Source organism: Hemiscyllium ocellatum, unplaced genomic scaffold, assembly GCF_020745735.1.
Source record: "Hemiscyllium ocellatum isolate sHemOce1 unplaced genomic scaffold, sHemOce1.pat.X.cur. scaffold_810_pat_ctg1, whole genome shotgun sequence".
NCBI lineage: Eukaryota > Metazoa > Chordata > Chondrichthyes > Orectolobiformes > Hemiscylliidae > Hemiscyllium > Hemiscyllium ocellatum.
In genome coordinates, this window is record NW_026869247.1 from 81,028 (window position 1) to 143,400 (window position 62,373).

At 45.3% G+C, this 62,373-nt stretch overlaps 1 long non-coding RNA gene across 3 annotated transcripts; it reads right to left on the minus strand.

Annotated features, from left to right (window-relative positions):
• Nucleotides 1-24,436: 24,436 nt before the first annotated feature.
• Nucleotides 24,437-60,373, minus strand: LOC132814361 (uncharacterized). Of its 3 annotated transcripts, none has more exons than XR_009644417.1 (3): nucleotides 60,269-60,373; nucleotides 55,139-55,245; nucleotides 24,437-24,556 (listed from the first exon to the last, which is right to left on the minus strand). It is a non-coding gene; the product is annotated as an uncharacterized LOC132814361 (long non-coding RNA). The 3 variants fall into 3 exon arrangements; XR_009644419.1 differs by lacking the exon at nucleotides 24,437-24,556 and adding an exon at nucleotides 37,553-37,567; XR_009644418.1 differs by lacking the exon at nucleotides 24,437-24,556 and adding an exon at nucleotides 52,634-52,710.
• Between the last annotated feature and the right edge of the window lie 2,000 nt (nucleotides 60,374-62,373).

A 62,373-nucleotide genomic window follows, 5' to 3' on the forward strand; every position in this document is an offset into this window, starting at 1 on the left:
AGGGTGTAGCATGATACATTGGTTAGTAAGGGTAGATCACAAGGGGTCAGGGAGAGCTAGCCAGCAATGGGATATACAATGGGATGACAGTGGGAGACAGAGGGTGGTGGGAGAGGGTTGTTGTTTAGACTGGAGGCCTCTGACCAGCAATGTGCTGTGAGGATTGGTGCTGGGACCACTGTTGTTCATCATTTACATCAACATTTTGAGCTAAAATATAAGAGTCCCTGTTATAATGTTTGTGGATACAAAGATAAGTGCAAGAGTGGGCAGGGAATATAGTTCTCGAAGGGGATGGTAATCAACTGGGCAAATGGGTTAAGGAATGAAAGATGGCGTTTAATTCGGGTGTTGAATTTAGTTCAGTCAAACCAGGAGGACTAATGCAGTTAATGGTAGGGACTTGGGCAGTGTTGTCGAACAGAGAGAGACCAAGGGGTGAAATTACATTGTTCCTTGGAAGTGGCATCACAGGTGGACAGGGTGGGAAAAGCAGCATTTGGCACACTTGTCTTCATTGGTCAGAGCATTGAACACGAGTTGGAGATATTGGTAACATTGTCGTCATTATTTCTCCTGAGCAGAGGCGGCCACGGGGTGACCTTATAAAGGTTTATGAAACAATGTAGGGCCTAAGTAAAGTGAATTTCCAAGGGTAGGTGAGTCCAAAGCTAGAGGCATAAACGTGAGGTGAGAGAGCAAGGATTTAAAGAGGGAGCTGAGGGGCAACATTTTCCATGAAGGATAGTGCATAGACGGAACGGATTTCCAGAGGAAATGGTAGAAACAAATACAATTACAACATGGAAAAGGCACTTGGGCAGGTACATGGAGAGGGGAAGGTTTGAAGGGATTTGGAGAGAAAGTGAGGTCTGCAGATGCTGGAGATCAGAGCTGAAGATGTGTTGCTGGAAAAGCGCAGCAGGTCAGGCAGCATCCAAGGAACAGGAAATTCGACGTTTTGAGCATAAGCCCTTCATTCCTGATGAAGGACTTATGCCCGAAACGTTGAATTTCCTGTTCCTTGGATGCTGCCTGACTTGAAGGGATTTGAGCCAAACACAGGCAAACGCGACTCATTCCATTTCGGAAACCTTGGCCGAAAGGTCATGCCGCACAGAAACAGACCCGATGTTTCTAGTTATTGGAGGAGGAGACTACCGAGACAAGGCATGTTGTAGAGACTGAAGCAAGTTACAGCGATATGGATGGTCATCTGGACTGGAGGTTTCAAATATGTGAAGTAATTGGTGAGAGGGAAGGAGGTGACAGAGATAGGAACTCTTATTGGTGTTAGAATGATTGAAGACACTGGTCCACAAGACAAGCCATCGATACAGTGTTGGAGAGGGAATAGGGAACAGAAAGACCCAGGAAGCATTACTACCCTCTCATGGGAGGCCTGCTTTCCCCTCTGTTGTCCTGATGTTCACCAAGACAGCACAGGCCTGGATTGAAAAACTGGGAACTCCCGATGCTGTCCCAATACAACAAAACTTAAAGTAAAGGTGGTACCTGAGCCTGGGGTGTGTCAGTACTGTGCTCCTTTCCAGCATTATATCTATCTCATGTCCTGTTAGCTGATGTATAGAGCCCTCTCATTGCTCTCTGCTCTGTGCGCTGAGTGATCTTATCTGGCGGCAGAATTTATTCAAGGCTCCTGACCTCTCTGACCTTTGTCTCTCTGGCTGACCAACCATCTTCCCAACCAGCAGTTGTCAAGTCTATTGAGTCAGGAACTCCCTGGGTACCTGTAGAAGACACAGAAATAGGCAGAATGGGAAATTAGACTGATGCTGTGAGGGTTACACATGTAGAATGGCACTGAGCCCCACAGAGATCTGGAAAACCCAGTCTCCAATCCTGGCCTGTGCTGCCTCATCTCTCTAGAGTGGAGAATTCTGTTGGCTCAGGATTTGGAGTAGCTACAAGAGTGAGAGATGGTGACAGGGGCAGCAATTAGACCCACACAATGAGGGATACCACATAGAGTCATAGAGATGTACAGCATGGAAACTGACCCTTCGGTCCAACCCGTCCATACCGACCAGATATTCCTACTCAATCTAGTCCCACCTGCCAGCACCCGCCCCATATCCCTCCAATACCTTCCTATTCATATATCCATCCAAATGCCTCTTAAATGTTGCAATTGTACCAGCCTCCACCACATCATCTGGCAGCTTATTCCATACACATACCACTCTCTGTGTGAAAATGTTGCCCCTTGGGTCTCTTTTATACCTTTCCCCTCTCACCCTAAACCTATGCCCTCTAGTTCTGGACTCCCCAGCGCCAGGGAAAAGACTTTGCCTATTTATCCTATCCATGCCCATGGAGCGACACTGAGTGATATCACCAGAGTACAGGATCAAACACTTGTGCTGGGATGCCCAACCTGTGAGAAGGCGAAGTGATGGCCTAGTGGCATTATTGTGAGACAATTTATCCAGAAACTCAGCAAATGTTCTCTGGACACAGGTTCAAATCTCACCATTGTAAATGATTGAATGTGAATTAAATGTTTCATGTCTTTAGTGAAGTAATCTAAGATGGGACTGGGATATCACAGGGATTACAGAACAACAGCTGAGGGAGGGACAGGACAGGCAGCTCAATGCCCCAGGGGACAGATGCTGCAGGAAGGACAGAAGGGGAGCTGAGAGAGGAGGAGAGCTGCTGGTTGTGATTGGGGTGAAACATCACAGCAGGGACTGAGAGAGGAGATTCCTGCGGGACCGCCCAGTGACGCTGTGTTCATGGAATTCATCAGGAACAATGGGGCTTCCCTTTCCTCTGATTGTTCTACAGACCCCGAGAGCCCCGCCCTCCTGCACCTTGACCTTCTCAAAATGGCGGCGCTTGGGCCCGCGCTCCCTCTTCCCTCAAACAAATGGCGGCCGTGACCCTGAGCCGCTTCCCCGATCAGAGACCGCCACCTCCTTCCCGGGCCTGGAGGGGCTTTTTTGTTTTTTTTAACCTGTATCCCGCACTTGTGAATTCTCTCCGCTCCTTTCTCCCAGCGAGGCTCCCACACCCCGGCTCTGAGCGCCGCTCTCTGAAGCCGATCGCAGCCGCTGCCGGAGAAAGCAGCTCCATGTCTCTCTCTGTCCTGATCAATGTGACTGCGCATGCGCTACATAGGAACCAAACTGCGCATGTGCCTGAGGTTTATAGACAATGACCACCCTGGGACTTTTGCTCTTACCCAGAATAATTTTGCTAATCCTCTCTTCCACTTCCCTAGAACTCTGTGGAGGCCTATAAAAAAACTCCAAGCAGTGTCACCTCTCCCCTTCTGTTTCTAACCTCAGCCCACACTACCTCAGGAGACAAGTCCTCATGAAAAGCTATCTCAGCCACCGTTATACTATCCTCGACTAACATGACTTGCATGAACCCATTGCAGAGCTTCAAACTCCATGAGGCAGCCATACTCTCTATCACAGACAGACTCAGTCTGGAACCTCCTCTGTCCTTAAGACCTTATACACTGCCTGCACTCCTCCATTTCCCCTTTGCATGTTCCCTTTCCAACCTGCCCCATCTGCATCACTCCACAATTGGAAGTGTCAAGGGCAGAAGTCTGTCAAATCGTCTCCCTAACCTATTCTATCCTCCTTTAAGATTTTTTTGGAAATCATTCTGCTTAATCAATGTTTTGATCATCCATGAAGTACCTTAGGAGATTTGCCATTGTGAAAGTTCCATACAATATGAGTAGTTGTTGTTTTTGCCATACATTAGGAGAAACAGGAATGATGCATTCAAAATTCTACCAAGAAAGTCACTGATAGGTGCAGTGTATAGCCCACCAAATAATATCATCATATTGGGATAGGCAATAAACAAAGAAATAACTAATGCCTGTAAAAATGGTACGGTTATTATCATGGGTGATTTTAATGTACATGTATTTTGGTCAAACCAGCTTAGTCAGGGTAGCTATGAGGAGTTCATTAAGTGTATCTGTGATATTTTACTTGAACAGTATGAAATGGATCTACAAGGGAGCAAGCTATCCAAGATCTGACCCTCTGCAATGAGACAGGAATAATTAGTGACCTCAGAGTTAGGGATCCTCTCGGAAGAAGTGATCACTGTATGGTTGAATTTAATAAATATGGAGAGTGTGAAGATAAAACCTAATACCTGGGTCCTGTGCTTGGACATGAGGAACTACAATAGAATGAGGGAGAACCTTGATAACGTAGACTGGAAACAAAGATTTTATGGTGGGACAGTTGATGAGCAGTGGAAGATTTTCAAAGACATTTTCCAAAGTCCTCAGCAAAGGTATATTCCAGTGAAATGGAAGGACTGTAAGAAAAGGTGTTCTCTACGATGGGTATCTAAGGAAAGTGATCAAATTGAAAGGCATACAAAGTGGCCAAAACCAGCATGAAACTAGAACTGGGAAAACTTTAAAGGTCAACAGAAAGCCACAGAAGAGTTACAAAGAAATGTAAGCTCGAACATGAGAAAAATAAACTAGCACAGACTATAAAGACAGATAGCAAATGTTTCTATAAACATAAATAATGAGAAAAGAGTGGCAAAAGTAAACGTTGGTCTTTTGGAAAAAGAGGAGCATTTAGTTACGGGACATCACAGTGGAGGATACTAATATCTTGCCAGTAATTAACAAAGACACAAAGGTAGGTGAGGATATGGAAGCTATCATTATTACAGAACACCTAGTTTTGGACTGTTGGAGGTAATTGAGCTAATAATAGAAAATTCTCTTTTCCCTGACAGAATGTATCCCAGGAGAAATAGCAAATGCACTGACAGTAATTTTCCAAAATTCACTGGACTTCATGGCAGTCTCAGCAGTTTGGAAAGCAGCAAAAGTGACGCCACTGTTTTAAAAAGGAGGTGGACAAAAGATGGGTAATTATACCCCAGACAGCTTCTTCTCTATAGTGGGAATGATGCTTTGATCTATTATCAAGGAAGAAATAGCAGGGACTTGATAGAAATTGTCCCATTGGACAGATACAGCATGGGTTCATGAAGGGCAGGTCATGCTTGAAAAATCTTTTGGAATTCTATAAAGACATTTCAAGCAAGTTGGACAATGTGGACCCAGTGGATGCAGTGTACCTGGATTTCCAAAAGGCCTTCAAAAAGGTGCTGTGCAAGAGGCTGTTGCATAATATAAAGGTATATGGCATTAGGGGTATAGTATTAGCATGGATAGAAGATTGGTTGACTAACAGGAAGCAAAGTGTGGGGATAAATGCATATTATCCTGGCTGGCAATCAGTGACTAGTTGGGTGCCTCAGGGATCAGTGTTGGGACTGCGATTATTTAGAATTGATACAGATGATTTGGAGTTGGGGACCACATTTAGGGTGTTAAAGTTTGCTTATGACACGATGATGAGTAGCAGGACAAAGTGTGCGCAGGACTGTGGAACTTTGCAGAGGAACATAGATACATTGAGTGAGTGGGCAATGGTCGGTCATATGGAATATAATGTTCATAAATGTAATGTCATACTGTTTGGTTGGAGTAACATTAAAAAGAGATTATTAATTGAATTTTAAAAAGTTGCATTTTTGCTAAGCAGAGGCACCTGAGTATCCTACTGCATGAGGTTGGTCACCAGGTATAACAATCAATTCTGAAGGCAAATGCAATTTTGTCCTTCTATGCTGAAGGGATTGTGCTTAAAAGCAGATGTTATGTTCCAGCTGTATTGGGTGCTGGTGAGGCCACACCTGGAGTACTCCATGTAGCTGTTATCTCCTTAGTTGAGAAAGGATGTACTGGCACGAGAGGGGGTGCAGAGGAGATTAACTAGGTTGATTCCAGAGTTGAGGGGGTTGGTTTAACAGAGACGGAGTAGATTGGGATTATATTCATTGGAATTCAGAAGAATGGAAACATATAAAATAATGAATGAAATGGATAAAATAGAAGTAGAGAGGATGTTTCCACTGGCAGGTGAATCTAGGACAAGATGGCATCACCTCAAGATTAGAGGCAGCAAATTTAGGACTGAATTGAGAAGGAACTTCTTAACCTCAATGGAATTCATTGCCCAGGGAAGTAGTTGATGCTAGTTCAGTAAACGTTTTTAAAGCTAAGGTAGCTTTTTTTCAAAAACAGAAATAATTAATTAAGGAATACGGTGAGAACTTGGGTAAATGGTTCTGTGTCCACGAAGTGATCAGCCATGATCTTATTGAATGGCAGAGCAAGCTCAAAGGGCAGGATGGCCTTCTCCTGTTCCTAGTTCTTATGTTATACATTCCTCCCTCACTCGTGACTTGGAGGTGCTGGTGTTGGATTAGGATGGACAAAATTAAAATTCACAGAACACCAGGTTATAGTCCAACAGGTTTATTTGGAAGCACTAGCGCTGCTGCTGCTCATCAGGTGGTTGTGTGTTTTTAACTTTGTCCCTCACTCTTGTAACTTATGCAGAGCAACAAAAGCCAGGAAGCAGTGCGCATGCTCCAGCCAACAATGGTCACAGGATGATTGATGTCAGCGGTGGACCAATGGAAGTACAGGGGCGGGGCTGGAGGACCTGGCGAGTCGGTTGGCCCTCCGACCAATCAGAGTGAATGAGAGGCGGGACTTGATTATACCACGTGACCATCGCGGACAGCGCGGCTGTGCGGGCGGAGAGCTGTCGGTAAGGAAAGAAATAAACAGCAGCAAGCGGGAGGGAAATGGTGTTGGTCTGGGCTGAGAGGTTTTGCGAACATTTGGTGCACATCGGAAAATACAAATTTGAAACTTAGTCTCGGTTTTGCAGTAAACCGGAAAATGCCTCATTTCGCGATTGACTCGAGTCAGTGCCGCCATCTTTATTCGGGGCAACGATTCACTGGACACGTGCAGCCGCCATCTTTGTAGGGGGCAAAGTTCAGAGGGGAGTATGTGCAGCTCTCCCTGATAGAGAGTCATGGGGCAGGATTTACACAGAGCTCATTCACACCCAGGGAAATGGATTTTTTTTCTCCGGATTTGTTTCGTCATTCATTTAAATGATTTGGATGTGAATAGAGGCGGTACCGTTAGGAAGTTTGCAGGTGACACCAAAATTGTTGGTATTGTGGTCAGTGATAAAGGTTGTCTCAGAATACAATGGGATATTGATCAGATGGGCCAATGGGCTGGGGAGTGGCAGATAGGGTTTAATTTAGATAAATGTGAGGTGCTGCATTTTAGAAAAGCAAATCCGAGCAGGACTCACACACTGAATTGTAAGGTCTTGGAGAGTCTTGCTGAACAAAGAGACCTTGGAATGCGGGTTCACAGTTCCTTGAAAGTAGAGTCACAGGTCGATAGGATAGTGAAGAAGAAATTTGGTATGCTTCCCTTTGTTGGTCAGAGCGTTGAGTACAGGAGCTGGACAGGACATTGGTTAGGCCACTTTTGGAATATTGTGTGCAATTCTGGTCTCCCTCTTATCAGAAGGAGGCACTGAAACTTGAGAGGTTTGAGAATTGATTTTCAAGGATGTTGCCAGGGTTGGAGGATTTGAGTTGCAGGGAGAGGCATTATAGGCTGGGGCCATTTTTCCTTGGAGTGTCATAGGCTGAGGTGTAATTTGGAAGAGATTTATATAATCGTGAGGGGCATGGATAGCGTAAATAGAGAAGGTGTTTACCCTGGGGTGGTGAAGCCCAGAACTAGAGGATATAGGTTTACGGTATGAGGGGAAAATTCAACAGGAGCCTAAAGGGCAACAAAAATTGTAACATTTCAAAGGCAGTTGAATAGGAAGGGTTCAGAGGGATGTCGGCCAAGTGCTGGCAAATGGGAATAGATTAGGTTCGAATATCTGGTTGGCATAGACTGGTTGGACTGAAGAGTCTGTTTTGGTGCTCGACATCTCTGACTGTGGGATCATAAAAGTGAACACTGCTCTGATTCGCCTCTGAGCTCCTTGATGTCCACTTGTTCATTATATAGCTTCCTCAGTCTCTGAGTGTATTTTTGCTCTGTTTAGTATTTTACTATTACATTCACAGACCTTTCTGTAAATGAATTGTCCACTGCTGCCCGGCTCCTGGCCATATTACAGAGGAGGTAGTACTGGATGTCTTAAATCGTAGCAAGGTGGATAAATCTCTGGGACCTGTTAAGGTGTATCCCAGACATTTGTGGAAAGCTAGGAAAGTGATGGCAGTGCCCCTCCCTGAGATATTTATATTGTCATTGGTGACAGGTGAGGTGCTGGAAGGCATGTGCCATTATTTAAAAAGGTGGTAAGGAAAGGCCAGGGAACAAGAGAACAGTGAGCCTGAGGTCAGTGGCAGGCAAGTTGTTGGAATGGATTCTGAGGGACAGGATTTACATGTATTTGAAAAGACGAGGAATGATTAGGGATAGTTAACGTGGCTTTGTGTGTGGGAATTTTTTTCTGTCTAACTTGATTGAGTTTTTTTTTGAAGACGTGACAAAGATGATTGATGAAGGCAGACTGTGGACTTTGTCTATATGGACACTGAATGATGTTCCCCAAAGCAGACTAGTTAGCAAGGTTAGATAACATGGAATGTTGGGAGAACTAGCCATTTGGATAAAAAAAACTGGCTTGAAGGTAGGAGGCAGAGGGTGGTGAAAGAGGGTTGCTTTGTGGACTGGAGGCCTGTGAGCAGCAGTGTGCTGCAGAAATGGATATTGGGTTTACAGAAGACACCAAAATTGGAGGTGTAGTGGATAATGAAGAAAATTAGTTCAGAATGCAACAGGATCTTGACCAGATGGGCCATTGGTGCGAGGAATGGCAGACTGGGTTCAATTTAGACAAATGTAAGCTGTTAGATTTTGGAAAGGCAAATCAGAGCAGGACTTATACACTTAATGGTAAAGTCCTTGGGAATGTTGCTGAACAGAGAGACCATGGAGTGCAGGTTCATTGTTCCTTGAAAGTAGAGTCGCAGGTAGGCAGGGTAGTGAAGGTAGTGTTTCGTATATTTATATTTATTGGTCAATGCATTGAGTACAGAAGCTGGGACGTCAAATAGTGGCTGGACAGTGCATTGATTAAGCCATTTCAGGAATTATGTTTTAACTTCGAAATTCCCTGTTCTGGAAAGGATGTTGTGAATCTTGAAAGAGTTCAGACAAGATTTACAATGACTTTGCTAGGGTTGGAGGATTTGGGCTACAGGGAGAGGCTGAATAGGCCAGGGTTAATTTCCCTGGAGAATCAAAGACTGAAAGGTGACTTCATGGAGATTTATAAAATCATGAGGGACATGTATAGGTGAACAGCCAGGGTCTTTTCCCCCCAGGTTAGGTGGGTTCAAAACAAAATCACATGGGCTTAAGTTGAGAGGGCAAAGATTTAAAATGGATCAAAGGGGCAAAGTTTTCAAGCTGTGTGTGGTGTGTGTATGGACTGAGCTGCCAGATGATGTAGTGGAGGCTGATACAATTACAACATTTGAAAGGCATCTGATTGGGTACATGAATAGGAAGGGTTTCCAGTGCTACGGACCAATAGCTGGCAAATGGGGCTCCATTTGCTGAGGATTCCTAGTTGGCATGGACAAATTGGACCAAAGATCTGTTTCTGTGCTGTACATCTCTATGACACTTTGTTCCTCTTTTGTGGAGAGCTAGCAGAAGCACAGATAATTGTCCTTGGATCTGAGAAGGTTAAGCAGTGATCTTGACCAAGTGCAGATTTGTTTCTGGGATATTTTAATTTGCAGAGAGGGGGGAATTGTTAACAATGTCACAATTTTAGTGACTATTTTCAGGTAATTGGTAAATAATATGTGAACATTATTTTATTCAGTAAGTTCTGAGCATCTGGAACAGTCTGAATGGCAGCTGGACACAGACTCAGCAGTTATTCATAAACAGATTTGGAATTTTACTACTTAATGGAAGATTTGGGGGGTTTGGGGCAAATGGGAAGGGAATTAGGACAGATTTGCAGCATCTCCAGAGGGAGAGAGTACAGCCCAATGGGCTGAATAGCCCCTAGCCCCTGTGCTCTGTGATACTGCCCCATTGACTGTGAATGTTGAAACTCATTCGAGGGCAGAGAGGGAGGATCCCACCACTCCCCTCACAATGGGCCCTGAATGCTTGATGTCAGCGCAGGCCAATAGGGGCAGAGGGCAGTACTGGAGGACCAGGTCGTACCAGTTTGTCCTCCAACCAATCGGAGTGAATGAGGGCATCCTCAAGGCTGGAACTAAAGAAAGGCACATATCGCAGAGATTTGAGAAACTGGAGGACATGAGATAGGGAGCGTTCTGTGGCTGGTGAGGAATTATATAAATAAGGAAGAGTTGTGAGGCTGGATGAGGTGAGTGATCGGGAGATTTGTGAATGGCGGAATTTAGAGTTAGTGAGGATTAGTCATAATGTTATACAGCAAGGAAACAGGCCCTGTGATCCAACCAGTCCATGCCAAACATAATTCCAAACTGAACTAATTGTATCTGCCTCCGCTTAGTCCACATCCATCCAAATATTTCCTATTTATGTACTTATCTGAATGTCTTTTAAATATTGTAATTGTATTCACAGCTACCACTTTCTCTGGAAGTTCATTCCACACAGGCTCGTGTGTTATAGTGACAGGCAGCTGGAAGCTCGGGCTGTGTTTTTGCAGCAGAACGTAGATCATCAGTCGCCATTTCCGCCACCTCCACTGAGATGCTGCCAGACACAGGTTCCTGTCCCCTCCATTAACAGCTATGCACCCTCCCAGCCAGGTCATATTCCACTCCTTTGTCTTTCCAAATGTTCCGGTCTCTCTCTGGGTCTGTCCCTGCCTATTATTTACTCTTTAACCCCTATCCCCTGCACTACAAAGATCTGCAGGTTAGTTGAATTGGCCAAGCTAAATTTCCCATAATGCTCAGGGATGTGTAGGTGAGGTGCATTAGTCAGGAGGAATATACAGTAATAGGGGAGGGGAATGGGTCTGGGTGGGATACCATTCGGAGGGACGCTGTGGACTTTTTGGGCCGAATAGCCTGTTTCCACACTCGGGATTCTAATTTTCCCAGCTCCCATCGGTTCTGAGGAAGGGCCACTGGACAGATTCCTGTTCCCAGATGCTGCCAGACCTGCTGAGCTTTCCCAGCACCTCCTGCTTGTTGTTCCTGATTGACACCATCCATCCACCTTCCGGGTTTGATTCAGGCAGGGGGAGGATCCCACCACTGACCTCACAATGGGGTCCAGCTGATTGATGGCAGCTTCGGACCAATAGGAAAAGGTGGTGGGACTGGTGGACGAAGTGGAACCAGCTGGTCATCCAAACAATGGGAGTGAATGAGGGGCGTGGCCAGTGGGATGACACGTCACCAGTAACTCCGCCTGTGCAGTGTCACGTGACTCGGCCGTTGGTGAGTGTGGGACAGGCAAACAGGGAAGGGGAGAGTGGCCTCGGAGACAGGGAAATAATGAGTCACTTTAGACTGCGAAGTTTTAATTACACTCTGTGCGGTAAGTCTGAATTAGAAACTCTTTCCCGCGTTTGCAGCAGATGGGAAAATGGCTGCGGCCCTCAGGCGGTGATCGGTCCTGGGACATGGGCTCCATCTTTATTGGGGGCAAGGTACAGTGAGGGGCATGGACATGTCCTCTTCCAAGGATGGGGGGGGTGTGTGATTTGAAGAGAGGCATTTACACATCAAGCACATACCAAGAGAAAAGTATGTCTTTATATTCTCCCTGCACTGACTGTGAGTTTTGTTTTGTGAATTCGTTTCATAGGATATTAAATCAGAATAATTGAGGCTAGGAACTCAAAAGCAAGTTTTTACAGTCAATGGAGTCATCGGGATCTGAATATCATTTGCATTTAAATGTGGAAGGAGAAAGGTTTGTTCTGTTTGTGGAAAATATCTCCAATATTTTTGTTAAGCAGAAAGATGTACAAATTTGTGGTTGGATCACCCTTTGGGTGTGTGCTCTGTTCTGGGCCCTGCAGCTAAGGAAGGAGATATTGCCCTGAGAGGGAGCACAGATTTATCCAAATTACACCTAATTGCTTTGTCAGAACTCTCAGATTTAGACCCAATCACCCACTTCATGATGTTAACCTGTAAACTTCATATTTTCAATTACCTGCAAATTACCCATTAAAAATCCTTTTGGACTCAAATTCCAGTTCCTTTTCACGTGGAATGTTCCAGATTCTGACAACTTTGTGTTCATTCAGAAACTGCTGAAGTCCATGTTGACTCTGGGGTTACAAAGGGCTGAATTGAAAGATGAGATGCTGTTCCTGAGCTCCCATTGAGATGCATTGGAACAGTACAGGAGGCTGAGGGCAGTGTAGGGGTGAGCAGACAATGAAAATGACAGGGCTGCACTGTGAGGGCTGCTTGGCTCAATGAGAGTGTTCTGGAGTTGGGTGTAAACAGGGCGAGGAGAGACAGGGAGAAGGTGAAGCTGAAACTCAGTTTTAGTTCAGGGAACAGACAGTTTTTCAATGATTCCTGCGGAGTATTTAAGTGTTTAAGTCTTATGCCATAGACATGTGATTTCTGAAGCCGGAGGGGGATTACAGAGACAGGGAGGGTGATGAAGCCGGAGGGGGATTACAGAGACAGGGAGGGTGATGAAGCCGGAGGGGGATTACAGAGACCGGGAGGGTTATGGGGCCAGAGGGGGATTGTTGTCCAAACATCACTGTGGTTTACATGGACTGCAGCATTTCAGGGAGGCGGTTAACCACCACTTTTCCAAGACAAGTAAAGGTGGCCAATAAATACTGGTCTGGGCAGCAAAGGCAACCCCCAGTGAATAAAACCAAGCAGTGACCTCTCTGAGCTGACTTGCTGTGAAGTTAAAAACCTCTCTGGAAATGGAGTGGGCAGAGAAGAGAAACAGTGACATTTCACAGCTGCCCTCAGAGAGACCTCCCCCTTGGAAGTACTCAGAGCCAGGGATCAGCTCAGTGAGTTTCAGTCTCTTCAAACATCAATCTTAGTCAGTTTTATTTTATTAAATCTACAGTAGTGAGTAAGGTGAGGATTTCTTTTTAATGTCATAGGGTCTCTTGATTAAATGTTTAAGATATGAAATGTAAGCATTGCTATTCTCGGGCAGTATTTTTCGAGCAGTTAGACTGTGCCTTTGTCATGGTCTGTAGGTTGTTAAGGCAGAGAGATGGCCTGTTGTAGAGTGGCGTGCTGTTCCTGTCGGATGTGGGAGATTAGGGAGAGTTTCAATGATCCTGATGATTATGTCTGCAGGAAGTGTGATTGGAAATCCTATTGGAACGCATGGATTGGTGGAGGAGTGATTAAAGGCAGTGAGGAATTGTCAGGAGCCGGGGTGTGTGATACGTGGCAGTCTCAGGATTGCAGGATACTGCAGATACAGTCAGGTAGATGGGTTACCCCCAGGAAAGCTAGGAGGGGTAGTCAGGTACTGCAGGAGTCTCCTGTGGCTATCCTCATCTCCGACAAGTATACTGTTTTGAAAAATGTAGGTGGTAATAGACTTTCAGGGGAATGTAGCACTGACAGCCAAGTTACTGGTACTGAGACTGGCTTCTAACATAATGTGAGGTATATCCAGTTCCACACGATCGATGGTGATAGGGGACTCTCTAGTCAGGGGCACAGTCTGCCGTTTCTGCAGGTGACAGTGAGAGATCAGAATGGGGTGGTGCTACCCTGGTGCCAGTGTCAAGGATATCTCTCAGAGGGAGCAGAATATTCTCAAAGGGGAAAATAACCAGTGGGAGGACATTGTACATTGGTACCAATGGCATAGGAAGGGGAAAGCATGGGGTCCTGACGAGCAGGGAGATTTGCTAGTGCCACTCGGGAGGCCTTAAACCAGTGAGGGAGTCGGGGTAATCCTAAAGAGATAGTGAGAAAAGAGGTGAGTCTGAGGCTGGTACTGTTCACCGGTCAGACTGTCAAGGCAGGCAAGAGCAAGTCCCAGAATGGGGTGGGACGGACCAGTTGCACTGCATTTATTTCAGTGCAAGAGACCTGACAGGTCAGGCAGGTGGGCTCAGGGGATGGTTTTGAACATGGTACTGGGATATTACAGCAATTACAGAGGCATCACTCGGATGGGTAGGACTAGCAGCTTAATGTTCCAGGGTATAGATGCTATAGCAAGGATAGAAAGGGACCAACAGAGCAGGGGGAGAGGTGTTTTTGATTAGGGATAACATTATGGCTGGGCTTCGGGAGGATATTCCTGGGAGTACATCCAGGCAGGTTATTTGGGTGGTACTGAGAAATAAGAAAGGGATGACCATCGTACTGGGATTGTATTATAGACTCTCTCCCAATAGTCAGCGGGGAATTGAGACACAATTTTACCAGGAGACCTCAGTTATCTGTAAGAATAATATGGATGCAATGATAAGGGGTTTTAACTTTACCAACATGGCCTCGGAGTGCTGTAGTGTTAAGGGCTTGGATGGAAATGTATTTGTTCAGTGTGTACGAGAATGTTTCTGATTGAGTTTGTAGGATGTACCTACGAGAGAAGGAACAAAACCTGACCTGTTTCCTTTATTCATTCACAGAATGAGGCTGTCACTGGCTCGGCCAGCATTTATTGCTGCGTTTACCCAGAGGGCGGTTAAGAGTCAACCATGTTGCTATAGGTCTGGAGTCCCATGCAGACCAGACCAGGTAAGGATGGCATTTTCCTTCCCTAAAGGTCATGAGTGAACCACATGGGTTTTTCCAACAATTGACAATGAATTCCTTGTCGTCACTGGATTTTTATTTTCAGATATTGATTGAATTTTCACCACCTGCCATGATGGGATTCAAACCCTTGTCCCCAGAACATTATCTGGGTCTTTGGATTAACTGTCTAGTGATAATTTCACTCCATCATCACTGCCTCTTAGGAAATGAGGCAGGGTGAGTGCCTGAGGTATCAGTGGGGCAGCACATCAGTACCAAAGATCCCACAGTATTGTGGCTCAGTGGTTAGTGCTGCTTCCTCAGCAACAAAGACCTGGGTTTGATTCCAGCCTCGGGCGACTGTCTGTCTGTGTTGGAGTTGGCACATTCTCCCCAGTGTCTGTGAGGGTTTCCTTCGGGTGTTCCAGTTTGCTCCCACAGTCCAAAGATGTGTAGGTTAGTTAGATTAACCATGTTAAGTTTCCCATAGTGTCTAGAAGCAGTATATGAGGTTTTGGAATGTGCAGGCCTGATGTGAAAAGATCCTTTTGGGGTCTTGAACAGAGGTCGGAGGGAAGTGTGGCCGCACGTTTTACATCTCCTGTGGCGGCAAGGGAGGGTCAAGGGTGTGGAGCGTGAGTTGGTGGGAGGGTGTGGGCCTAACAAGGGCCAAGGGAATGGTCTCTGTGGAACACAGGGGTGGGGAGGGAAATATGTCTGTTGTGGTGGGGTCTGACTTTAGGTAGCAGATATAACCAGAGGTTAATGCACTGTATCTGGCGAGTAGTGGGGTGGACGGTGAAGACCGTGGGGTTATATTCTTATTGTGGCTGGAGGGGTGGGGTAAATGCGGAGGTGCGGGAAGTGGAGGGTATGTGTTGGAGGGCATTATTGATCAAGTCAGAGGAAAGTTACGATCCTTGAAGTAGGCCTTGCTGGGACGTCCTGGAGTGGAATTGCTCCTCCTGGGAGCAGATCCGGCTGAGGCAGAGGAATTGGGAGTTCATGATCACATTTTTAAATGGGTATTCTCGAGGGAAATCAGGAGGACAAGAGCAGACATGAAGTAGCTTCAGAAAATGGTTTAAGTAGAATCCAAAGAGATTAAACAAATATATCACAGACAAAAGATTAACTGGACCAGGCAATAGGACCCCTTAAAGATCAATGAGGCTGTCTATGGAACCACAGGGGATGGGAAAGATATGTGAATATTTGACGTAATTTGTTTTTACTGGAGAAGGATATGGAAGCTCGAGAGTTTGGAGAAATAAACAGAGATAACTTTAAAAATGTCCATGTTACAGAGGATGGGTTCCGGATGGCTCAAATCGCATCCAGGTGGATAAAGTCCTGGGACCTGATCAGGTGTATCCCGGAACTTTCTGGAAATTTAGGGAAGTGATTGTTGGGCATCTCCTGTGATGTTTGTATCGTTGATAGCAACAGGTGAGGTGCCATTATTTTAAGAAGGTGATAAGGAGAGGCCATGGAACAAGAGAACAGTGAGCCTGAAGTCAGTGGCGGGCAAGTTGGTGGAAGGAATTCTGAGGGACAGGATATCCATCTATTTGGAAAGGTAAGGAATGATCAGGGAGAGTCACTGTGGCTTTGTACATGCACAATTGTGTCTCACTAACTTGAGTGAGTGTTTTGAAGTGACAAAGAAAATTGATTAAGCCAGGCGGTGAATGTTGTTTATATGGACATTCAACAAGGTTCCACAAAGCAGACTGGTTAGCAGGGTTAGATAACATGGAATGCAGAGAGAGCAAGCCATTTGGGTACAAAACTGCCTTGGAAGTAGAAGACAGAGTGTGGTGATGGAGGGTTGCTTTGCGGACTGGAGGCCTGTGAGCAGCAGTGTGCTGCAAGGATGGATATTGGGCCCTTAAATAAATGACTTGGATGTGAATATTGAGGTATGGTCAGTAGATTTACAGAAGACACCAAAATTGGAGGTGTAGTGGACAGTGAAGAAGGTTAGTTCAGAATACAACAGGATCTTGATCAGATGGGCCATTGGAGCAAGGAATGGCAGACGGAGTTCAATTTAGATAAATGTGAGCTGTTGTATTTTGGAAAGGCAAATCAGGGCAGGACTTATACACTTAATGGTAAAGTCCTGGGGAGCGTTGCCGAACAAAGAGACCTTGGAGTGCAGGTTCATAGTTCCTAGTGCAGGTCAACTTCTAAACATTTTAACACTATTAATATCAATGTATACATATTTATTTACTTTCCTAATTTCCTGCAAAAAATATATTTTGAAGAGAATAATCAGATATATGTTAAATAGTCAATTCATAATCACAATTCATTTCCAATTATTCTTAGTATAAAACAACTTGCAAACTAAAATTTGGTACTGTTTAATAATGACACTGGAAACTTTGTTATGTAGTTTACCCATATGTCCAAATATTGTTTTGGTTCATTATTGTAGTGATGATAAAATTAAAGTCTATTTATTTTCTCTGATATCCTTCCGTTACTTTATTCCCTAATAACAATGCCCATGGTGTAATGGGTGACAAACATTAAAATAAAATCGAATTTTCAATGCAAGAACTGGTACAAATGATCACATATTATTCAGTTCATTCATTGTCGTTGATTGTCAGTTATTTTCACTGTACATTCGTTACATTCACTTAACTGATCACAGTAGAATTTTCACCTCTATAGATATGTCAAGTGAATGTCAAATTACTCATATTTCAAGTCAAACCAAATTCACATTTTGTTCTGTTTCATTCCAGGAATGACAGGAGGTGTTACATTATTATGGGAAACAGGAACAAGTGAAGGTGGTGACTCTCAGACGTGAGGCCTAAAAGCCAAAGAGCCTGGTGGTAGTTACAGTGGGGGAGGTACCGAGTCTCCCACTCTCCTCAGAAGGCAGTGAGGGTGGTGACACTGACTGGAACAGGTTAGACTACAAAGCGCCCATGTATGGACAGAGGGACAGCAATGGGTGGGATGACCCACTGCCCTGTAAATCCCAGAAGGCCATGTCTGTGGCACCGCTGGGCATCAAAGCTCAAACCTGGACAGACAGGAGGGGGGCAAGAAAGGGAACTGACAGAAACCAAACATGAACCGTTTATCCATCTGAACGACAGATGTTGGTGAATGACCACCCAGCCTGATAGAGAAACGGTAATAATGGGCCTTATTGGGTGAATACAGATAAAATCGTTGAGGTACAGTCTCACCGATGATGGTGTCAGGCCAAGATCTTTCAGGCAAAGATGCCCCGATGTGTACAGCAGAACCTGTCTCTGCAATGAGAGGGTGGAGGTGTGAGCCGGTTTCCCCCCCCCCCCCCCCCCCCCCCCCCCCCAGTGCACGGCCGATCAGTACCTCCAGGCATTTACAGATATAACAGGGACACACTGGTGAGGGGACAGGCTGAATGGGCTAAAATAACCTTGGTGACTCAGGGAGCTGAGGGTAATATCGAGGATCATACAGAGAGGAAGCCTGAGGTGTGTAAGGACCACGGGGGATTACCAAACCCCAACCTGTGATGATGAAATAGGTTTGATGAATTTTAAAAGATGACATGGGGCCCTATTTAACTGTAATTATAAACATGGGACTCCCGGTGGGAGATAATTCTAACCACCTTCTGAATTGGGCCATGAGAGCTGAGACAAACTCAGAAACAAAGGGGAATAGCTGCAGTACAGGGAGGGGAACCAGACCCACAATGTTACATGTGAAGCAGGAAAGGGCACATAGCCAAGGAACGGAGGCAGAGAGAGGGAGATAGATGTTCACATTGTGTGTGCACCTGTGTTCATGTAGGCACATGAATATTCATTGATGCTGTGTTTGGGAACCAGCAGAACATAATATTAATACAGGAGCAGCTATATCAGTTACCGATACAGATTTGCCCCTCATCCCTCAATTACTAAAATGAGAGCAGTTGGAGAGGGAATTGAGGAAGCTGAATGAAATAAACCTGTCCCAATGCAGATCATGGATATGGCAAAATATATTCAGATATGGGAGTGTGAAACTGAGGAAAGGACCATTCTGGGAGTTGCCAGTTTAGAACCGTTCCGAACAACTATTGATGTAGAGACACAAACTGTAACATGGGAACAACCTGGCCAGGCCCGGGACAGGAAGCAAAGGAGAGGCGACATCTCCAGAGTAGTTACCTTGCAGGGAGACTGGAGCAGTCAGAGAATCTGAGGAGTTATAGCAGGGCGGGTAACTCAAACAGGAATTTGGGTTATTATCTATGGATCCTGTAATGATCGAGGGCCCTCTCACTCCCCACACAAACAGGATCCCATTAAAGCTGGGGCTGAGGAGGCAGTAATTGTGACAGTAACAGATTGAGAGAAGCAGGGAACAGTCAGACCAACAGTATCCCAGACTAAGTCACAGAAGCCGAATTCACAGAAGCCACTTTCGTTAATGGATTAAAATTGCAACAGGATACAGTCTCAGCCCTTGATATTGTGAATGGCTTCCTGTAGACCTGGAACAGCAGAATAAGCTGGTATTTACTGTCTGAGGAAAGCAGTAGACCTGGATCCAGTTACCTCAGGGGTCCCATAATATTCCAGTATATCCCACCGATACATGGCTGATGGAGTTCGTCAATTTAATCTTACCAACATCTCATTACCTCAGTTGGAGAGAAAGAACATATCCAGATATCTCACAGAGTATTGGATCAGGTCAGGCAGGCCGGGCTTAAAATTAACCCACAGAGAGTGGGAAGGTAGGGAGAGGTGTACCTGGGACATCACATCAGGGAGATCAAATCAGGAAGGGAGGGGGACAATCCCAGTGGAATGAAAGACCATGATTTCAAAACCATACACCCGCACACCGTGAAGGGGATAAGGCAAACTTTAGGATTGTTTAATTATTGGAGGACTTTTGTGGAGAATTACCCAGAAATGACAGAACCGTCATGAGCCCTGACAGAAGAACTGACATTAGCGAGGGGTCAGGGAGTCAGCATATACACAGACAGACAGCATGCCTTTGGTGTTGTTCATGACCATGTGATGGCCTGGGCTCGGTGAGGGTACATCACCCTGTCGGGGGGCACATAGAGCATGAAGGACAGATCAGAGTGTTTGTGGAAGCAGCTAACTTTCCCAGTGAAGCAGCAATAATGAAGGTTATAGCTCACAGGGAAGTAGAAACCTCACACCAACGGGGCAGTGAGTATGTGGGGAAGGCAGGTGAATAGACAATAGGTGCAGGAGTAGGCCGTTCTGCCCTTCGAGACAACACCACCATTCATTATGATGATGGCTGATCATTCTCAATCAGTATCCTGCTCCTGCCTTATCCCCATAACCCTTTATCCCACTATCCTTAACAGCTCTATCCAACTCTTTCTTGAAAGTATCCAGAGACTTGGCCTCCACAGCCTTCTGGGGCAGAGCATTCCATACACCCACTACTCTGGGTGAAGGAGTTTCTCCTTAACTCTGTTCTAAGTGGCCTACCCCTTATTTTTAAACTGTGCCCTCTAGTTCGGGACTCACCCATCAGCGGAAACATGCTTCCAGCCTCCAGAATGTCCAATCCTTTAATAATCTTATATGTGAAATACTGACTGAAACATTTGAGGAGATGGCAATGGGTGTAGCTACAGAAGTGAGAGAGGAAGGTTTAAAGATATTCCCAGAAACAGTCCCACAACAGGAGAAACAAGAATGGGAAAAGGGTGGGGCAATAATAGGACAAGACAGAGTCTGGATGATCCAGCAGTGCCACCACACTGTATAAGACAAACATTATTAAAAACATATCATGGGCTGAACCATATGGGGCAGGATACAATGCAATATCAGATGATCCACTACAATCCTTGCCTAGAACAGGGAGAAATACAGCAAGGTTTTGTCGAAGGTGTGTAGTGTGTTCACAGTATCAGCCAGGGAAAGCAATCAGGATAAAATGGAGGCAGCAGCAGGGACCCAGGGGCCCATGGGAACAATTACAGATGGATTTTACACACACATCCATCCCAATCCCAGGGAAGGAAGTCCTACTGGGTTTTAATAAATAGGTTTACTCGGTGGGTGGAAGCATTCCCCTGCAGATTATGATCAAGGGACAAATGTTACAGGGAACATAGCTAAAGAGCTATGTGCTCTGTTTGGTACTGAACAGAAATCCCATCCCCCCATACCACCCCCCGAGCTCAGGGACAGACGGAATGACGCAGATAGTGAAAGCTAATCTGACTAAGGCTCTCTCAGAGACAGGACAGCGATAGGTTAGAGTACTCCACACCAGCCTAATGAAACTGAGGACAACCCCAGCAAAGGGGACAGGGCTGTCCCCCTTTGAATTAGTGACTGGATGGACTATGCAGATGCCACAGGGTGTGGTAGTGGGAGGGCCGGAGATGTGCAATGACAAGGATAGGGTTAACTATTTGTGAAAGAACTGGCAAGGCAGCTGCATGAGCTGAGAGAATCAGAGACTGTGAAAGGGAACACGGAAATATCCAAGCTGACATTCCAAACTCTGGAGTTCAGGTCAGGGGGAAAATATTACTGGAACGTATGAAGTAAACACATCAAAATGCTGGAGTTATCTGGGGGAGCCAGAGAGAGACCTCTCCCATCATGTATTAGTAAGGAGCTCTGAATAAACGTTGGTCATGCTGCTCATCACAGAGCTCAAGGCTCCTCTTTGATATTTCTCCCAGCAACAGTTGTGCAGGGGCATGTTGCTGGCTGGAGGTCTGTGGCTAGTGCTGTTCCACAAGGCTCAGAGCTGGGACATCTGTTGTTTGTAATGTATATAAATGAAAAGTTTGAAAATGTAAACGATTTAATTAGCAAGTTTGTAGATGGCACAAACTGTTGAAGTTGTGAATCATGAAGAATGATGTTAAAGGATACAGCAAGAAAGAGATGAGTCAGAAAGTTTTGTGGAGAAATTGCAGATATGTTTTAATTCAGACAAGTGTGAGGTGATGCGTTTTGGAAGACACATAGCAAGAGGAATGTACACAATAAACGGAAGGGCCCTGAGCAGCACTGATAAACAGATGGATCTTGAATTGCAAGCTGAAAGATCCCTGAAAGTGGTGAAGGAGGTGGATGGCAGGGCTTGCCTTCTTCTGTCAGGGAAGTGAATATAAACCTAGAATCAGGCCACCTTTGGGGTATTGTGTGCCGTCTTGATCACCACATTATAGGTAGAATGTGAAGGCTTTTGGGAAGGTGGAAACAGGTTTACCAGGATGTTGCCTGGATTGGGAGAGGTTGGAAAATCTTGGATTGTTGTCTTTGGAAAATCAGTGGCTGTGGGGTGACCCAACTGGCACAGATAGAGTTTGTAAACCATGGTTTACTACAGAAATTGAATCTCTTGTTAAGAAGAAGAAGAAAGAGGCTTATGTGTTGATGAGGCAAAATGGTACAGATGAAGCAATTGAGACTTACAGATCAGCTAGGAAGGATTTAAAGAGAGAGTTTAAAAAAAAAGAAAGGGAGGACACAAGCAGCCTTTAGCAAACAGAATAAAGGATAATCCTGAAATTTTCTATAGGTATGTGAAGAATAAAAGGATGATTAGGGTAGGAATAGGGCTAATCAAAGACAGAAGTGGGAAGTTGAGTGTGGACCGTGCAGAGATCGGAGAAGTGCTAGATGAACATTTCTCAATGGTGTTTACACAGGAAAAGGGGAATACTGTAGAGGACAAAACTTGGTACGAGATATTAGACTAGAAAGGATTGAGGTTAGTAACGCACAGGTGTTATCAATTCTAGAAGGAGTGAAAGTAGACAAGTCCCCATGGGGTTTATCCGAGGATTCTCTGGGAAGCTAGGGAGGAGATAGCAGAGCCTTTGGCTTTGATATTTGAGTCATCATTGTCTATGGGTTTAGTACCCGAGGACTGGAGGATTGCAAATGTGCCCTTGTTCAAGAAAGGCAGCAGAGATGACCCAGGTAATTATAGACCAGTGAGCCTTCCTTCCATTGTAGGAAAGGTTTTGGAAAGGATTATAAGAGATAACAGTTATAATCATCTAACAAGCTCCCATTGTCTTACCTCCCCTCCATATTAGCATAGGTTAATGAATCCCCCATTTACTGAAGGAAGCACCCTCCAGCCTTAATCTCTTCCCATCAACACATAATCATGAACAATATGATAATCAGTTTCTGTAATCCATTCACATGTTATCACAGGACATCGCCATTCATCAAGCTTTGTAAGGTCATAATTACCTGCTTTAAACTATGTAATGACAATCGCCCATGTGACTGATATGTCTTTGTCTAATTCCTATTAAATATACTGTCTCTGTGGGTAAGGCAGAGATTCATGAAGAGTCTCTACAAGTAGGCACTTTGCTACTTTAGAGATGCTTTAAAACTCTCGCCGGCTGTCCAATAATAAAGCTACTGCTGTTGTGCAGAAAACTTGCATTGTCTGGATTTGAGGAACAAAATAGGCACCAACAATGAAGGATATGAGTGATCTTCAGGGTGTTAAGTACAGACTTACTGGAGTGGTTCACTGATGAAGACAATGCAGTCATTGGATTGATTTGAAGAAATTGCTATTTTCTTTGAAGTAAACAAGCTAAATATATTTTTGATAGAGCTGTATAAGATTATAACACACCTAGATATAGCAGACAGAAATATGTGTATTCGATAGGCGATGGCACTAGAATTATGATCAGATGTAAGGTTTTGAGACAGAGGGACATGAACAAGTGTTTCTGCTGTCTGTATTGGCTAGAAATATGCAGAACAAGCTGCCTATTATGGTGGTGCAGGCAGAGGAGAAGATGAATGATTGGTAAAAACAATTTTATCAGATCTGAGGGAAATAAACTTGCAAAATTTGTGGGACATATGAGGAGTGAGAATATTGGATTCTGCTACAGAGAGCCAGCTTGGATTTGATGGGCCTCTCTCTGTGCTATAATGCATTTTATTTGGACTTGCTTAACTTGCTCTGGTCACCGATTAAGTTGTCATTGAGGTAAATATGCTCAGTGTTCCTACTCAGACCAATACAGGCTGTCTTTCCACAGCAGTTTTTACTGCCTTATACTGGGTTCTGGTGTGTGTGTGTGGGGGTGTGTGTAACGGTGTGTGTAACAGTCTGTTAGCATTTACCTGAAATGGCAAAACACTATTGCAGCCACACTAGGGACAGACTCTGGAAATGTGGGGAATGCCAGAAGGGAATTCTTTACCCATTCCCACCTGGAAACTGGCCAAACCAGTCTGGGGAGAAGCTGTTCACCTGCTGTGTGTGTGTGTGTGTGTGTGTGTGGTGGGTGGGAAGAAGAGAGAGAAGGGAGTCACTCAGGCATCCATCCTGCTGAGATACCAGTCAATTTACTCATAACCACAGTTGGATGATTTTTCTTTCTCTTTTTCACACCAAGTAATGAACAACGGTTTTGGCAGTTCATAAAGTTTTGCATATAGAGAACTTCGTTTTGGAAATGTTCACAGCATTTCTGAACATGTACAGATTCACACTGTCGTCCACATTGCTGTGGGTCTGAAGTCACAATGTAGGCCAGACCAGGTAAGGATGGCAGCTTCCTTCCTGAATGGGCATTAGTGATCCAGATGGGCTTTTCTGCAATCGATTAATGGTCAAGTTTTTTAAAAAAAATAATTCAAATTCCCCCATCTGCTGCAGGAGGCTTTGAACTCAGGTCTCCAGAACTTTATCTGGGGCTTTGGATTAACTGTCCAGCGACAATACCACTTGGCCAATACTTCCTCACATTGCTGTCCATCTGCACAGAGTAAACAGGGATTTTCTGGTACATCAGGACTGGTTAATCACACATACATTTGCTGAATAATTGCAGGAGTTGGATGTTGATGGGCTATTGACATCCATCTATGAACCATGTATTCTGAGGTTTGTTTCTGATCATGATTGTAAACACCATCAGTCTTGTTATCTTTTGGGGATAAGAACAGTTTCAATTACCTTTCTGTTAAATACCTAGCAATCAAGTCGATCCCATAACTCTCAGGCAGATTAGTTTCCTTTGAAGAGCTCCTCATCTCCCCAACCTCCTCCATCCTCACCTTCAACAGGACAATAATCTCACAGAGTCTCTTTGTGACTATGAAGGAGACAATCTGATCAGCTGCTTCTTTCCCTACTCCTATGTCAAGTTGGATCTTAATCTCCCCTTGCTGCAGTTGTGATCCTGCATCATTGTACAGCGTTGCTCGTATTTCATGTCTTGGCCTATCAGGGTTCAGGATACTGCATGTAGCTTCTTGTACATCAGGTTTACAGTGCAAGAGTTTAGCTCTTGCCTTCCAACAACAGTAGAGTCGTACTCCAACAAAGCTTACAGAATCACGGCCCAGCATATTCCCCAACTTCCCTCCTTCCATCAAACCAGAGGATCAGCCCTCATTCAACTGAGGGAATTCAGGAGGGCATGTCAGTAACAGCAGCATGAATACCTAAAAATGAGGTGTTCACCTGATGAAGTTACCAAACAGCATAAGCAGCAAGTGATAGACAGAGCGAAACAATCCAGTAAACAACGGAACAGATCTAAGATCTGCAGTCCACCACAACCAGTTGTGATTGAAGTCAGAGCACAGTTGGAGTTCTGAGGACAGTTCTCTCCAAGATATTAATCAACAAGAATGTCAGACTGGATGAATCATCATAAAACTGAAGTCCATTTGATATCAATATGTTTACAATCAGTGTTCAATTCGCCACATGTAGCTGAAGGTAAAGATAATCTTCAAGTGATTGTAACAGTGAAGACACCGGAATACTTATTCAGCAAATTAAAACCTGTTGTGTTAGTAATAATTTTAAAGAGATATTAAAAGTAAGGTGACTTGAGTATAATGGACGAAATTTATTGGTGGGTATCTGAAATGTGAAGTTAATTTAGGATTAGTTAACAAACAAACACATGGTAGGGAATCCCAGTCTCATGGAGTGCACATTCAGTTCCATGTGGGAAAACCAGGACACTTCTTGTATCAGCAACAACCACAAGAACACGGAGGTGACACTGGAACACTAGTTTGACCACGGCTAAAGTACTGCACTCACTCTTAGTCCCCACATTCCAGGATTGATGTGATCACACCAGAGAGGGGACAGAGAAGATTGATCAGAATGTTTCTCTGATTGGAGAATTTCTGCTCTGAGGAAAGATTGGATAGGTTGGGGGTGGGGGGATTCTAAGGAAGATGAACTGAGATTTAATTGATGTGATAAAATGCTGAGGGATTCAGGTAGAATGGATAGGAAGCAGCTATTCATTAACAGCCATCAGGAACTAGAGGTTTTAGATTGAAGATAATTCTCAGAAAAAAAGGGGAAAGGAGAATTTATTTCCCTCAGAGATGGTGGAGAGCAGGATCTCACTGATGGGGTGACAGAGGCAGTTACCAGCATTACATTTGAATAAAAGTACGTGGATGGAACTGAAATGTTGGAACGTGCAGGGCAATGGACTAAGTTCTGCAGAATGGGATAAATGTGATTTATTTGACATTTCTCCAGAATATTAAACTCCAGTCCAATTTGAGAAGTTAAACATCATTAGACTTGAGCTCCAAATGTCAGAATAACATTATCAGAAAGTTACAGCACAGATCAAAGCCACTTGGCCCATCCTCCATGTGTTGGCTGTGATAGAATGACTCAGGCTTTACAGCGTTCTGTACTCACCAATGAGAGCAACAATTTCAGACTGTAGACTCTGTCCTCTATGTTGTTATAACCTATTTTCTCAAAGTATTTCTTTGGCAGCTGCATATCTTGTTTCCTTGTTTCTTTCCCAGCCCTAAATCTGTTGCCCTTGGCCTTGAGGGACTACCATTTCTGCTGTTTAATCTCTCCTGCCTTCGCCTATGTGACAGACTGCCTTTCTGTCCTTGTCTCACACCTACCTACTCACAACCTATTACATTTCTGATAGTTCCCTGACCACTGTAACTTTCACTCCCCCCCCGGGTCAATGGCACAAATTTTGAATTCTGTTCCTCCAGGGATAATGGGAAATCTTTCTGGCTGCAGTTTTCCCCAGATTTTATTTTGGAAACAGAGAATTTGCGTCAGTCAAGTATTTGTGAGCTTTCATCCACAATTCCGAGCATTTGGATGTAATTTGTGACCCTCCCACAGATGTGCAGGTTTGCTTTATTGGCCGTGCTAACATGGCCTGGAGAGTGGAGGTTTGGCGCGTTGGGTTGGCCATGGTAAATGTGAGGTTACGGGGATAGGGTAGGAGAGCAGGTAATTACCGACTTGATGGGCCGAATAGCCTCTGTCTACACCTGCAGAATTATGCGATTATAAATGGTTGCGATTGCTGTCACATTTTCCTAATGCCTGGTTCGTTCAGCTCAGGTACACATGCTGCCTGTGTGTTTCTGTGGGTTCTCACTCACTCCTATCCTTCTGTTTTTACCTCAATTTCACACTGTATGTGAGGGTGAGAATGAATTTTTAAATATAAGTATTCCAACTGAAACTCCTCACACGTCAGGACCTGTTTCTGCTGCTGCCACCACTCACAAGGGACAGGAAAACAATAAAGGTTTCATTACAAATCTTACAGGAACATAGAGGTTATAATTACAAGAAAAGGCTGAACGGCTCCAAATGTTTTTCTCAAGAAAACAGGAGGGTGAGAGACAACCTGGTACAAATGGGAAGCTTTGTGTTTGTACTTTCAGAGATTTGAGGTTGAAATCATCAGGTCGGAAGCATGTTTCATTGCCCCAGATCATCAAAGTTGCAATCTAATATGTATCTTTCATTCTCTCTGTCTGAGTTAACACCAGATGGACAGGTCAGTGTCTGAGTGTTTCCCCAAATCCCTGATTGAATCTGGCTCCCCCCCAGTCTCAGGTGTTGCAGCACTCACTGGGTCAGGGAGAAACTCTGCCGTTACAATGAGAACTGTCTTTGCTGTCACCTCTCCTCATGCTTCCGCCTAATTCCCATTTCCCTTCATTAAATCCCAGCTGCCTCTAGTCCACCCACATGGGCATGTTGAAGAGCATGACAAGAGAATGGATTGAAACTGAGAGTTCAATAGCCAGAATGAGAGAGGAAGGAGGAAATAAATGGGGTTCGTGGATCCCAGGGGATACAGACTCCAGGCTGAGTCCTTGTGGGCATTCCCGCAGTAATACAAGACAGCATTCCATGATGAGAGTTAAACCCAGGAGGCAGGAGGAGCCACTGAACATTAGCAGGTTTAGTTCAAACACAGGAGGTTTGTTCAGTCAGTAACAGTGTGTTAGACATGGAGGGTGAAGTGAGCAGTGAGGGGAAATGTTACCACAAGCTGCCGATGGATAACTTTCATTGGAACAGAAGGAGGCCATTCAGCCCCTCAACCCTTCTCTGCCATTCATGATGATCATAGCTGATGTGTGACCTAACGTACAACTTGCAAAACCCTCTAATTTCATCAATAAACTCCTCTGCAACAGACCAGATGAATATGAAAAACTAAACATCTGCAAATGCTGGGAAATCAGAAATAAAAACAGAAATTGCTGGAAAAAGTCAGCAGATCTGGCAGCATCTGTGGAGAGTGCACCTTTGGGTCCAGTGACCGGTCAGGTGACCAGCTGCAGCTGACCATTCTGCTATTTCTGTAACACTCTCTGGGACAGGTTCTGGTGCGGGGGGAATGAGACTGTCAATAACAACTGAGAGACACAGGAGGATGTGCTCAATCAGAATAAAACACATTTTCGTCTTTCTCTTTTAATTCAAAGGCAAACATTATTCATTATCGTTTCAGAAATAAGATAGTAGGCCAGAAATCAACTCTTCATATCATTGGGTCTGGGAGACTGTGTTACTCCTGACCTGGTCCAGCCGACATGTCAATCCAGACCCTGAATAATGGGGTTGACTCTGAACCATTTCTTGTGCAGTCAGAATGGATGACAAATGCTGCCCCAGCAAGTGATGCCGTGATCCCATGAACAAACAAAATAAATCTGATCGCTGTGGTTAGTTGTGAACTCGCCGGTGTTACTGGAAGAGGATGAATGGGAAGGTTTATGGGGTAAAGGGAGAAGAATAGCTTTCCGTGAGGTGATCCTTTGGAGAGCTGATCAGCCAATCAGCCTCCTTTTGTACAGTAACAATTCTGTGAATAATTAATTCTGAGCCCTCTAAGGAAATATCAGAGCAGGGTTTACAAAGAGGTCAGATTGAATGAGTGTCTCGGTGAACACAAGTGAGGCACAGGTACAGAGAGGCTTTGGGATGGATTAAATTAAATTTTATATATTTGCACAGTCATCAACATTACAGCAGTGAAAAATGGGAGTGATGGAGAGAGTGGAATCAGAGCAGCAAATAAATCTTCAACATTTATGCAGCTAAAGGGGATGCTGGGTAAAGATACCGTAGTTAGTGTTTATTTCATTCCAGGCACACCAGCCTAGGAGCACATCCTTCCTGTATACATTCTCTCGAGCTCTTGAAGATTTTTGTTCATTTGAAGTGTTTCATGTTTAGATACTCCAGAGAAGACAGCTTCAAGCTCCTCAATCTCTCCTGCCAGGGCAATGCTGCTGTTAGAATTCAATTCACTGGGGCGTGTTACTGGCTGCTTCATGGACTGGAACTGGCAATTGAGACTGAAAGACTCCTGTATAAAATACATTCAATGGTATTGCCAGACGCGAGTGGTTTTAGGAAAATGACCTTGCCTTACATGCATTGAGTGTCAGTGCACTTCCTGTTGTGGGGCATCCTGTTTAGATACAATCTATTGATAACTATGAGAACTGACAAGCACTGGCTCTGTCAAAGTGGTCAGAGCATTATGGCTGTCATCGAAGCTGGTAACAAACTTCCCATGGGTTAAAAATCGTAAATGATAGAGTAGGTACGAGGTCTGATGATACTGTTGGAGTATTGATGTTGTTGTTAATCACATTAACTCGGCAGGAGTTGACTGAATTCATATTGTCTCTTTCTGAATCTCAGGATGTCTCTCTGGGCAATGAGTCTCCACAAACATCAATGAGCAGGGGTCATCTGTTTTGATTTAAATTGCTCTATAGCACTGCTGCTTCACAGCACCAGGTACAAGGTTAGAGTCCAGCCTTGGTCAACAGCCTGTGTGGAGTCTGCACATTCTCCCCAGGATAGTGTGGGTCCACTCCAGGTGATCTGGTTTCCTCCCACAGTCCAAAGATTTGTGGGTTAGGTGGATCAGTCATGCTAAATTGTCCACAGTGTCCAGGATTGTTCAGACTCTGTGGATCAGCCATATGAAATGCAGTGTTACAGGGGTGAAGTGCTCCAGATGGGATGCTCTTTGGATAGTTGGTGGGATTTGATGGGCCAATGCTCTCCTTCCACACTGTCGGGATTCCATTCTATGATTGAGGATAAAGGCGATACAACAGGGTGTCCTTGGAGAAGGAGCACGTAGTTTTTATCAATTCTCCCGCTGCCTTTAGATAGAGATGGGTACCGCAGTGGATACAGTGCTTTATCTCCATCGCTGCCTCCTCACTCCCAACTCTACTTTGATTTGATCCCTTCCCACTTTGTCATTTATAATGGTTTGCTTTGCCTGTAAGCGGCGTTGTTTATAAATATTCAATTGGTTACATGGGTGGTTTACTGCTGGTGATTATATGTGAACCAAAATGGGGTAATGGGGGTGATGATGTTGATGGTGGGAAGGTTGCTCAGCTGTGTGTGAGATACCACGTCCGGGTCAGAGAAATGGGGAATAAAGAACACTTCACAGCTCACAGAACCAGAACTGAAAAACAGTTAAATCAAACCAAAGGTTCAGACAGGGAGGGAATATTTCCCTGGAGCTTGAGTAACTGGAAACTGATGGTGTCCGGGAGTAGACAGGATTTGTTTTACAGGGCGTTTGAAATTTTAAAAACTGTTATATTAAGATAGTTTCATTTATTTTCTTTTAGTTTTATTTATTGTGGAATAAATAGCTACAATATTTTAAAACCAAATTCACAAACCTTGTGTTAAAGACAAATGTTAAATAAAATCCATCAAACCATCCCTCACTGAAACCGGGTGTGGAAGTGCATTCGCCTGGAGAATCCCTGCCCTGCCTACTTCTTCCTAGCCGGGCTCCATGGCTATATACATACAGGAGAGATAGTAGGAGGCCATTCGGCCTTTCAATCCTGCTCCACCATTCAATGGGAAACAGCTGACCATCCAGCTCAGTCTCCTGTTCCTGCTGTGTTCCAATCCCCTTTCATGACTTTACCTCGAAGAACTATATCTAAGTCCTCCTTTGGCTTCACTGCCTTTTGTTCCAGTGACGTTGCGGTGTTACTGTGTGGGTGTAGGCAGGGGTAATGTGATGGTGCTGCCTCCTGGAGGATGCACTCAGCATCCCTCATCATCCTGCAGTAACATCAACTGGGTTTCAGCAACTAGAGATAGAAACCATTTCCAGGATATGGGCATCACTGGCTCAGCCAGCATTTATTCCCCATCTCTAGTTACCCTTGAGAAGATGGTAGTGAGCTGCTGTCTTGAAACATTCACAGTCCATTTGGCGCAGAGAGACCGACAATGCTGGGAAGGAGAGTGTACAGGATTTTGGCCAAGTTATTCTCCATCTTTGGTTCTTCAAATGCTGGTTAACTTAATCACAATCTGCACATGAGTTTGAGATTTCAGTCTGCAAATCTTCACCATTAAGCACCCTGAATAAACAAATATGTACAGGTTAGAAATTCAGAGCAGACAATTCTAGCTTCTCTGGAAATCTTCTTTCCCTTTCTTCTGCAAAAGCTGTAACCCTCCAGCCCACTTACTCTCTCCCACCATTCTGCCTCTGCTGTCCCTAATGTACCCGCCCCCATTCTCATGGAGTTACTGATAAACAGATCCATGCCACCACTTCCTGTCCTGGTTAGACTCTGCACCCTTTCTGGGTTCACTTCCTTTCCCTTCAGTTGCTGCAAGTCAATAATGTAACAGCAGAATTAATCAAAAGGAAACAGAAAGGGAGGTGGCAGATCCTGGACAGAAGAGGAACCTTCAGTCTGGGAGAATGGGTCAGATCCTTCTTTGTTTCCCATTGGTCGATTCCCAGCATTATGACAAGTTGGGGATGGAACTTGGGCCCATGTGGGTGTGGTGACCCTTTGACCCCCCAACCCGTTAATCCTACAAGCTGATTGGTTCCTCCTCCAGCCAATCACAGTGTCAAATGCTTTCCGCTAATTACCCCAAAGCACATGCTCCAAAATCCGCCCATATTCTGTACATGTGCAGTTCTGGGCTTCCCCGCACATGTGTGGTCCCTGCCTCAGGGATTGTGGGAGTTTTAGCCCCCATGAAGCCACTGGAGACATGTTTCTGGATAGTGAATGAAAGGTGTGGGCTGGAGGGTGTTGTGTATAGGATCCCCATTCAGACACACAGGACATGTGGGCTGTCACGGGATTTTACTGAGACATCTGCTTCCACAACCTGATTTCTGACGTAAGGAACATAGATTGCGGGGTGGGGAGGTTAATGAAGGGTAGCAGATTTTAAGCAGATGTAGCTGAGTGGTGAGCACCACTGCCTCACAGCGTCAGGAACCCGGGTTTTATTTCAGCCAGAGGCGACTGTGAGGAGTTTACACGGTCTCACCATGTCTGCGTGGGTTTCCTAGGGTGCTCGAGCTTCCTCCCACAGTCCAAAGATGTGTAGGTTATGTGAATTGCCCATGCTAAATTTCCCACAGTGTCCATGTATGTGCCGGTTAGGCCATTAGCCAAGGGAAATGCAGGGTTACAGGGACAGGGTGGGTCTGAATGGGATGCTCATCATAGGCTGGTGTGGACTCGATGGATGAATACCCTGTTTCTGCACAATAGGGACTCTATTCTCATGAAGAAGAATGTACCTATCTCAATGTGTTGCAAATCTGTGGCATTCCCTCTTCAAAATGTGGTGGATGCCAGGACAATGAGCAGATTTAATGAAGAGATACAGATGTTGAATTTACAATGAGATGAAGGGTGAGAGAGAGCAGGTGGGAAAACCCAGCTGAGACCGAGGTGAGCTCAATCATCACCGTATTAAATGGTGGGGCTGGTTCGAAGGGCTGCATTGCCTCTCCTGTGCCCAGTGCTTATCTTCTTACGGTAATAACTGGAAAGCTGAATCCAAAACTCACCACCTTCACCAAAGGAGATTTTGGAAAAAGCAGGATAGTCAGGTGGATTAGCGTTCCAAACTTAGATAGTGAGGAAGCGTGTAGGAGATAATGATTTTGCAATTTTAAACTCAGGGGAGACAGTGATTTATGGTTTTAGACTCTGAGGACATTCACGCCATCCAGAATACTCTGTTGTGAATATCTATCCTATACTTTGTCAAAGACCTTGGCTTTGTATTAATGAAACGCAAAACACCCAGGAAACTTCGCCTCACCTCGTAATCTGATAGAAGACTTCTGATAAATCTGGTTGAACTTAGAACACAGCTGGAAAGCGGGAAGATTAGATCCAATCCAAGATCCAATGCTTAAACAAAGGAGACTACAATAGGATGAGGCAGGAGTTGGCTAATGTAAACTGGAAGCAAAGACTTTACCGTGGGAAAGTTGACAGACAACAGGGGAATATTTCAAAGTGCTCAGCAAAAGTATATATCAGGGAAAAGGGAGGACTGTAGGAAAAGGAGTAATCTGCCATGAGTGGCTCAGGAAATAAGGGAGTCTATCAAATTTAAATAGAAGGCATACAAATTGGCAAAGACCACGGAGAAACTAGGAGATTAGAGAAACTTTAAAGATCAACAGAAAGCTAGATGGGATTGGGAGAGAAAAGTGATGAGTAGCTGTCCCCAGGGCCGGAATAGCAGTTTAACACTGCTCAAGGGGAAATATATGGTCTCTGTAATTGTTGAAGCACTTAACTGTTACCATAGAGATAATCCTGATCAAGTTAAAAAATCACAGCACACTCCAAAAGCTTGTACTTCCAAATAAACCTGTTGGACTATAACCTGGTGTTGTGTGATTCATAGGTTTGTCCACCCCACCCCAACACCGGCTCCTCCATATCAGAATCCTGATAGACAGCCCCACTGAAACTGAAGTGCCTGTCAGATACTTGAGGGAGCCACAGGGGTGTATGTTTTAACCACAAAGTGCGAAACTGAAGTAGACTTTCTAACTGACCATTGTCATGGAGATAATACTGAGAGAGAGTCTCTATTCAAAGTACCAAACCACAAAAGGTATAAGAATGGGAGCTTTACATTGGACAGGTGGGGCTTTACCTGATATTGCCTGGAGGTGTTTTGCATGTACACTATCCAGGTAACTGCCATGTCTCATCAATAAAGACTCAACGAAGACCTCGAGTTCTGCTAATGTAGTTGTTGCTATCCAGCATGGTTTAGGAATATGAGTACACAGCAGTCAGTCTTCACAGTGGAGGATACGAAGAACATGCCAGTAATTGATAAGGAGACTGAGGAAGGTGAGGAACTAGAAACAACCATTATCACGAAAGAGGTAGAGCTGGGCAAGCTAATGGAGCTAAAGATAGATAAGTCTCTTTGCCCTGATGGAATACATCCCAGGATATCAACAGAGTTAGTGGGAGAAATAGCAGATGCACTTAGAGTTATAACATCCTGCAGCAGAGACAGGCCCTTTGGCCCAAACTGGCCCATGCCGACCAGAATGTCCATCCACACTAACCCCATTTCCCTGCACTTGGCCCATATGCTTCTGACCCTTTCCTATCCATGTATTTGTCCAAATGCCTTTTACCTGTTGTGAGAGTGTACCCACCTCAACCACTTCCACTGGCAGCTCTGTCCATATACATACCACCCTCTGTGTAAAACAGTTGCCCCTCAACTTCCCTTCTATTCTTTCCCCTCTAACCTTCAACTGATGCCCTCCAGTCCTAGATTTCCTGGGAAAAAGACTGAATGCATTCACCTTATCCATGCCCCTCATGGTCTTACACACTTCTAGAACAGTACCCACTCAGTTTCCTCTGCTCTAAACAAAAAAAAATCCTCGCTTGTCCAACCTCTCCCTATAACTCAGACCCCTGAGCCCTGACAACATCCTTGTAAATTGTTCTGCACTTTTTACAGTTTAATAACTGAAACCTACACTGCATTCATCATATTTCCAGTGTTTCCCCACGGCGCTGGAACCAACGTGACAACGCCAATGGATTACAGTCCATGATCGAGAATGAACTCCTTTACAACAATCCCGTTTTCATAGTATTTCCCAAGGTGCAGGTATCCTTGTGTCTTTCTGGTTGTATGGTTAATTAAAGACTTGTCCTTCTACAAAGCAAAGCTGTGGCTTAATTGTTCCTGGGAAACATGCCATGATTTTTCAGACTTTCAAAAACAAACGAACTCTCTCTCCACAGTCACCACGCTAACATGGACTTGGCTGTACCTCAGTATTTTTTCCAGTCACACAGATTTGAAATATTCGCCCATAGACAGAATACACACCTTTCCTTCCACATGAAAAGGCCAATGAATATTCAGATCGGCACGGATCAAGTAACTATCAAACTGAAAATGAAGTTCAATTTGAATTTCTCATCCACAAATCCACCCTTTCGGTACCCTACAACTGAGAAAACAACTCACCATATTAATACAGGATGGATCTTTATAAGATAATTATAGTATTAAATTGTAGTTTCATGTTTCCCAAAGTTTTAACTCTCAGTCTAGCAATCTCTTTCTTCTGTGAACTGAAATCCAAACCAATCTCCTCACTCCCTTCCCTCCACACCCAGTTCTCTCACTCTCTCTCCTCACTTTGAATTCAGTTTCCTAGCTCTTGTCTGCGGACTAAGAACCAAATTAATGAGTCTGACTCTGAGTCCAGCAGGGGGGTGGGGGGGGGGGGATGGGCGCGGGGCGTTGTTGGTGAATCCTCTGATGACAACCATCCTGCATGCACTGCTTCCTGCACACTCTGGCCAAAACCTGTCTTACTAAAATGAACCAAATTAGAACTCGAATTGCAGGCCCATCCTTGACATTTTCCATAAAAACCCTGAATCTTCACAAAAGAGTTCTGATAACTCCCTGCAAAATGCTGCCCCACTGATAGTCTGATCACATGTCAGGGTACCAGGAAATAGGCCATTCCCCTGGGTCCTGCTCCCAGAGGGAGGAAGATGCCAATAACAGATTAATCCCTCACAACCACAGCCTCCTTCCCAGGCACTGTGCATACTCCCACAATAGGCCAGCACTGTGCCCATACACTGGTCTCCCCTCCTACAGCACGTGCTCCCAATCATACAGGAGTCCGGGAGACTGACAGCAGCTGCTGCCCAATATATCAGAATCCCTACAGTATGGAAACAGGCCCTTCGGCCAAACAAGTCCATACCGACCCTCCAAACAGTAACTTGCACAGACCCATTCCCCTACCCTATATTTACCCCTGACTAATGTAACTAATACTATGGACAATTTAGAATGGCCAATTCACCTGTCCTGCCCATCTTTGGATTGTGGGAGGAAACTGGAACACCCGGAGGAAACCCGCTCAGACATGGGGAGAATGCACAAACTCTGGGTTTGGCTGGAATCAAAACCGGGTACCTGGTGCTGTGAGGCAGCAGTGCTAATCATTGAGCCGTCTCTATGGGCTGGAGAACTGGGGTAATGGATTGTAAACAATGAATGAATGTGGAGGACACTGGGGGATGGACAGGTCAGTGAGCGACAGGAGCAGTGCAGCAACAGGAGGGAATCCTGGACAAACTGAGCAATGGGAGAGTCTGACAGGAGAGAAACTACAGGAAGGTTCTGTTTAGAGGCTGAGGCAGGGACAGCTGGGAAACAGTATGGCCTGGTGGCTTGGGCAGGTTTTCTAATCATCCTCTTCAAAGATGCTGTTCCTCAACGCTGAGCCTGACCCTCCTGGTCCAGAGGTAAGGACACTGCCACCATTTCCTGGTGGGCAAGGGATACGGGGACTGCCTTTCAAAAGGTTTCAAAAACCGGTGTTGGTAACATTAACAAGACTCAATACACAGTCACTGACAAAATGCTGGTGTACATGAACTTCATCCAGAATATTAACACCTATAACTGGGTAACGCAGACCCTGATGTACAGAGTTAAATCCTGGATATTAATAACAGATATGTGCATGGGAAATCATGTCTCATGAATCTGACTCAGTTTTTTTGAACAAATAACAAAGAGGATTGCTGAGGTCAGAGCATGGACATGATCTACATGGACTTCAGTAAGGCGTTCCTCATGGGAGACTGGTCAGCAAGGTTAGATCGTATGGAGTACAGAACTGGCCCGAAGGTAGAAGGCAGAGGGTACTTTTCAGGCTGGAGGCCTGTGACCAGTGGAGTGTCACAAGGATCGGTGCTGGATCCACGTTTCATCATTTATATCCATGATTTGGATGTGAACATAAGAGATCTTATAAATAAGTTTGCGGATGACACCAAAATGGGAGGTGTGGTAGACAGGGAAAAAGATCAGAGTACAAGGGGATCTGGATCAGATGGGTGATGGGCTGAGGAGTTCAGTTTAGAAAAATGCGAACTGCTGCATTTTGGAAAAGCAAAGTTTAGCAGGACGTATACAGTTAATATAAGTTCCAGGGGAGTGCTGCTTAACAAAGTGTCCTTGGAGTGCAGCTTCATAGTTCCTTAACAGTAGAATAGCAAGGAAATTAGGATAGTGAAGGTGGCAGTTGGTCTGCTTGTCTTTATCGGTCAGAGTGTTTAGTATAGGGGTTGGGAGGTCATATTGCGGCTGTACAGGACATTGATTCGGCAACTTTTGTAATATTCCATGCAATTCTGGTCTCCTTCCTGTCAGATGGATGTTCTCAAAATTGAAAGGGGTCAGAAAAGAATTATAGGATGTTGCCAGGGTTGGATAGGCTGTTTTCCTGGACCGTCAGAGGCTGAACGGTGACCTGAAGGAGACTTTTAAAATCAGGCCGGGCATGGATAGGGTAAATAGACAAGATATTTTCCCAGCCGGGGGTGGCGGGGGGGGGGGGGGGGGAAGGGAGTACAGAACTAGGGGACTGGGAGGGGAGGGTACACAGAGAGGGTGGGTGGATCAAGAGGGTTGGGACAGAAATGGGTGGGGACAGAGAGGGGAGGCACAGAAATGGATGGGGCCAGAAAACAGGATTAGAGAGGAGGGGAACAGACTGGGGGGGGGGGGACAGAGGGGGCGACCGACAAAGAGTGGGAACAGACTGAGGTCGGGGGGGGGCAACCGACAGAGGGGGGAAAAGAGACGGGTGTGCGACCAACAAGGGGGCGACTGACAGAGGGTGTGACAGATTGTGGGACAGATCAAAGGGGGGGGGATGCACGACCGACGATGTGGGGGGGCTGACAAAGGACTGACCGACAAAGGAGGGGGGGGGTAAAAGAGAGTGGGGGGAGACGGGGGGGAACACAGAGGGGGAAGATGGAGAGTTATTTTATAGATCTACTACTCAACCCTATTTGTGTTTTCTCCTCCTCACCTTACTTCCCTCTGAAGGGCTCAGAACAACTGCATAGTTCCTGGAAAGTGGGGTTTCAGGGAGATCAGGTGCTGAATGTGGCATTTGGGACACTGACCTTTAATGGAATGCGCTGGTCAATAAATGGACTCTGGTTCGACTCCACTGTCTGTGTGGTGTTTGCACATTCTCCCTGTGTGTCTGCGTGGGCTTCCTCTGGGTGCTCTCAATTTCCTGCCACAAATCCAAAGCCATGCAGGTTAGCTGGATTAGCTTTGGGTAATGATAGGTTACTGAGTTAGGGTGGAATGCTGTTCCGATGGTTGGTATGGTCTCATGGGCCGAAAGGCCTGCTTCCACACTGTGGGGATTCTGTCACTGAGTATAGGGGTTAGGAGGTCACGTTGTGGCTGAGTAGGGCATTGGTCAGGCCAGTGTTAGAATACTGCATTCAATTGTAGTCTCCCTGATTTCAGAAAGATGTTACCAGTATATGACTCAACTTCTTAATGGCAAGTTCTTGGGAAGTATTGACAAACAAACAGACCGTGCAGTGTAGGTTAATAGTTCCTTGAAAGTGTAGTTGAAGGTAGACAGGTCAGTGAAGGTGGTGTGCGGTATGCTAGCTGTTATTGGGCAGTGCATTGAGTACAGGAGCTGGGAGATCATGTTTCGGTTGTACAGTTTATTGGCTTGGCCACTTTTGGAATGCCCGCTGCTTTCAATTCCAGTCTCCCTGCTATAGGAAAGATGTTGGGAAACTTGAAAGAGTTCAGAAAAGATTTACAAGGGTGTTGCCAGATTGGAACATTTGAACCATAGGGAGAGTGTGAATAAGCTGAGGCTATTTCCCTGCAGCACTGGACACGTTAGGTGGCTTTAATCGAACTTGATCAAATTAAGAGGATCAATGATAGGGTGACTAGTCATGGTTTCTTTTTTCCCAGGGTAGGGGAATCCAAACGAAAATGTAAATCTTTTTTCCAAGGTGGAAATGACAAATTCTAGAGCCACACATTTAAGAGAGGGAGCAAGTTTAAAGGAGATGAAAACCGGAACAACTGCAGATGTTGTAAACCAGGAAGAGAAACAGAAGCTTCTGGAAACGCTCAGCAGGTCTAGCAGCATCTGTGAAGAGAAATCAGCGATAACGTTTCTGAGGGTGACCAGACCTGAAACTTTAACTGATTTTTTTCACAGATGCTGCATGACCTGCTGAGCATTTCCAACAATATCTGTGCAAGTTTAAAGGGAGTTGTGTCAGACAAGTGTCTTGTGCAGAAGGTGGTCAGTGACTAGAATGTATTCTCTTGGGAGATGGGAAAAGCAGAAACAATCACAGTTTAAGAGGCATTCGGACAGACACATAAGCAGGCATAGGTTATCAGGGATATGGATCATGTTACAAGCAGATGGAATTAGTTTGGGATGGCATTATGATCTGCACAGACACGATGGGCTGATTACTCTGGTGCTGTAACTGTTATGTTTTCCAGGGGTTAGAATGTTTTTTGAAGTAACAAAAATGATTGATGAGGGCAGACTGGTCGACATGATCAACGTGGACTTTAGTAAGGCATTCGGCAAGCTTTCTCATGGAGACTGGTTAGCAAGGTTAGGTCTCATGGAATAAAGCAGAAACCAGCTATTTGAGTACAGAACTGGCTCAAAAGTAGAAGACAGAGAGTGGTGGCGGAGGGATGCTTTTCAGACAGGAGGCCTGTGGAGTGTCACAAGGATTGGTGCTGTATCTATTATTTTCCGTCATTTATATCAATGATTTGGATGTAAACACAGGAGGTATTAGTAATTTTGCAGATGACGCCAAAATTGGAGGTTTAGTGGACAGCGAAAAAGATGACCAAGGCTGCAATGTTTCCTGCAGGTGTCACCGCTTCAGATGCTGCCCGACCTGCTGGGGATCTCCAGCACTTCTTGGGTTTGTTGCAGATTCCCACCATTTTGCTGAAGCACTGGAGACAGAGAGCTGTACAGCTCCAGATTTTGTTGACTCTGATTCCTGGGATGTCAGGACTGATGGATGAAGAGGGACTCAATCCTCGTTTAATCCTCCTTTCCTTTGGTTTTCGGAGCCGCTGACTACATCACTAATATTCTACCTCCCACTCTCTGTCCTGAATCTGACCCATCTAACCTGACACTTTAGCTCCCACCCCCCTGCCAGACTAGTTAATACCTCACCAATGGAACTGGCAATAGCGCCCCCCCCCCCCAGGAGATTTGACCCAGCTCTGCCCAGGGGTAACCGGTCAGGCTGGTACAGTTCCCACCTAACCCAGAAACGCTCCCAATGCCTGAAGAATCTAAACCCTTCCATGGTACACCATTTCTCCAGCCACATATCTGGCTGATCTACCCTCTTATTCCTGCTCTCACTAGCACATGGCACTGGGAGCAAGTCTGACATCATTTCATTTCAGGAGCTGCATTATAATGTGTCCCTGCTCTCCCAATATCCAGCTTTCAAACACTCATCCCTTTGTTTCATGCTGTCGTTGGTATTGATGTGTTCTCCAACCACGGGCTGTTTACCCTCCAGCTCCAGAATGTCCTGTAGCTGCACCATGATATCGCGGATCCTATCACCAGGGAGATAACATACCATCCTGGATTCATGGCTGTGGCCATAGAAGTGCCTGTCTGTATCACTGACTATTGAATCCCCTGTCACTATCTTTCTTCCCGTTCTGGGCAGCAGAGCTATCTACGGTGTCATGAAATTGGCTGTTGCTGATTGCCTCTGAGACCAACACATACGCACACACCCACACGAATCCCAAGCGGTATACAGTATCTGTTTGGGAAGGGAATAACCACTGGGAACTCCTGCACTTCCTTCCTGAGCCTTTTACTTGATCTGATGGTCCCCCATTCCCTTTCTGCCTGTGTAACCCTCACCTGCAGTGTGACTAACTCACTGAACATGCTGTCCATAACATTCTCAGTATTGCAGATGCTCCACAGTGAGTCCACTCACAGCTCCAGGTCTGAAAAGCAGTTTCCCAGTAGCTGCTGATGGGCACATTTCCTGCACACATAGCCCGTCAGGGACACTGGAAACATCCCTAATTTTCCCACATTGTACAAGAGGAGCACACCATGGGTTGGAGGTCTCCGGTCACACAGGCTCTCTAGATTCAGCTAGTTACTCCCATTTAGAGAATTTAAATGAGCGAGCAATCTTCCTACCCTTCAAACATTGTCATCAAAATCCCGTATTCTTTACTTAAGTTGATACGTTATACCTTAAAAACTGTTACAAAATTTCCACAGGTATCGCTTACAAACTGGCTGTTACCTTTGGGACCATGTGAATTTCTGAATGGGCTGAAACAAAACGGAGTTTCAGCTTCACATTCTCCCTGTCCCACCTCGCTCTGTTTACACCCAACTCCAAAATACTCATTGAGCCAAGCAGCCCTCACAGTGCAGCCCTGTCATTTTCATTGTCTGCTCACACCTACACTGCCCTCAGCCTCCTGTACTGTTCCAATACATCTCAATGGGAGCTCAGGAAAAGCATCTCATCTTTCAATTCAATCCTTTGTAGCCCCAGAGTCAACATGGACCTCAGCAGTTTCTGGGTGAACAGACAGTTGTTAGAATCTGGAACATTCCACCTAAAACGGTACTGGAATTTGTGTTTATAAGGAGCTGCAGGGAATTGAAAATAAGGAGTTTACAGGTTAGCATCATGAAGTGGGTGATTGGGACTAAATCTGACAGTCCCTACAAAGAGACGAAGTGCAATCTGGACAAATCTATGCTCCCCCTCAGACCAAAACAGACCCTGAGCTTCCAGTTGCCTGCCACTTTAACACACGAGCCTGTTCCCTGGCCAACATCTGTCTCATTCTTAATGCAGTGTTCCAGGGAAGCTTGATGCAGAACACTCCAGAACATACCAAATGGCCCTGTATTTCAAGGACAGCAATTTCCCCTCCCATGTGGTCAACAATACCCTTCAGTGTATCTCCACCACTTCCTGCACCTCTGCTCTTGAACCCCACCCCTCCAACCGCAGCAAGGATAGAACCCCCAAGTCCTCGCTTTTCAGCCAGATACAACACATCATCCTCTGCCATTTCCACCACCGACAATCAGACCCCACCAACAGAGATATCTTTCCCTCCACACCCCTTTCAGCATTCCTCAGAGACCATTCCCTGTGACTTCCGCATTAGATCCATGCTCCCCACCAACCCATCCTCCACTCCCAACACCTTTGCCTGCCATTGCAAGAGGTGTGAAACCTGTGCCCACACCTTCCCCTCACCTCCATCCAAGACACCAGAGGTCCCTTCCACATCCAGCAGAGATTTTCCTGTACATTGAATAACCTCATCTATTGTGTTCATTGCTCTCTACAATGGGGAGACAGGACGCCAACTTGCAGAATGTTTCAGGGAACCTTTCTGGGAGACGTGCACCAATCAACCCCACTGTCCTGTGGTCAACCATTTCTACAACCCATCCTCTCACTCTGCCAAGGACATGCATGTCCTGGGCCACCTCCACCACAAAATCCTAGCTACATGACTCCTGGAGCAAGAATACCTCATCTTCTACCTTGGGACCCTTTAAGTACAGAATCAATGTTTCATCATTTCCCCTCCCCCCACCATATCCCAGATCCAGCCCTCCAACTCAGCACCACCCTCTTGAACAGTCCCACCTGTCCATCTTCCTTCTTAATTACCCACTCCACCCTCTCACCATTACCCTCCACCAGCATCTTCCTATCGCCTTCCCAACTACCTTCTCGCCATCCCCACACACACATCCTATTATCTGTCAACCCTCTTCCCCACTCAGAATCCTGCTGAAGGGCTCAGGCCCAATATGTCAATTCTCCTGCTCCTTGGATACTGTCTGACCGGCTGTACTTCTCCTGCGCCAAACTTTAACGTAAGCTGGAAGAACAAACCTCATTTTGTACTTGGGGGACCCTTCAGGCCTCTGACCTTAAAACTGAATTCATTAATTTTAGGTCCTAAGTCTCCCACGTCCTTGCGCCCTAGTGCCCCACCCCACACACCAGGCCTTGTTATTACATAGCCTGCCATTACACATTACCTATGGTTAGTCACTAACAGTCTCCATTAACATCTATTCACTCTCCCCCAGCCAGATCATTATTCATTCCTTTGTCCAATTGCTGCTATCTCTCTTTTTGGACTATATCACCACCTATCATTTACTCCTTAACCCCTACCTTCTGCATATAAACTGACATTTTTTCTCAGTGACATCAGTTCTGAGGAAGGGTCAGCGGATCCAAAATGTTAACTCTGATTTCTCTTCACAGATGCTGCCAGACCTGCTGAGCTTTTCCAGTACCTTCTGGTTGTTGTTTCTGATTTAAGCATCCACAGTTCTTTTGGTTTTCATTTACTGGGAGTTTCTAATTCAGGTCTAGCAGCCTACATCATGAGTTTATAAACCCTCCCAGTCCACACTAACTCCATTTCTCTCCCACTCCCTTCACACTCACTGGGTCTCTTCCCAACCCCTGCCCAGTGACACTGCACGTGCACAGCTCATGGTCACATGCTGGCCTGTTGGCAACACCCCTCATTCACTCCCATTGGCTGGAGGATTACATCTAGTCTCCTATTGTCTGAAGCTGCCGTCAATCAGCCAGGCCCCATTGTGACATGAGTGGTGGGATCCTCCCAGCAGTGTGGGAGGCTGAGGGGTAACCTCATAGAGAGGTTTATAAAATCATGGGAGGCATTGATGAGATAAATAGACAAGGTCTTTTCCCTGGGGTGGGGGAGTCCAGAACTAGAGAGCATAGGTTTAAGGTGAGAGGGGAAAGATATAAAAGGGACCCAAGAGACTACTTTTTTCATGTAGAGGTGGTGCGTGTATGGAAGCTACTGTCAGGGGAAGTGGTGGCAGCTAGTACAGTTACACCATTTGAAAGGCATCTGGATGTGTATGAATAGGAAGTGTGTAGAGGCATATGAGCCAACTGCTGCCATATCGTACTAGATTAGGATAGGATATCTGGTCGGCACGGACGAGTTCGACTGAAGGGTCTGTTTCCGTGCTGTATATGTCTGTGGCTCTGCCCTGGGATGAGCTTCATCATTCACAGTGAATGGGGCAGTATCACAGAGCACAGGGGTTGGGGGCTATTCAGCCCATTGCGGCTATACTCTCTCCCTCTGGACATGCTGCCAATCTGCCCTTCCTCCCCTCCCATTTACCCGTAGCACTCCAAATTTATCCTCAAATAGTTAAATTCCGAGATGTACAGCACAGAAACAGACCATTCAATCCAACTCATCTATGCCACCCATTTATCCCAAATTAATCTTGTCCCATTTGCCAGCACTTTGCCCATATCCTTCTAAACTTTTCTTAATCACGTACCCAGTCAGATGCCTTTCAAATGTTGTAATTGTACCAGCCTCCACACTTCCTCTGGCAGCTCATTCCATATTCAGCTTGAAAACATTGCCCCCAAGATCCCTTTAAAATCTCTTGCCTCACACCTTAGGCTTGTGCCCTCTAGTTTTGTACTCACTTAACCTTGGGAAAAGACCCTGGTTGTTCACCCTATCCATGTCCTTCACGATTTTATGTACCTCGAAGGTCATCTCTCAGCATCCAATGCTCCAGGGAAAACAGCCCCAGCCTATTCAGCCTCTCCCTATAGCTCAAATCCTCAACCCTGGCAACACTTTTGCACATCTTTTCAGAATCCTTTCATGTTCTGTAATATCACTCCTACAGCAGGGAGACCAGGACTGAAAGCAGAATTCCAGATGTGGCTGAATCAATGTCCTGTAGAGCTGCAAAACAATGTCCCAACTCCAATACTCAATGCACTGACCAAGTACACCAAACGCCTCCTTCACTACCCTGCCTATCCATGATTCCACTTTCAAAGAACTATCAACCTGCACGACAAGGTCTCTTTGTTCAACAACACTCCCCAGGACCTTCCCATTAAATGTATAAGTCCTGCCCTGATTTGTTTTTTCAAAATGCAGCACCTCACATTTATCTGAATTCACTCCACCTGCCACTCCCCAGCCCATTTGATTGAAGTCCCATTGTACTCTGAGGTAACCTTCTTCCCGATCCACGTCCTCCCGATCCAATTTGGTGTCTATGTAAAGTCACGAACCATAGGAATCATTGATATAAATGATGAAAAGCAGTGAACCCTGCACCGATCCTTACACCATATTGCTCATCACAGGCTTCCAGTCCGAAAGGCAACCCTTCACCACTACCCTCTGTCTCCAACCTTACAGCCAATTTTATATCCAAATAGCTAGTTCTTCCACCTTGAATGTCTTTCTGAAGTCCAAGTTAGTGATTTCCATACACAAAGCCATGCTGACTGTCCCTAATCATTTCTTACCTTTCCAATTACATCTAAATCCTATCCCTGAGAAGCCCTTCCAACAACTTACCTGACTCCAGGCTCACCAGTGTATTGTTCCCTGACTTTTCCTCATCACCTTTCTCAAATAATGGCGCCAGTCTTCCAGCACCTCGGTGATACAAATATCTCAGCGAGGGACCCAACTATCACTTCCCTAGCTTCCCACAAAGTTCTGGGATTCACCTGATCATGTATCAGGGATTTATCAATCTTGATGCATTATACAAGTTCCAGTGCCTCATAACTTATATGGACACTTGTCAAGTTATCCCTATTTATTTCTCCAAACTCTCTCACTTCCATATCCTCCTTCAGTAAAAGCGGACATGAAATACGCAGATAGTATCTCTCCTGCCTCCTGCAGATCCATAGACAATTTTGTTGATCTTTGAGGGTCCCTATTCTCTGCCTGGTTACTCTTTTGTCCTTAGTGTATTTCTAGAATCTCTTTGGATTTTCCCCAAACCCATTTCACAAAGCACTCTCGTCCCCTTTTTGCCCTCTTAGTTTCCCTCGAGTATACTCCTACTGCCCCTATATACCTCTAGGTATTCACACAAACCCAGCTGTCTGGACTTGCCATATCCCTCCTTCATTTTCTTGACCAGAGCCACAATTCCTCTTGACAGCAGCATTCCTTACACCTCCCAGGCTCGGCCTTAACAGGAACATACTGTCTATATACTCATTGTCGCAGGCCTATGGGGGCAATGGCAGATGAAGACAGAGAAACAATCAATCATTCTCAGTAAAGAGGCAGTGCTGGGAAAGATACCAGCCGAAAGGTAGATGGGTCTCCTGGCCGTGATGGAATGCATCCCCGGGGACTGTAAGGAATGGCAGTGGGTAAATAGCAAATACACTCGTGATAATTCACTAAAATTTGCTGACTCTGGGACGGTTCTAACAGATTGGAAAGCTGCAAATGTGATGCCAATATTTTAAAATGGACGTGTCAGCATAACTTCTGTAGTGGGGGAAATGTCTGATCTCTCAAGAAAGAAATAGTGAGCTATGTGGATAGAAATTGTCTCATCGAGCAGACACAGCATGGATTCATGAAAAGTGGACGACACTAAGATGAGTGGTAGAGCAATGTGTGCAGAGGCCACTGTCAGTCTGCACAGGGATACAGAGAGGTTAATTGAGTGGTTAAGGGTCTGGCAGATGGAGGACAATGTTGGGATATGTGAGGTCATCCATTTTGGTCAGACTAACAACAAACTGGATGATGAAATGGTGAAAACATGCAGCAGGCTGCTGTACAGAGGGAGCTGGGTGTCCTTGTGCATGAATCACAGGAAGCTGGTTTGCAGGTACAGCAGGTAATTAAGGCAGTGAAGGGAATATTGTCCTTCATTGCTAGAGGGATGGTTATGCTGCAGCTGTACAGGGGGCTGGGGAGGCCACACCTGGAGTACTGTGGACAGGTTTTCGTCCCCTACTTCAGGAAGGATGTAATGGCGCTGGAGGGGGTGCAGAGCAGGGTCACTAGTTTGAGTCTGGAGTTGAAAGGGTTGCCTTCTGAGCAGAGATTGACAAAACTGGCATGATCCTCATTGGAATTTAGAATAATGGGAGATTGTATAGGAAAAATATAAAATTATGAAAGGAGTAGATAAAATAGAAGCAGGGAGGTCATTTCCACTGTGGACTGGACAAACTATGGTGCATAGCGACAAAATAAGGGGGTATCAGATTTAGGACTGAGTTCAGGAGAAACTTCTTCAGCTAAAGGGTTGTGAATCTGTGGAATTCCCAGCTGATTGAAACAGTTGAGACTTTCATCTTGAATGTCTTTAGGTCAAAATGTAGATTTACGAACAGGAAAGGGAATTAAAGGTTATGGGAGAGAGCAGTAAAGTGGAGCTGAGATCAGCCCTGATCTTATTGAATGGCAGAGCAGGCTGGAGGGGCCAGATGGCCTCCTCCTGCTCCTATTCCTTATGTTACGTTCCCACTTTTCAGCCGTCCCTTTACCTGGGAATAGCAAAGAAGTATTGAAAGATTTTATCTTGTTCAATCACAATGCACCTTTATCCAATTTAGAACAGCAACTTTTAGATCTGGTCTATTCTTTTTTGGAACTATTTTAAAACTATTATAATTATCAGAGAATCCAGACAGTGGGGAAGCAGGTCATTCAGCCCATCACATCCGCACTGACCCTCAGAGACTCCCACCCTACCCATGTAATGCTGCCTTTCCCATGGATAATCCACCCAACCTGCACATCCCTGAACACTGTGGGTAATTCAGCCTGGATAATCCACCTAACCTGCACATCTTTACATAGTGGGAGGAAACCAGAGCAATCAGATGAAACACACGCAGATATTAACAATAAGGTGATCAATCCTTTCTTATTTCCCAGTTCCGTCCAAATAATTTCACTGAACTTACTCCCATGAATATCGTCCCCAAGCACAACTCTAATGCTATCCCTAACCAAAAACACCACTCGTCCTCCTCTCTTGTCCCCCTTTCTATCCTTCCTATAGCATCTATACCCTGGAACATACAGCTGCCAGTCACATCCATCCCTGAGTCATATTTCTATAATACCGATGATATCCCAGTCCCATGTTCAAACCATAACCTGAGCTCATCTGCCTTCCCTGTCAGGCCTCTTGCATTGAAGTAAATGCAGTGTAACTGCTCGGTTCTACCGCGTTCTGCCTTGACTGTTTGGTTTCTGAACTGTACCAGCCTCAGACTTACCTCCTTTCTCACTATCTCTTTAGGTTTACCCCCACTCCCTCACTGGTTTAATGCCTCCCGAGTAGTACTAGCAAATCTCCCTGCCTGGATATTAGTCACCTTCCAATTCAGGGACAATCCATCCTTCTTATTCAAGTCACTTCTACTCCAGAGGAGAATTCAATGACCAAAAGATGTGAATCCTTCTGCCCTACACCAGATCTTTAGCCAATCATTCATCTCCTCCATCCTGCTATTCCTACTCTCACTAGCATGTAGCATTGGGAGTAATTCAGATATTACGACCGAGTATCTACTTTTTTATATTCCAGGCTAATTTGCTATATTCTCTCATCAGGACCTATCTTTTTCTCTTCCTGTGTCATTGGTACCAATGTCCAATGACCTCCCACTGGTTATTCTACCCTTTAAAGAATATTCTGCCACCAATCTTTTCTGAACCTTTCAAGTTCCACAACATCCTTCTGATAGGTGGAGAACAGAATTGCACTCAATATTGTAAGAGTGGCCAAACCAATGTCCTGTACAGCCACAACATGACTGCCCAACTCCTGTACTCACTGCTCTGACCAATAATGTAAATCATACCAATCACCTTCACTATCCTATCCACCTGCGACTCTACTTTCAAGGAATTATGAACCTGCACTGTAAGGAAACTTTGCTCAGTAACACTCCCTCAGACCTGACCATTAAGTCTATCAGTCCTGCTAGGCTTTGCTTTTCCAAAAAGCAGCACCTCACATTTATCTAAATTAAACTCCATCTGCCACTCCTCAGCCCATTTCCCCATCTGATCAAGATCCCATTGAAACCTGAGTTACCCTTCTTCACTGCCCACTACACCTCCAATTTTGGTGTCACCTGGAAACTTACTAACAATACCTCCTATGTTCACATCCAAATCATTTATGTAAATGATGAGAAGTAGTGGACCCAGCACCGACCCTTGTGGCACTCCAGTGGTCACAGTCCTCCAGTCCGAAAAACAACCTTCTACCACCACCCTCTGTCTTCTACCTTTGAGGCAGTTCTATATTCCAAATGGCTAGTTCTCCTGGTATGGTGAGATCTCATCTTGCTAACTAGTCTTCCATGGCGAACGCCTTACTGAAGTCCATATAGATCCCATCTACCGCTCTGCCCTCAAAAATCCACTTTCTTACTTCTTCATAAAACAGCTCAGTCAAGTAAGTGACATGATTTCCCGCACACAAAGCCATGCTGACTATCCCTAATCAGTCCTTGCTTTTCCAAATACATGCAAATCCAGTCCCTCAGGGTTCCCTCCAACAACTTGTCTGGCACCAACATCAGGCTCACAGGTCTGTAGTTCCCGGGCTTGTCCAAACCGCCTTCATTAAACAGTATCGTCATATTAACCAACCCCCAGTCTTCTGGCACCTCAGCTGTGACTATCGCTGATACAAAAATCTCAGCAAGGGGCCCAGCAATCACTTCCCTAGCTTCCTACAGAATTTTAGGACACACCTGATGAAATCCTGGGCATTTATCCACCTTTCCGCGTTCCAAGACATCCAGTCCCACCTTCGCTGTAATATGGACATTTTTCAAGGTGTCACCATCGATTTCCAACATTCTATATCTTCCATATCCTTCTCCACAGTAAATGCTGATGCAAAATACTTGTTTAGTATCCCCTCCCCACCCCATCGCCTGCAGATCCACACACAGGCTGCCTTGCTGATCCTTGAGGAGCCCTATTCTGTCTCTAGTAACCCATTTGCTCTTAATGTATTTATAAAAACCCTTTGGATTGTCCTTACCCTATTCGCCAAAACTGTGTCCTGTCCCCTTTTTGCCTTACTGATTTTCCTCTTAAGTATACTTCTATTGCCTTTATACTAGAAGGATGTTCTGGATTGGAATAAATGCCAAATATTTCATCTTGATAAAAGGGCAGGACTTACACTGATCGGGCCTTGCATAGTGATATAGAACAAAGAGACCTCGGGGTTCAGATCTTTGCAGTTTATGTCACATGTAGACAGGGTTGTTCAGAAGATGTATAGCACACTTGCCTTCATTGCTCACACCTTTGAGTATAGGAGTTGGGACATTACATTGAGGTTGTACAGGATGTTGGTGAGGCCTCTTCTGGAATACTGTGCTCAGTTCAGGTTGTGCTGTTATAGGACAGATGTTATTAAGTCGGAGCGGGTTCAGAAGAGATTTACCAGGATGTTGATGGGAATGGATGCTTTCGGTTATAAGGAGAGGCTAGGTAGGCTGGGACCTCTTTCACTGGGGTGTAGGAGGCTGAGGGGTGACCTTATTGGAGGTTTATAAAATCCTGAAGAGTATAGGTAATGTGAACAGCAGGTGCCCTTTCCAGGAGGGGGCGCGATTCAAGAGTGGGTGAGAAAAGGAAGACCCTAAAAAGACGTTCCGAATTTTACTTTTTGTTTTTGTACAGAGAGTGATTCACATGTGGAATAAACTAGCAGAGGACGTGGTAGCTGTGAATACAATTACAATTTAAGGGTGGCACAGTGGCTCAATGGTTAGCACTGCTGCCAGGGACACAGGTTCAATTCCTGCATTGGGTGGCTGTCCATGCGGAGTTTGGATATGCTTCCCCGTGTCAGCGTGAGTTCCTCCAGGTGCTCCCGTTTCTTCCCACAAGCCACAGATGTACAGGGTAGGTGAACTGGCAGTCCTCAATTGCCCATAGTGTTCAGGGATGATTGGGTTTAGTGAATTAGTAAGGGGTAAATGTAGAGTAAAACGGTAGGGGAATGGGATTCTAAGAGGAAAAAGCATTTGGACCTGTATATCGATAGGGAATGCTTGGATGGATTTGGACTAAGTGGAGGTAGATGCGATTAGTTCAGTTCGAATTTATGGTTGACACGGACTGGTTGGAACACAGGGTGTGTGTCAGTGCTGTATAACGTACTGACTCTATCGCTCGTTATCTCTGTAAATTCCTCTATGCTCGGAACTCTCCGTCAATGCCACCTCATCCAGTCTTACAACTCTTCCTTATCTCGATAATTCCTCTCCAGCCTCAAAACCCAAAAACGTCTATCAGAAATATCTCTATCTCTGTAACATCCTCAATCCTCAGAATCCTCTCCAACTTTCATCTCCTCCAGCTTCATTACTCTCCCTATCTCTAATCCCCTCCAGTCTCTCAAAGCTCTGCTATATGTGCCTTTTTTATTTCCAGCCTTCAGGATTCCCAATGTTTATTTCTCACTTGATGACGGCCCTTTCCGATTCTGTGCTGAGCTTCTGAATTCTTCCTTAAACCCCTCAATCTCCTTTTCCTCCCAAAACATCGGCCAATCATCTGTCATCTACTCTAGTATCACCCTTTCTGACCTGAAGTCCAATGGAGCCTGTCATATTCCTATAATAAACATCTTAGCGGTCTACAGAACAGAAAAAGGCTCTGGTAGTACATCGGGTCTGTGACAAAGAAAACTACCACCTAACTGTCCTCATCTATTTTCCAATAATTGTGGAAAAGTCTCATCTATCATGGCATTGCAAGTGCACACTAAATACATCTCAAATGCTACCGGGATTTCTGTGTCTCCCACCCTTACAGACAGTGAGGTTCAATGCAACTGTTGCTCGATGATGACATCACCCACAGGAACACAGAGCAGCTGGGTCTGTGCAAACCAGAGATCACCCACACATTGGGAAGGATGGCAGGGTCCCTGAGAGGGGGCACAGGAGATTTACCAGGATGGTACAAGGAATGGGGGATTTTAGTTGCAGAGACATGGGTGTTGTTAATACATATCAAGAATATCCATCTACAATAGATGGACTCTTGTTCTCAACCTCTCCCCTTGCCTGGGCTGTGGTAACCTTCAGGTTAAACCCACCACCAGACATTTCTCCCTAATGAGAGAGCAGCCCTATGGTCTGGTCAGACAATGCTGACTACCTTTTACACAGTGATGCCACTGTACCCTGGGGATGGGGAGAAGGAACGCTGAAGGTGGTGGATGGGACACCACTCAGGCACAGTGCTTTGTCCTGGAGGATGTTCACTTTAATATTGTTGGTGTCTGCACTGATGCAGGCAAGTGGAGAACGTCCCAACACAATCCTGATGTGTGCCTTATAGGGAGCAAACAGACATTGGGGAATCAGGGGTTTGGGGAAACAGATTGTTCTCCTTGTAGCAGAGGAAATTGCGGGTGCCCTGTGACAGAGGGGTTTACAGATTTAGAATAATCCACCTTACACTCATGAGTTCATCAGAAAAGGATTACAGGACACATATTGAAGACTTGGGGGAGATCTACTGAGAGTGTGGGGTGATTCAAAAGAGGACATTTATGCAGCAAATGGGAATGAGCTGGAATACAATACTCACACACAATGTGAATATCCAGCTCCTGATGAATTGAGTAATTTTGTCACAGTTTGGCGTTACAATTACTGAGATTACCATCTGAATGTCCACCTGTAATACACGTTTATAAAACTGTCACTGTCAGTTCATTTAAGAAACTCTCACCACCCCCTCCTCCTGGCCCAGGATGACTGGACACATTACCCCTTGTGGGGGTCAGCAGTTAGTTCAGGGGGAAATCTGTATGGGTTTCTGTGAGTTTCCACACTGGGTCTTCATGTGACTGAACAGGGCAGATCTTTGACACATGGGACACAATGTTTCAAGAGTCAGTGCGATGTGGAGAGCAGGATGTGTGCTTCCTTTTCTTTCCTTCCGTGCTGCTGCTGTGCCTCATCAATTAGACAGGGGGGGGGGGGGGGGGTGAAAGGCTCATGCAGCTCGATGGGCAAGTTGTCTCCATTCTGACCCATGAGCAGCAAGCTCCTCCCAGTCATTCCAAAGAGTCTCTCTGAAAAGGTAACAACTGCTTCCCACTGCCCAGTGCTCCCAGGAAATGTTTAGAAGAATGAGCGGGGAAATCTCTGAGAAAAGGCAGAACGGTAAAGTTCCAAAAGGATTATAAACAGTTTACAGAGAGGGATTCATTGGAGAAGTGGGCAACAAGTTAGCAAATGGAGCATAATTTGGGAAATTGTGAAGTTGCTCATTTTGGAGGAGATAATAAAAGAACAGAGTGCTATGTAAATGGTGGAAACTGTCGAAAGCTGCACCACAAAGGGACCAGGGGTAATTGCGTAGGAAACACAGTTACAACAGGGAATCTGGATGGGGAATGGAACGTTGTTTCTTATTACAAGGAGTTTTCAGTGTAAGTGTTTGGAGTATATACCCGAGAGTAACTTTACAAAGTGCGAGTGAGACCACATCTGGAGTAATGACAGAAGTTTTGGTCCCTTTATTTAAGGGAATACATAATTTCATCCGAGGCATTTCAGAAAAGATTAACTGGGATGATCCCTGGCTTGTAGGGATTATCTTTTAAGAAAAGGCTGAAAATGTTGGGACTCTACTCACTGGATTTGGGAAGAATGAGAGGTGATCTCATTGTAACATGCAGGATTCTTAAGGAGTTTGACAGGGTAAATACTGAGAGGATGTTTCCCATCATGAGGGATCTGGAATCAGATACTCGGATAGTCACGGAATCAAGGGTTCTGTTTTAGATTCGTCAAGTTTAAGGCAACATCAACACGGGTCAGGGGTTTCAGTAGCAATGGAGCTGGGGTGAAGGGGGGGGGGGAAGCAACGTTTTAGAGATTGGAATTCCTGGTGTTTGTGATTGTGTAGATACCTGATCAGAAGGTCACCTTGGGGTTACAGATATGAGAGCAATATTGTGAAGAGTGTAGTTCTGCCTCAGACAGTTCCCAGGGAGAGGGAGGGGCTCAGCAGTAAGGGAAAGGAATTTGTAATAGCAACTGAAGGCAATGGGTTTAACCATTTCAATGTTCCATTGCAGGAAATTGCAGCCAATCGCGTAGTGGGAGTGTGATGAGCAGTTTGATAACTGAGTAATGGAGAGGGATGATGGGGAGGGAGAGCTAGGCATTGTCAGTGTACATGTGAACCCTCAGACGGTGCTTTTGGACGATGTCACCTCCTGACAGTATGTGGGTGAGAAACAGGAGGGACCAAGAATCGATCCTTGAGGGACACCACATACAAGGAATTTAGAAAGGAATGGGAGAGTGGGGATGGAGTAGGTTTTTCCAACAACGGTGAGGTCAAAATATTACTTCGTAGCAGAATGGGAGAGAAGGACATAACCAGAAAAGACAGACAGACAGACAGAACAAGGAACAATACCTGTGATTTGGTGAGGGGAGGGAGGTGGGGGTGATGTGGAGGAAGAGCCCAACTCCAAAAACACACTTTCTTCATTGGTGACATCACCCAACTCCACCCTAGTCTCAGCTCATTTACTGAATGCAGGGATGGACGAGTATTTATCTCCAGACTTAATTATCCAAACACTCTTGGCCAGCCTCCCACATTCAACTTACATGTAATCTCAAGAGTATCTTAAACCCTCCTGCCCAAGTGCTCACTTGTACCAAAACTAGTTGATCCATCGAAAGGCTCCTATTTACAGGCAACAATTTAAAATTCTCACCCCGTGAACATCCCTGTCTCCCTGCACCACACACCCTGCAAGACCTTGACAACTCATTTGTGTTTATTCATTGCTTCACCTGTCTGGCTGTTTCTACTGTTGCCAAGGCAACACTGTCTGGAATTCCCACCTGAACCCTCTCAGACCTGCTTTCCTCTTTTAAGGTGTTCTCGAAAACCTGCTCATTTGGCAATGCTTTTGATCACTTGACCTAGTATCTCAATCTGTGGCCTTATGCCAGAATTTTTCAATAGTATTTCTGTGAAATTATAAACATGATTAAAAAAACAAACTGTTGCTGATTTGCACATACATTGTCAACTCTTCAATATTGCTGAGTGAATAATCTATAACAGCACTTACCCAACCACATTGTGGGAGCACCTTCACCACATGAACTGCAGCTGGACAGGGAAATCAAACATCACCCTCTCCACAGGCAATGGGGCTTTGGCACTGATCACTGGGATCTGTGGAGGGAGAAACAGTTGCTATTTCAGGGAGTGCAAAATGCATTATAAGGAGGGAAAATGGGGCAGAATTTGGGATTTTCAAATTTGTGATTCACAATGTGCACTAAGTTCTGTAAAACCTCTCATGCCATACCATGAAAATTTCCTTCTCTTCCTGGTCAACATGTCCTTCCTTTCCCCTGCCCTGCACCTTCACACATTTCCAATGCCTTGGCCACAACAACACTGTGCTGCCAGTGAAGTTTATCACGTGGTTGAGTATTGTCCCGCCCCTCATTCACTCCGATTGGTTGAAGGACCAACTGGCACATCCTGGTCCTCCAGCCCCGTTCCCCCACTCTTATTGGTCCTGCGCTGACATCAATAATCCGAGGCCCATTGTGGGCTGGAGCATGCTCAGTGCTTCCTGCTTTTGCTGCTGTTCATCAGGTATGAGAGAGAGAGAGGGCTCATCCCTGTTTCTCCTGATGTCAGACAATAACAACAACTACCTGCATTGTATGGAGCCTTTCACATTGAGAAATCTCCTAAAATGCTTCCCGGATGATGGAAACGTTAATTAAAGAGAACGATTTTTAGATACATCTTTAAGGCGGACAGAGGGGGTGAGGGAGGATATTCCAAAGGTTTGTGTCCTCAGCAGCTCCAATCGTGCAGTGATATAGGTGGGCAACAGCTTACAATGGAGACAGTTCGTGGCTAACCACAGGTTAACAACCTCATGTCGTAGCCACCACATGTCACAGCCTGTCATTACACACTACCTATGGTTAGCCACTAATAGTCTCCATTAACAGCTAGTCACCCTCCCCCAGTCAGATCGTTATCCACTCCTTTATCCAACCGCTCTTCTCACTCTATCCCCACCTATCCTTTACTCCTTTTATCTTGCCCCCATCCCCCCACACTATCTTCTGCACATAAACGGACTTTTTTTTCTCAGTAACATCTGTTCTGTGGAAGGGACACCGGATCTGAAACGTTAACTCTGATTTCTCGTCACAGATGCTGCCAGACCTGCTGAGGTTCTCCAGACCCTCCTGGTTGTTGTTTCTGATTTACAGCATCTGCAGTTCTTTTGGTTTTAATTTACCGGGAGTTTGTAATTCAGGTCCAACAGCCTCTGTCCCAGTCTCTGCTGTCTCTCCCACCCCCACCCAGTGACACTGCACCTGCACAGCTCATGGACAGGTGTCGTCTTGCTGGCCACACCCCTCATTCACTCCCATTGGCTGCAGGACCACACAGACTCTCCTCCTATTGGTCTGGAGCTGCCGTTAATCAAGCCGGCGCCGATTGAGAGGTGAGCTCCTCCCTCTCTCTGCTCTGGGATGAGCTTCATCATTCACAGTGAATGGGGCAGTACCACAGAGCACTGGGGCGGGGGGCTATTCAGCCCATTGGAGCTGTCCTCTCTCCCTCTGTAGATGGTGCAAATCTGTCCCAACTACCCCCAAATCTTTCCTTAAAAAGTAAAATTCCAAGTCTGTTTCAAAATACCTGCTGAATCTGTGTCGTTCAGACTGTTCCAGATGCTCAGAACTTACTGAGTAAAATAGTGTTCACATTTTCACCTTGTATTATTTGCCAATTACTTGAACGTAGTTACTAAAAATTGTGACAGGGTTAACAATTCCTCTCTCTCTTTGCAAATTCAAGACCTTGGAACAAAATCGGCACCAGGTCAAAATCACTGCTTCACCTTCTCAGCTCCAAGGATAATTATCTGTGCTTCAGCTAGCTCTGCACAAAAGAGAGGAATGCATCTTAATTTATTAAGATCAAAGAAACAGACCTCCGGTCCAATTCGTCTGTGCCAACAAGGAATCCTAAACTAATGAATTCCCATTTACCATCTATTGGCCTGTATCCATCAAAACCCTTCCTATTCATGTACCCAATTGGAAGCCTTTTAAATGTTGTGATTTTATCAGCCTCCACTACTTCATCTGGTAGCCCCTCCCATACACACACCACACTCAGCTTGAAAATGTTGCCAGTTCGATCCCTTTTAAATCTTTGCCCTCTCAACTTAAACCCATGTGCTCTAGTTTTGGACCCACCTAACCTGAGGAAAAAGGATGCCAGCTGCTCACCTTATCCACGCGCCTCGTGATTTTATAAATCTCAATGAAGTCACCTCTCAGTCTTTGACTCTCCAGAGAAAATAGCCCCAGCCTATTCAGCCCCTCCCTGTAGCCCAAATCCTCCAATCCTGGTAACGTTTTTGTAAATCTTGTCCAAACCTTTTCAAATTTCACAACATCCTTCCCAGAACAGGGAAATTCAAACTGAAAACAGAATTCCAGAAGTGGCTTAATCAACGTCCTGTCCAGCCACAATATGACGTCCCAGCTTCTGTATTCAATGCATTGACCATTAACGGAGAGCGTTAATGGAGTCCCATTTGCCAGCGGTTCACCCTTATCCCTCTAAAACCTCCCTCTTCAAGTACCCAGTCAGACGCCTTTTAAATGCTGCAATTGTACTAGCCTCCACCCCTTCCTCTGGCAGCTCATTCCATACTTGCAATGCCCTCAACATGAACACGATGCCCCTTAAATCCCCTTTAAATCTTTTCCCTCTCACCTTAAGCCTGTACCCTCTCGTTCTGGAGCCACCGAACTTGGGAAAAAGTCCCTGACTGCTCACCTTATCCATGCCCTTCATGACTTTATAAGATCACCTCTCAGCCTCCAAATCTCCAGGGAAAATAGTCCCAGCCTATTCAGCCTTTCCCAATAGCTCAAATCGTCCAACCCCAGGAAAGTCCTTGCAAATGTTTTCTGAACCCTTTCAAGTTTCTCAACATTATTCCAAGAACAGGGAGATTGGAACTGAAAACAGAATTCCAGAAGGGCCTTCATCAGTGCCCTGTCCAGCCACAATATGACATCACAACAGCTGAATTCAATGCATTGACCAATAACGGGGAGCGTACCAAATGCTGCATTCACTCCCCTGCCTACCTGTGACTCTACTTTCAGGGAACTATGAACCTGCACTCCAAGATCCCATTGTTCAGCAATGTTCCCCAGGACTTTACCATTAAGTGCATAAGTCCTGCCCTGATTTGCCTTTCCAAAATATAACAGCTCACATTTATCTAATTTGAACTCAGTCTGCAATTCCTTGCTCCAATGGCCCATCTGATCAAGATCCTGTTGTATTCTGAACTAACCTTCTTCACTGTCCACTACACCTCCAATTTTGGTGTCTTCTGTAAACCTACTGACCATATCTCATATATTCACATCCAAGTCATTTATTTAAGGGCCCAATATCCATCCCTGCAGCACACTGCTGCTCACAGGCCTCCAGTCCGCAAAGCAACCCTCAATCATCATCCTCTGTCTCCTACCTTCAAGGTAGTTTTGTAATGGCTTGCTCTCCCTGCATTCCATGTGATCTATCCCTGCTACCCAGTCTGCTTTGTGGAACCTTGTTGAATGTCCATATAAACAACATTCACCGCCTGGCTTAATCAATTTTCTTTGTCACTTCAAAACACTCACTCAAGTTAGTGAAACACAATTGTGCATGTACAAAGCCACAGTGACTCTCCCTGATCATTCCTTACCTTTCCAAATAGATGGATATCCTGTCCATTCGAACAACTTGCCTGCCTGACTTCCGGCTCACTGCTCTCTTGTTCCATGGCCCCTCCTTACCACCTTTTTTAAAATAATGGCACCTCACCTGTCACTATCAACGATACAAATACCTCAGGAGAGGCCCAACAATCACTTCCCTAGATTTCCAGAAAGTTCCAGGATACACCTGATCAGGTTCCAGGGCTTTATCCACCTTGATGTGATTTAAGACATCCAGTCCCACCTCCCCTGTAACATGGACACTTTTCAAGTTATCACTGTTTATTTCTCCAAACTCTCGAGCTTCCATATACTTCTCCAGTAAAAATGACGTGAAATATTTGCATATATTTCACACCCTCTGTGATTCCATAGACAGCCTTGTTGACCTTTAAGCGGTCCTATTCTCTGGTCCAGTTAATCTTTTGTCTGTGATATATTTGTTTAATCTCTTTGGATTCTATTCCAGGACATCCCAGAAAGGCCTACTTCAAGGACCGTAACTTTCCTCCGACTTGATCAACAATGCCCTCCAACACATACCCTCCACTTCCCGCACCTCCACCTTTACCCCACCCCTCCAGCCACAATAAAGAATACAGCCCTGCGGTCTTCATCTTCCACCCCACTAATCTCCAGATACAGCGCATTAACCTCTTATTTCTGCTACCTAAAGTCAGACCCCACCATAGACATATTTCCCTCCCCACCGCTATCTGCGTTCCACAGAGACCATTCCCTCTGCACCTCCCTTGTTAGGTCCACACCCTCCCACCAACACATGCTCCACACCTTTGACCTTCCCTTACCGCCACGGGAAATGTAAAACGTTCAGCCACACCTCACTGAGCTCTGTCCAGGACCTCAAAACGATCTTTTCACATCAGGCAGAGATTTGCCTGCACATCCCAAAACCTCATATACTGCATCTGGACACTATGGGAAATTTAACATGGTTCATCCAACTAACCTACACATCTTTGGACTGTAGGAGTAAATTTGAATATCCGAAGGAAACCCTCACAAACACTGGGGAGAACGTGCCAACTCCAACACAGACAGTTGCCTGAGGCTGGTATCAAACCCAGGTCTCTGTTGCTGAGGAAGCAGCGCTAACCACTGAGCCACAATACTGTGGGATCTTTGGTGCTGATGTGCTGCCCCACTGATACCTCAGTCACTCACCCTGCCTCATTTCCTAAGAGGCAGTGATGATGGAGTGAAATTATCACTAGACAGTTAATCCAGAGACCCAGATAACGTTCTGGGGACCTGGATTTGAATCCCATCACGGCAGATTTTGGAAAGTGAATTCAATAAATATCTGGAAAAAATAATCTAGTGCCGACAAGGAATCCATTGTCAATTGTTGAAAAAACCCGTGTGGTTCACTCATGACCTTTAGGGAAGGAAAATGCCATCCTTACCTGGTCTGGTCTGCATGGGACTCCAGACCTATAGCAACGTGGTTGATTCTTAACTGCCCACTGGGTAAACGCAGCAATAAATGCTGGCCGAGCCAGTGACAGCCTCATCCTGTGAATGAATAAAGGAAACAGGTCAGGTTTTGTTCCTTCTCTAGTAGGTACATCCTACAAACTCAATCAGAAATGTTCTCGTACACACTGAACAAATACATTTCCATCCAAGCCCTTAACACTACAGCACTCCGAGGCCATGTTGGTAAAGTTAAAACCCCTTATCATTGCAACTATATTATTCTTACAGATAACTGAGGTCTGCCGGTAAAATTGTGTCTCAATTCCCCGCTGACTATTGGGAGAGAGTCTATAATACAATCCCAGTAAGATGGTCATCCCTTTCTTATTTCTCAGTACCACCCAAATAACTTGCCTGGATGTACTCCCAGGAATATCCTCCCGAAGCCCAGCCATAATGTTATCCCTAATCAAAAACACCTCTCCCCCTGCTCTGTTGTCCCCTTGCTATAGCATCTATACCCTGGAACATTAAGCTGCTAGTCCTATCCATCCCTGAGTGCTGCCTCTGTAATTGCTGTAATATCCCAGTGCCATGTTCAAAACCATACCCTGAGCCCACCTGCCTGACCTGTCAGGTCTCTTGCACTGAAATAAATGCAGTGTAACTGGTCCGTCCCACCTCATTCTGTAGCTTGCTCTTGCCTGCCTTGACAGTCTGATCTGATGAACAGTACCAGCCTCAGACTCACCTCTTTTCTCACTATCTCTTTAGGATGACCCCGACTCCCTCACTGGTTTAATTCCTCCCGAGTGGCACTAGCAAATCTCCCTGCTCCTCAGGACCCCATGCTTTCCCCTTCCTATGTCATTGGTACCAATGTACAATGTCCTCCCACTGGTTATTTTCCCCTTTGAGAATGTTCTGCTCCCTCTGAGAGATATCCTTGACACTGGCACCAGGGCAGCACCACCCCATTCTGATCTCTCACTGTCAGCTGCAGAAACGGCAGACTGTGCCCCTGACGAGAGAGTCCCCTATCACCATCGATCGTGTGGAACTGGATACACCTCACATTATGTTAGAAGCCAGTCTCAGTACCAGTAACTTGGCTGTCAGTGCTACTTTCCCCTGAAAGTCTATTACCACCTACATTTTCCAAAACAGTACACTTGTCTGAGATGGGGATAGCCACAGGAGACTCCTGCAGTACCTACCTACCCCTCCTAGCTTTTCTGGAGGTAACCCACCTACCTGACTCTATCTGCAGTATCCTGAGACTGCCGCCTATCACACTCCCGGGCTCCTGTCAATTCCTCACTGCCTTTAATCACTCCTCCACCAATCCATGTGATCCAATAGGATTTGCAATCACACTTTTTGCAGGCAAATCATCAGGTTCATTGAAACTCTCCCTAATCTCCCACACCCGACAGGAACAGCACGCCACTCTACAACAGGCCATCTCTCCGCCTTAACAACCTACAGACCAAGACAAAGGCACAGTCTTACTGCTCAAAAATACTGCCCGAGAATAACTTATTGCTTACGTTTTATATCTTAAACATTTAATCAAGAGACCGTAAGACATTAAAAAGAAATCCTCACCTGACTCATGATTGTAGATTTAATAAAATAAAACTGACTAAGATTGATGTTTGAAGAGACTGAAACTCACTGAGCTGATCCCCGGCTCTGAGTACTTCCAAGGGTGAGGTCTCTCTGAGGGCAGCTGTGAAATGTCACTGTTTCTCTTCTCTGCCCACTCCATTTCCAGAGAGGTTTTTAACTTCACAGCAAGTCAGCTCAGAGAGGTCACTGCTTGGTTTTATTCACTGGGGGTGCCTTTGCTGCCCAGACCAGTATTTATTGGCCCCATTTACTTGTCTTGGAGAAAGTGGTGGTTAACCGCCTCCCTGAAATGCTGCAGTCCATGTACACCACAGTGATGTTTGGACAACAGTCCCCCTCTGGCCCCACAACCCTCCCTGTCTCTGTAATCCCCCTCCGGCTTCATCACCCTCCCTGTCTCTGTAATCCCCCTCCGGCTTCATCACCCACCCTGTCTCTGTAATCCCCCTCTGGCCCCACA